Below are 69,318 nucleotides of genomic sequence, written 5' to 3' on the forward strand. Positions count from 1 at the left end.
CTCGAGCTTAGGGTTAAATTAGTTTAAAAAAATTGGACTCAAACTCGATTCCAATTTTAAGCTCGAATTCAAGTTCAAAATATTAAGATCAAGTCAAGTTCGAACATATGTAGGTTCGAGCTTGGTTCAACTCGATGTCACCCCTACTTTAAGTCCTAAAACCCCAAGTTATAGCGAACTAGATAAAGGATAGAATTATTAGCAACCGAGATGATCTCAAGGGTTGAATCCTTACCAAACCAAAGTAACGAGTGTGGGTATCTTCCCTTTTGTTAAAGATAAAGCCGCGAGACAAGGCTTTGGTTAGAATCATTTAATACAAAGAAGACTGAAGAAGGATGGAGTGAAGATTAGAGCAAATATCTCCTTTCTTAGTGATGAAGGGAGAGAAGGCCTTTGACTTTATCTGGAAAAACGGTGGATTTATTTTATTTCTTTTTTCATCGGGGCCATGAGTATAATTGCACGAAATCCGTGAGCTATGCTGCTCTGTTGGAGCAAGGGACCAGCATCATGAAGATGTCCCCACCAGCAGGCACGGCCCACGGGGTTAAGCTGAAATATTGAAGAGAGGATTGTGGCAGCGCGTGCGTCTCACTGTAAGAGATTACATGCATTTTATTCCTCGGATATAAAAATGCGGGCTGGGCTGTTCCGCTTTTAAAAATTAATTAATTTTACTTTGAAATTAATTGTAAGCAATGTTAGTATATTTTAATGGAAAAGAAAAATATTAATATGAGATGGGAGAGAAAGGGAGGGAAAGATATGGGAGAGTTATATCTTATATATCTTATTTAGTAGCATAATACAGAGTTTTTGGCTCATACAGTTAGTCAACTTCTATGGATCAAATTTTTCCTTACTGAATTAGGGTTTTACAAAAAAATATCTATGGAATTACATCCACGTTGCTTCAAATTCAGTCTTCTACGAGAGAACAAAACATATTGAGGTATACTATCATTTCATACGAGAAAAATTACAACCTGACATTATATGTCTCAGACATGTGGTAGATATCCTTACAAAGCCGATCACATCCACGATTTAGACCATTATATGCGCTAAGCAGGGTATCTAAGATGTTTTCTTTCCCCTGGTTTGAGGGGGAGTGTTTAAAGATGTAACTCGAGTATAGTGGTAATGATGTAAAATGTATTCATTTTTTGTCCATTTCCTCCCTTCTTATGGTAAAGGGTATCAATGTAAATATATAATTTATTATTATTATAAATAGATGATGAGGGGAGGAATAGGAACGTCACTCAATCCGTAATCCTCCTTCCATCTTTCTCAAACTCTCTTAAGTCGTCCCTCTCTCTTCTCTCTAGTTCTTTCTCTTCTTCCTACTCTTTGGTTCATTCTCTCTTTTGATTGATTACTTCCCATTATTTATCATGGGATCCTAAATCCAACATGATGCAAATGGGTTTTCAAAAGGAAACTTAATCCTGATGGGTCTATAGAAAAATATAAAGTTAGATTAGTTGCAAAAGGTTTTAATCAAAGAGAATGGATCAAGTTTTTCAACACTTGTTCACCAATCACTAGGATAATTACAATTCAAGTGTTTATTATAATGGTTGCATCATATAACTTTGAAATACATCAGATTAATGTTAAAACAATCTTTCTCAGTGGCGAATTAGAAGAAAAAATTTATATGGAACAACAAGAGGTTTTCTAGTTCCTAGACAAGAGAAGAAGGTGTGTAAGCTAGTCAAATCCTTATATGGTCTAAAACAAACTCCCATGCAGTGGCATGAAAATTTTGATAGGGTAATCCTATCATATGGTTTCAAAATATGTGATTTTGATAAATATTTACATTTGAAAATATATAATACATCTGTCATTATTTTATATATTTATGTTGATGACATCTTGATATTTCGAAATAAAAATATCAAAATATTAGGGGTAAAGAAATATCTTAATGATAAACTTTGATATGAAAGACCTATGGCTAGCGAATGTAATATTAGGAATTAGAATAATTAAAAATAAAAGTTAGATTACTTTGAGTCAATCTCAATATGCGGAAAAAGTTCTAAAACGATTCGAATATGAAAACTGCAAACCAGTTAGCACACCATATGATTCTAGCATTAAATTAAAGAAGAATGATGGGGATAATGTTTCATAATTAAACGTACTCTCAAATTATTGGAAGTCTAATATATTTATCAAACTATACCAAACTAGAGATTTCCTATGCAATAGGAAGACTGAGTTGGTATACAAGTAACCCAATAAAACCCATTGGGATGATATTGGAAGACTTCTTAAATATTTGAAAGGTACTATTAATTACCTAATACATTATTTTGGATTTCCTATTGTACTAGAAGGGTACAATGATGTTAACTAATTTTTTTATTCTGAAAGCACTAAAACCACTAGTGGTTCTGTATGTACAATGTGATGGGGCAGTCACTTAGAAATATTCCAAGCAAACCTTGATTACGAGATCTACCATGGAAGCTGAAACGGAAGCCTTCGAGTTGGCTAGTGGAGAAGCTGAATAGCTTAGGGGTCTATTATCAAACATTCTAATGATGGATAATCTAATTATAATTATCTTAATTAATTGTGATAATCAGACACTATTATGATAATTAAAAGTAAAAATCATAATTCAGAGTCGTCAACATATATTGAGTTTCATTATAAAATTTTGAGTAAGCTCATATCCATTGAAGTTATAACTTTGAGTTATATTAAATCAGTAGAAACTTGGCAAATTATTTAACAAAGGGCTATTTGAGAGGATAAATATAGTATGCTTCAAGGGGGGTGAGATTAAATCCAATTACTTGAGTCACTATTAGTGGCAACCCAACCTATTTGATGTAAATCCTATGACAAAGGTTCAATGGGAAAAACAAGTTGAAACCAAATGAAAGTGAATTTTATTCGCATCCCATCTATATGAGTAGGTGCTCAATTGTACTAGATATGAAGTTGGTTTATTACCTTACTAATATCGAGGTTATTATAGCATGGTATAGAGATGTAGTATACCCTCGAAGATATCACCGATGTGAGTGTGACCACGGGACCACAATTTAACTGAGAACTAAGGTTTGTTCTCTAAAAAGCATTCACAATACAAGATACTTGTGCATAGTTGTAACCCGACGATGAAACTCACATCCAGGATTAACACTTAGTTGTTCATTATTCTCAAAACCTATACATAAAGTCAAAATTCTAGGTTCGTTCACTTAGGATTTATGTGGGTGACAAAATACCTAGATGAGAGTTCTAGTCTGAAAGACACCTGTCATTAAAAACTATAATGTACTGGTTGCTCCTACCTTATCTAATCTAACCATGTGTTAGTTTTCAATGTTTTTTTAATATGGTGGGGAGTGTTATAATTTTAGAAAAAAATTGACAGGATGAGCGTGCAAGCTCACACAAATGCCTCTCTCAACCCCATTCTCTTTCCTTCATTCTTCTTTTTCATTTGGTCTCACATTGGGGACATGTTGGGTTTAAAAGTCTCTTCACCCTCTACCTATCAGAGCCGTTGGATGACACAGTCACAGATTTGAACCATTGAATTTGGCAGTTAAAGATATGAACTGCACGATCATGGGATTATAGATTTGAACAGTTAGATCAAACAATTACAAGATCTAAAACGTTGGATCAAGTGGTTACAAATCTAAATGGTTAGATACAGATTTGAATGGTCAAATCAAAGCCATTACAAATCTGAACTGTTAGAACAAAGTGTTTACATATCTATCGGTTAGATTGGACATCTATGGTTTAAACCGTCATATCAAAACGGTTACCGATCTTGAGGGTCATCTCAGCCTAAAAAACAAGGAGTGGTGTTTCCCATAAAACTCTATAAACAGAGTTGTAGAATGTGAGAAATATTCTGAGAAGAAATTTTGAACTATGAAAAGTGTTCTTCTGGTTCTGAAAAGAAAATGAGGAAATATTCTACATAGGATCCAGTTAGAGCAATCAAAAAAGGTTCTTCAGAATTCATGGGCCCACTTAGTACTGTGCGTGTTTAAGAAGGCAGAAAAACTTGTTGTATCTTTGGAAATGATCTTCAACATCCGATGTATTATAAGAGGCAAATCTACATGATAGTTGAATTATTTAATTAATTATTGAATTTATCTGATTACTGAAGCGGGTCAGCAAAAGTATCTATCAGCACCAGATATTAATTTGGGTTTTAATTAAAAGTAATTTATTAAGGTTCTGTGAGTTATTATTATTTCCAACATGATATACCAAATAGTATTACGTGTGAAAAAGTTAAGACTCAGCTGCCCATGTACGGTTAGTAAAATTCCACGAGATATAGCATCAAACTCCTAACTCAATGAGGCAAGGAAGGAACTCACTATGTTAGATGCTTCCCGGGTCAATGTCCAGATATAATGTGTTCAAATAACCGTCTTGAATGATAAATTTAGAGAATAAAGCGAGACTATGATACAGAATAACAGTTTTGAATGATAAATTCAGAGAGTAAAGATAGGAGTATGATTCAGAAAACCAGTTGTGAATGATAAATTTAGAGAATAAAGCTAGGAATAAACGAAATTTTCCCATTTCTAATAAGTTTTTCTCTTGTGTAAGAAATGCATGTAGCTTCCTCCATTTCATATCCCTCTTATATTTAATCCTTCTTTTATCGAAAATATGCTGAGTATCTTACGACAGATTGATTGTTATCAATTTCTATACAAGTGACTGCATGGGGACTCTACGCAATGATCTTTCAAAGAGGGAAGCGTAGGACATTCAGGTAGAGGTCCATAAACTAGAGCCAGAAAAACCAGTGAAGGACATACCAGCATAATGATGCCATTCCCAGCTCAGATAGCAGATATCCCAATCTGTCCATTGGTTTCTTCGTCAACGCTCATTCTGTTCAACAGAGTCCTGCAAAACTAAAGCCAATAGCACTCAAGATACAAAAATCTGCTAGACCCATTGAAATATAATCACCCATGAAGAACTACGGAGATTTTCAATTATTTCATAGGATGACCATTCTCCCTATAGCTAACTCTATCTCGTTCTCTGATGCCCATACTTGATTTACAGGGGATTTTCTCAAGTATGAACTATCAAATCCCACCATGCAGCAAAAGAATAGAGCTCGCAGTCCCACCTTCAAATGCACCACTTAAAGTTTAGATGGGAGCCCAGTCATCCTAGTTGATACTGCAAATAATTTGGTAGGAACGCAATCCTTATCTTGTTGATATGGAAACAAACGCCTGAGCGAGGCTACTTGAGCAATTAGTAGATGAGATAGCAATATTTCAGCAGTCAATACCTGTAGGTAAGTTATCCCACAGAAATGAAACGAGAATCACTACAAAAATTCTCATACACAAGGGATACGAGTACTTCACTGATGCATCCCAATAGCATATCTGTTCCATTCGTGGACTTGTGGCCCCTTGACAGACAAATAAGCTTTTCACCTGTAGACCTCCAGTGAAGTCATCCAAATAAATCATCATCATCATCATAAACTGAGTCTGATTCAGGTTTTCCCCTGGATGCACCAGTAGTTTTCCCTTCCATGGAAAGACCACCTCGCCCATCCTTAGCATCAATTGATGTATATGCCCAAGAAGAACCCACTTTACCTGACAAAGATTCCCCATAAAGGTCATCATAGATTCCACCTTTTGGTGCAGATTTAACTTTGTTCAAGACCTGCTGTAATTTATCAGTCACCCCTTTGGGTGAAGGTTTGTCCTCCTTAGGGTAACTCTGCTCCTTCCCTTTGGGTATTATTGTGGTTTGCACAAGTGATTCATACTTCCCAACAAGGCTACTTCCTTCTTTCACACCAACAGGACCAGATTCTGTTTCAACATCTGCTCCATCAGAAATTCCAACCACTTCAACTAGCTCTCCACCCACTTGATCTCTAAATGCAACACGTGTTTTTTTACGTCTCTTCGTGGGACATGCATTATCAAACCCACCTGAAGAATCCCCTAAATTATTTGCAGATTTAGATGACAAGTCTGGTCTGGTCACACCATAACGGTTGAGAAGTGTATTATATGCCAATACAGCCTCCTCATTGGAAGGATCTGGAGGGGAAGGTAAATCAATTTCTTGCAGAGACAAAGGAGTTGGAAAAAGAGCAGCATTATCCTTTCTCAAAACATAAGTTCTGGTTGATGCAGCAAATCTCAGTGACTGACCAACTTCAAGCTCAACAGGGTAATCTTTAGTCAGTCTTTCATTTGCGACAAAAGTACCATGGGCTGAACCCAGATCTATCACAAATATGCTGCAGAGAAAAATAAATTCAAATCACCACTAGCAGGAAACATCAGAAGTATCCTCTTTGATGAAACGATAATTTAAAGAAGTGATAGCAGTGGAATTTAGTTTCTTCTTTTTTTCTTTTTCTTTTTTTAGAATGATGTAGCAAATAAAATTGAGTAAAAAGTATCAGTCAGTGTTCAAAAATAGATAAATAAGCATCAGTCAAGAAAATTAGCAAATTGAAAGAACCACAAACTATTGGATTGGGCTTTCAGGCAGCTACAGCAGGAATAAAACTTTCAGCGATTTGTACTCAGACATTACTCCTATGATAGCAAGTACCTTGATGAGCCAAATCAAGTGCATCACCATCTTTAGAAATAAATACAGCACATGTAAACAAGACAGGGTAAACCGCAAAACAGGTGCTCCTGTTGACAAAGAATATTCCTAACAAATTCATTGTTACTTATGGAATATTAGCCTCTCGCAATGAAAAATTTATGTAACACAGGCGGATATTATCCTGCCTAAAACTTTCTGCCTGCCAGGAGGCATTTTCATTATTTCGTTCAACTTTGTTCAATGCATGAATCCTGTCAGCAGCATTCTTTGAATTAGCCACAATTGGCCTTTCAACAAGTGAGACCATGTTGCTGAAGCATAAGACCACATGCATATAAGTTAAAAAGATCCACACAAGAAGTTCATTAGAGAGGACCATGACAGGCGTGGTTGGAAAAAACGAAGAAAGAATATAACCATAATAAAACCAATGCAGGACAGAAAGAAAAAGTAAAATTGAAGTGAACTTAATATATACCTTCCATTCTTGTGAGGAACAACAGCTGCATGTTGTCGTGATACTGACTGATGATCCAACACAAAATCACACATTGGAAATTGCCGCCCGAATATATGCCTTTTTTTTATAAGCTGTATTCGATCAAGAACTTCCCCATCTTTCAAAACCTCAAGATAGTAGACACCAAGGCGGGGCTCAATTGCCCAATCTGGAGGTTGCCAAGTTGACTGACCACCACCAACCTGTGTGATTGGCTGAGCAGGCGTTACTGCAGGGGGCACTTCTGATTTTTCAGGCTTCGTTCCTGCCTTATTTTGCTGCAGGGATAGGGTTTGAGGGTGTGAAACCTGACGTTGGAAAGATGAGACTTGAGGCTGTGCAGCAGGTTTTGAGGTAGAATTAATAACAGAAAATGGCTCCACGGTCTCGGCTTTTCTAAATCTATCAAGACCTGCTCTTCCATACATGCTTGTGTTTTTGGTGGTTTAAAGTGAAATACAACCTCTCAATTGATATGATTCACATGCAACGGTGGCCTTCTGCAGTGTCTGCTTCAAAGTTAGAACGAACCAGCAGAAATGCCACAATCAGACACATGAGGATCTTTTTCCCAAAACTAAATTCACAATCGGAAATTCAAAGTGAAAGTCTCCATCAAATCGAAATCCCCACGATAATGGCAAAAATAGTAACTCGGGAAACATTTCTCATCCAAAACCTAAGATAGAATTTCATTACGCATCATGGTTAATTCCTTCAAAGTTGGGAACTCCCGTGATAAGAAGCTCGCTAGTGAAAATAACCGAAAAAGTAGAGAGAAAGTAACATCCATACAAGTCCTGACGAAACCATGAACCGCATCTTGACATTAATGCGATAAAAAATAAACGACGAAGAAAGAAGTTGGGAGAGTGAGCGTAGACACCAAATAAAACTTGACAAAGCAAATAGATATGTATTCTGGAAGAGCTCATCCTTTGGGATTTTGAACAGATATCGCCTAAAGGAACACAGAAGAATCGGTTAACAACTAAAACATCCGGGGCTTATGCAAAAAAGAAAAAAATGAATGCTGAATGAGAAATCACCTGAAGAAGAACGTGATCTACGAAGCTACTTTTGTCTTCATAGATTTTCACAGAGAAGCAGTTCCGGCGACAGAAGCAACCATAAAGAGAGAACGCTCAAGCGTATCAATGGTCGACGAATTACACACGTACGAATGCCTCCGTACTTCCATTACAGCGCCCTCTCCTTTAAGCAGACGGTGAGAAAACTTTCATATGAGAAGCACGTGAGAAAATCCCCACAGAAGACGAAAAGGGTGACTCTCCGATTTCCAACTCGGTTGTCCCGGGTCAATATATTCTAAGCTCAGTTTTTGCCATCCTAGACAAAAAGGATAGGTACCATACTTGGTATTGTGGCGTTCCTAAACCAAAATGGTAATTTCCAGAATTTCCTTGCCCTAGCACATTCAGATGTTTTAGCCAACAAACTACTTAGGTTATACCATACTCACTACTCAAACATGGGTTCACAATTTTAAAGTGGCAACAATTGGTGCTCTACATTTCTACTCAGATTGGACCAAGCATAAGATGCCAATAAAATTTTGTAATGACTACTCACACCCAAGGGTGGCACCAAGCCAAACCAGCTCGCACACCGTTCGAGTCTGGCTCGCAAAAAGCATAGCTAAGTTTAGTTTTGACTTGAACTCGATTCGAGCTCAAACTTGAAATAAAATTCATTAAGTATAACAAGCCAAACTCGAAATTTTCCAAACTAACTTGTTAGTTTGTGAACCAACTCATTAACATAATTTTTTTTATGAAAATACCCTTTACTCTAATTGCTCTTATCAATTCTCTTTTTAGTTGGTTGATGGTTCCTCTTATTTACCTTAAACCTCAAAGATAATCGATTGTTCAATGCTTTTGGGTCCCTTAACATCTAATATTATTGTTTGTCAATGGAATAAACACTATTAATTAAGGTATTTGCTCTTTCTTTGAGGCCTATTAAACTAGTTATTATACATTAGTATGCTCCATTACAAAGTCTTGGACTCATTTGTGATAGCTTGCAATTTAATGGTACTAAGGTCATTACCATATTTTTTTTATTTTTTTTATTTTTGTAGTTTTAAATATAAGTTGAAACTCGAACCCGACTCAAACTCAAATTCAAACTCGATTAAAAATTTTGGGCTCGAGCAAGCCAAACTCGAACCTCGAACATATCCAGGTTCAAGCTTTGCTCGGCTCAATACCACCCCTACAATCACACTCATTTTCTATTTACAAGTGATGATTTCAAATGGTCACCCTAGCCTCAAAGAACAATATAAAGATAGAACCGAGAAAGAAAATAGGAAGGACAAGGCTTCTCTTTCCTCTGGTTATCTCGACATGCCAAAACTATCATATAGAAACATACCAACTGCAATACAGTTGTGCCTTTTCAACTGATGCTGAACAATGAATGTACAAACGTGTCAGTCCAAATACAATTTCCAGTATTCCTTTGAAGACTTCAAGTTGCTATTTATTCATGGGATCACTTGATATAGTGGCAGCAACCTTGTCTTTTACCCTTCCTGTTTTGAGCTTGAAACTTCTTGAAAGTAGTCCTCCGTTCTGTTCCTCTCAGAAGTCAGAATTCAATGAGTGAAATATCCTTAAACATTTTACAGTTAATAGAACAGAAAATCTTCAACATATGCACCATCCTCGAATTGAGATCATTGCACAGTTACTGTTCTCACATCCAATTTGTGTTGTACGAAAGCAAGAGTCTGTGAGTGGCCAAGTAGACTATCTTTTCCTTCAAATTCTCAGCAAGTAAAGAAAATTGGTTCCAGCACTCTCATCAAACAAGAGTTAGTTGAGGCTTCCTTCTTGTCATATCCAATTTCCTCAATATCTCAAATGCCAAATAACTTCCTCGAACTGTCAAGTCCCTGTCTCTGACACTTGAGCTCCACCAATCCACGTGGCAAGAAATTCACTTCAGATTGGGTGCATCAGATTTGCGGAGTGAATTCTTCCACAGGTTTTACCAAAATTGATCGGTGTTTGACCAACATCAGTGCAGGTCCAGAAGGTTTGACAATAGATATAGATACATCAATGGAACAAGACTTTTCCTAGAACAAAGACTTTTTCAACTAGGCTAAACATCTCCTTCAGGCGATCTGCCAGATTTGATATCACATTCTTGGTTATTCGTTTCTGATGCCTGGTACTTTTGAGCCATCCAATTCCCAAATATACCTGAACATTTGATGCCTTTGACCTAGATGTATAATCCTCAACCTGGTACTTCAGATGAAGCTGCAGGAAAACAAGGAACAAAAACATTATTAGACTACTCCGACAAAGATAAAGTGAAACTCACCAACTGCGTTATAATCATACACTGAAGTACTCTCCAAGTGGGATTCCTTGAAGGGTCATGACCTCTTCAACAACCCATCCATTCTTATCAGGAAATGGAGATTTTTGCTGAGTACTGGTCACTTCACCGCCATAGCGAGAAACACACTTGTCAAATTTGTAACAAATTTGCCTCTGGCATACCCCTGGCTTAACCAACTCCCATGGCGTACAGGAATAGTCAAGACAACCGACTTTCTCCATTACTCTGTGTTCCAAGTCACCTCCGCTAAAGAGTTCAACAAGTAAATTACTCTGCAGAGCAAATCAAACTACAATCAGATTGAGAGGATTCAGAGATAGCGAGAGAGCAAGAGCATGAGAGAGAGCAACTCACTGATACAGGGAGGAGGGCAGAGTAAACCTCTGACATGCTGGCATCCTCTATGCTCAAGAAAGACCCACTCTCTTCGGTTTGAAGGGTTTTCAACTCAGATTCTTCTTCCACTATCTGCACCTTTTGCTCAGGACTCAGGGACCTTGCCTTCCAGAGGGCCATGATTGTCCTGTATGAGCATGACATGAAAGTTTTAGCCTGACTCTAGTCCAGTTAAACCATCGATTTACCACAAGAACTAATGCACAACACCATCATCAAAACCAGGCTTAGTATGATGAATTGCAGAAAACAGGTTGCCCCAACAATGTTTACTTTGGATTTGAATCAATGTTGAATATAGACTAAAGCTTTAAACTACCTGCCAAGTTAAATCTTTATCCTCCATTATCAGGCTTAAGACCAGCAGCTAATACAAACTAGCAGGGTTATTTGTATCCATTAAATCAATACTAATTACCCACTCAAACAAGAATAAGAAAGACAAAAAGGCACAATAAAATCTAGCTTAAATAAGAGATTTAAAAAAAGAGAGATATGATGTTAAATAAAAATTCTTCAAAAACTAGATAAAAAAGAAAGCAAACTTTCAATTAAAATGCATTATAAAAGTGAATAAACAGACTGCATTCAAATAATTGATATAATTAAATACCTAATAACTTAAAACTAGAATATCGGTATACAATCAGGGTGCAAGATAATGAGATATTAGTATGTGCATCCTTATCTGACCTGAAATGAAGTGAGATAGTACACTTATGGTTTTCAATGTGAAATGCACACATGTTTTCAAACATTTCAGGTCAAATGTTTCAGATATTCACATTAGAGAAATATCAACACTTGCCAGGTATGAATTTAGAAGTTTCTATAGCACATAGTAGAGAACCATCCCAAAAAGATTACAGATTAAGCAGTGCCCACAAAGCTGATTAGTTGTTACAAATGGCTCCTTCAGCGTGCAGATCTCTGAATGCTAAGGATTATGTATTTATGTGCCTGCTGCTCGGAGCATGAATATCCATTCAACCCTTACAGGAGCAGGTGAATGCAATTTGCATGATATAAGCAGAATATTTTTATAGATACGATAGTTTTTATTAACTCCGGATTTATTCACTTTTTTTCCTTTTTTCATCTCACCAACTGAACTATTAAAAAAGGTGAACTGGTTTTTCTATTTAAGGATATTTTATTTCTATGAAGTTATGTGAAACATGGTGAAAACCTCTAATGCAGTTGAGTACCTTTTAGAGTTGGAAAGTATTAGACCATCTCTCAGGGTGACACATGTTTATCAATGAATGCCCCTCATCAGATGAATAACATCGATTTATCCTTACACAACATACCTGTTGCCAACATGAAATGAAACAAACGACTGAAAATGGAACTTGAGCCGTCCCTCCTCATCTTGTGCCTTCGCACCATGCTTTGCATCCAAACCTCGTCCCCGTCGAAGTAGAATAACAAGGGTTGGACTGCCAACTGATGCAAGAGATGGTGAAAGCACTAGGATGTCTTCAATGTCTTCCCACAAAAAGAAAAAATTTGTTTTGTGTCCAAACAAATTTGAATGAAACCCAATTATTCTTGGTGACAAGAAGAGTCGTCCCTGCACAAGAGTAGCAGATATCCATGAGCATGATATGAAAGGCAGAATAATTTTGGGGTTTCCAAAATGAGAAACTGAAGGCAGAGTTTGATGACTGAAGTGCTTTACTATTGTAAAAGAAAATAATAAGTCCAAAGAATGAATCATAATTTTAACTAAGACGATTTCCTTCAATAGACAATCAGATACAGACCCTGCTTTGGGAAAATCCAATAAATTGAATAATGTAAAGTAATCACCTGCACAGGCATTTTACGCTTCAAGTGACAAGTAAAATCATTAATGAGAAATTCCTCTGATGGAAGCCCAAACAGTTTCTGGAATGCTGAGTTTCTTTGAGGTGACTGCTGATTAATCTACCAATATATAAATTTTCAAAAATGAAAAAGAATCCAGATTGTATATCATAAAGGGAAGCAAAAGATTAAAGCATACAAAGCAAAAAGTAGAAACTACTTCTCACCTTTTTCCCTACCTCCTTCTCCATCTTTGATAAGAACTCTCTAACAACATCAGTACCTCTTGTATTGTTCAAAAATATTCGCAAGTGTAACTTAGACTGGCATGGTTGAGCCAATTTCCCCTGGAGAGGAATCCAAATATCTGCAAGTTCTGACAAATTAGATTTTAAGAAATTGATTTCAGCATGTCCAAGAGATGTGGCTTCATCGAAGGGTCCATCAAAATCAAAAACTTCCACCTCCATTGTAGATGGAGGTTCATCCATTGCATCAAATTCAAATATTTCTGCAATTCCAACAGGTCACCAGTCAAAAATCAGTAAACTAAATGAGATAATTGCTTCAACCAGGTGGTCAAAATAAATGCTATCCACATTCTAAGAGCAGAAAGTGTTATTCGTCTAATAAAGGTAAATATAGCTGGCAACTGAATTATGATAAGTTTCCATAGTTTACCATTCCATAGAGGATCCAGTACTTGAAACTTGATTGAACTACTTCTTGTTTTACCATTGCAGGTAAAAACCACATAAGGATCAGAGAAGCCAGTCGACTCTACAGCTGCTAAGCTTCTTCCTTCAAGCAAGGCAACAGTGAGAAGCCACCCATCACCCTGTGCTTTGACTCCATGATCACTACCTAAAACACGAAGAAGAAATGGAAATTAGTTACTTCCATAACGAGAACTGCAATGTGCATAAACTTTAGAAAAAGAACGATAAATAATGTTACTTATAGGAATCAGTATTGCCAGCAAAGAGACTTGTATTATGAGCAGCATTCATGATGCAGAATGCTGATGTTGTAACAATTTGAAAGATTTATGAAAACAGAAAGACCTAATTATCATCAAATGTAACACTCAGGGTATTTTAATCACCTCTTTGTAGTCTGGCTTGCATGAAATGTGTTATCATCTCCAGAACATGCTTTGCTTGAAGAACCAGAACCCCACAAACAACCACCTCTCCAATTGAGTCTGGCAAATCAAGCCCATTAAACTCAAGCCCTTGAGTTGTGCTAGGTGTCATTAGCATTATATGTGCAAATACATATAATCCTATAAAAACGGCAGAAACAACTGTGAATTTCCCAAAATAACCAACAACCGGCCTCCAATCAGATCGCTGCTCCATCTGCAAGGAAGCCAAGACCTGCTCCTTATCAGATGTTGTAGCTTTCAAATCAACAGGTTTTACATGCTGAGATAACAACTCTGCAAACTGATCATAGCTGCCTTTTAAACCTTGTCTAGCGCCACCTTCAATCATACCTCTCATAATGGTGCTTTGTAGGAAATTCATGTGCCATGATATTATCAACCGTGAAGATTGATCTGCAAATGATGACTCAGGGCCTGACACTATACAAAATAGTAGTTCAACCCTGAAGTTAGACCCATATGGAACTTCTGGGGTACTCACACTAGTTAAAACTGCAAAATTCGACCCATCAGCTTTCAGATAAGTCTGCTCTTCTGTAGCTTTGACAGCCTTAATTAACTTAGTAGCAGCTTTTGTGTAAGTAACAATTCTTTTTAAGTTGCCCCCACCATTTTCAAAACTCCAAGATCCTTCTTGGACATCAGTAGTTCCCTGAAGCTCATGCAAGGATTTCATAAATTTTGAACCAGGACCAAAAATAAGGGAATTGAGATCAGCTGGTATGGTCTCATAAGATTGGTCAAGAAGCACCCCAGGAAAACTGGTTGGAATTTCTCCTCCTTGATCTCTTGATTCCATAGTTTTCATTGCTTCATCAAAGGTGGCTCCAGAGGGCACATCTTCGATTTTGTTCACAGGAAGCTCAGGCTGAGAGGTCATTTTTTGTAAATAATTATAAGTGGGAACTGGTTCTGCACTCCTGCCTACAAAAAGCTGAACAAGGCGATCAGCAAAATTTTGTGCATATGACTTCTCATCTTTTATAGTTACATTGTCTCGCATTGGACCGTTGAGAGTCTCTGACTGTAATTCTCTTGTTATGTTAGCAGGGATTTCTTTTTGTGGTTGTTGATGACCATGACATGAGTGTGTACGAGTAGGCATTTGATCTATGAACGAGGTGCTTGGGGCCAAAGATATAGTTAGAAGAATCTCACCTGCAGACGAAAAACAACGATGGAAACATTGTCAAATAAGGCTTGTAAAGGTTTGTCCAGTAATTAACCTGGATGTGATCTCACAAAACTTCAAGAACAAGTCATGTTACTCAATTAAAATGACATTAGTAGCATCTGTTATTTGAATGAAAATTAACATAGCTCTCATTCAACAGTATGGAGCGGTTTCCGATCCTCTAGATACTACAAGTATTGAAGAAAGAGTCCAGCCTTCAACTCATGATTCAAGTAAGAGAAATTAGAGACGGCCAAAGGTGAATAAAAAAATTCAAACAACAACGGCCCTGTTCAGAAGAATAATAGTGTAAAACAAGAGAAAATAAAATAAAACCATACTATAACCCTGTACACTTATCCAACATCCAAGACAGGATCGTGACAGATGCATGCGAGGAGAACAGAAAAGCGATCAGCATACTAGAACTAATCACAAAGAAGACATACCACAGTCCCTACTTTTCAGCTTTTTATTCTTGGGCTGCAGGGGATACCAGGCGAGTCCTAAAGTCTTATTCTCTGCATCAAAAACATTCGAAACAGGCACCTTGAGCTGTCCCAGGAAGTCGTCATTGAAGTATTTATCTTCATCTAAGACAGAAACAGTGAGCTCCTCATTAAGATCTTCAACTCGAAAGCTGAATTCTTCATTCCACGATGGTTTCAAACTTTTCTTGACCACCTTCGTCTTGATCCGCGACTTCCCAAGCTGGAGCCTAACGTAAGGGTCACTAGAACCATTGAGATCCGTGGCAGGCAGATTGCGCGCTTCAATTACGTAAACAGAAAGCCTCATACTTGAAAAATATACAAGTATATAAGTATATGATAAAACGCAAGACTTAGCAGATAAATATGTTCTGCGGAAAGGAATAAGCTATGTCAAGGTGTATAAATAACAAAATCAGGAGAAAGTGACAAAAATAAAATCAAGGCCGCAAAGGACATGGAAGCAAATCAGCTTTTTCAGTTTCAGAAAGCGCGAATCCAGCAGAAAAGCTGGGAGAGAGTGAGACGAAAACGAGACGCCACGGAGAGAAGTAATCTCGCTGGAAGTTTTGCAAATGTAGAACTGAATGAATGAAGCGAAAATCGAAAACAGATCAGGCAGCTTTACCCTTGAGTATCAGGGAAATTTAACGTGATGAGTAGTCGAACAAAAAACCAAGAAAACGATGACAAGCAAATTAAGACAAAATAACACTGTACAAGATGAGAAAAGAGAAAGATTATGTACTCAAGAAAGATAACTCACGAAATTTAAACAACACCTCATTTTCACGCCAACAAATGCAGCAAATCGAAAAGACGAACAACATTACTCTAGTCAAGCTTAGAAGAGACGAAACAGGATAAGTCAAACTGAATTTTCCAAAAAAAAAAAAAAGCAGAAACCCTCCTCTCAACTCCACAATAGAACACGACGCTCTCATAAAAAAATGAAAGAATAAAATTGAGAAGAAAGGAAGAAATTAATCAGATTAACAGGAATTTCGCTGAAATGAATAAACACAGTTTCTTAGTTCTCAACTCCAGAACGACCTCCAAGTCTCAAAACCTAGCTCACGGCAGAAGATTCATAGACTAACAACCAGGGAGACCAAGAAAGCCGTTGCGACAGAAGGAAAGCGAGAGAGAGAGTCTGCTTCGTCAGTCTTTTCGGTCTCCCCGCGTTAGAAATTCACTCTTTCTCAATTACCATTTTCAAATCTTAGTCAACTAGCGTAAGGAGTGCGGCGAGCGCGTACGCGGCGGTTCGCTGGGAATTTGAATTCGTCAAAAGCAAAAAAATCATACTATCGGACCGGCCCGGTTTATGGCATTAAATTATTATCAAAATGACAGTTCACGCGGTTTCTTTCTTGACCAAAAACATTGAGAAATTGCCTTCAAACCAAATGCCTGATCAAATAAGAATTTTTCTTTAATATTTATAAAATTGCGAATAAACAAAAAAGCAAATGAAACCTAACCTGAAGATTGAGCTGATTATACAGTTCCTTCACCATAGCCCACATTGGCTGCATCTTATTTCCCATAGTTTTCCTCATGATAGACTTTATAAGTTAGCAAAAAAAAAATACTATTTTGTTAAGGACTAATCCCACATAGACTAGTAAATACAAAGATCTTGAATTTATTAGTTAGAAAAAAGTTTCCTAAATTGGCTAGTCGTTTTGGGACCCAACTTTATATGGTATTAGAACAGGTACTCATATGTAGGCCTACACCTAAACTATCTACTTGTAGAGTCATAAAAGAGGACCTACACCTAAATTATCAACTTATAGAGCCACAAAAGATAGCTTATACATGAAGGATAATGTTAAGGAATAATCCCACATAGATTAATGAGTACAAAGATTTTAAGTTTATTACTTGGGAAAGAGGTTTTCTCAGTTGGTTAGTCATTTTGGGATGGACCTTAGACCCAACTTTATACTATTACTAGAAAAAAAGGGTCAAAATAAAGATTATAAAAAATAAGCTAATAATCATACATATAGTAGTCTCTTTTGATCCTCATTGACAATACCAAGAGCTTGAACCACTAGCCAAGAGCACTTAAAATCTTCAATATCCATTCCAGCATAGGCAGAAATAGGATTAGTAAGAAGAAGAAGAATCAAAATAATAAGTCTTAACTTTTGCCAAAATAGAACATAACATCAACGGTCAAAAAGGACCAATGCATACCTTTCCAATAACTTCTGGGTGCCAAAGCAATCCAAATAATCATCCTAAGCAAAAGAAAAGAGAGGTATTGAGATGTATAATAGGAAGTCTAATATAAAAATGAGATAGAAGTCCTTGACGATTACCTGAACTTGGAAGTAGGTTCCCATCTCAACCAAAATGTTTTTCACTTCCGTGAAGCTATCCAAATTCTTACCTGACATAAGCAGAGCACAAACAACCTATTTTGCCAACAAACATTAAAACATCAGATAAATGAACTTCTATCAAGATGAGCTACTTACGAAAATGTGATTATATATTGTATATTAAGGTGAATATTCCTATCAAGCATTTCAAAAGCTTAGTTGAGCAATGTGATTAAAATATGACCGGTGGGCTTAAATTTGTGAAAATCATTATTTGGTTTGAGTTGCTTTTATTTGTCCCTCATATTTGAAAAATTAATTCAAGTTTTAATTTGAAATCTAATCATTGAGGACTTATTGAGCCGCTATTTGCATAGTGCGTACATAAGATTGGTTGTACTCTTGTACTATAAAATTTACCATGTCAAAGAGGTTTTTGAATAGTAAAACAAATAACCCTCACATTGTTGGTTTAAGCCTTGCCGAAGCAAAACTGTCTTCATCTCATTTTATTAAGAGTAGTAAAAGTGGGAGTAAAGGCCATTAAGCCTTGTTTATTGTTATTCTGAGTTGTCTAGTGAGCCGCTACTGAAAAATCCCTTTGTGGGTCTAAAGCAATATAGCCTAATTAGTTATTGGAAGTCCTATTGTGGATCTAGGTTGTATACTTAGTTACTGCCATACAAGAGTGTGCATTAAAATTGGTTATTGTAGTCAACTTAGTAATATAACTCTAGCAAGGTGACCCCTTAGGAATGCAAAGACGATTCATAGATAGGATTGTGAACCACTATAAATTATTTTTGTGTTATTACTCGTACTTGATTCTTTACTTTGAAATTGATTGCGGACATTGGAATTGTTTAAGGGTCAAGTAAATGAAATAAAAAAAAAATTACAATAGAAACTCAAATTACAAAAAAAATAGCTATATATAATTATTTATTACAAACCGATGTTTATCATAAAGATTTATGAATACATTATTAACAAAAATAAGGAAAATAAAATTAACATCAATTATGAATACATGGATAAAAATAAATATATAAAAAAATCAAAATTAAGTTCAAATTTTTTGGTTTAATTAAAACTTTTGTGCACCCAACTTGGAACAATAAATCATCCATATTCTAAATTTTAAATATTAAAAAAGGTCGTTATAAATAAGAATTTTTGGTGAAGTTGCACTTCTTTGTGATCAGAAGTCTAGAATATAACTAAATGTAGTAATCGATACTTGTGTAGGGTGCTTGAGGTCTTTGAAAATTATTGTGGCATCGATAATTGTTATCTGTCCTAATAATTATTCTAATAATTGTAACATTTTAATTTGATTATGTGGTAAGTAAGATAAAATTTAGGGGAAGGGAAGAAGGCTATCCATCCTCCACTTGATAGAGCATGGAGGAGGGTAGTTGCCCTTCTTCAGTGTTTTTGAAACGAGATAATAGTTTAAATATATAATAAATTAAATACAAAAACCAGGGGAACAAATCGAGTGATGCAGATGTTCTGCACGTGTTCACTACTTCGCACGTGCACGCTGGACCGTCAAAAGCTTCCCTGTTATCCCTTCGGCTCCCAACTTCAGACTCCGTGAGTCACACTATCCTCTTTGTTTGCATGACGGGAATGGCGAGTTTAGTACTCGTTTCCGTGTTGGTATTGCTCTATCCGCCATTGATCTTCGTAACGACTTCAGTATCTGCTTGGGCATTTTCAGTACAATCTTTCTGAGCTTACATTCGTGGTGATGGAAGTGTCCGACGTTCGTTTTCTGTCGTTCATGGTCGGTCCCTGTGGTGTCTTTCGAACCTCGCCGCTTGGGGGGGAGAGGATTCTATCTCCGTAAGTCCCTTTTGTTATTATTTTTGAATATTCTGTATATTTAATTGCTTAAATTAAGAACTTGAGCTGTGTTTTCGAAGGGTGTCTACGCCTTTCTTTTTTCTTCTCAGTCAACTGTGTGATGCTTATTCACTTCTTTCGTTGTTATTTCAACTACACACGTTGATTCAGTTATTTTTAAGTTTTTTTTTTTTTTTTTTGCTTTTAACGACACTATACTTTTAATTAGATTTTAGTACTTTGATCACATTGCATTTCTACAAAGGTACAAATTATAAAAGTTTTTTTAAAATTGGCTGCGTATCGATTTCTTATTTAAAATTTAAATTACGTTCTACTAAGTTTTTATTTTTCTTTCTGAATTTTATTAATGCAACTTCTCTCTCTCTGGTGAACGGTGCTAGACCTCTCTGCTTTTTCATGTTTATAAAATTGAAGTGCTGCATGTGGTTTGTAGCTGTTATTGCGATTGGGGAAGTTAGTAATTTTACTCATGCCCCTTGGTCTTAGGGGAAGAGCACGAGTACTAGGATCAAGATTCAATTCGTTTTAGCTTTATCTGTTGCCAATACAACAATTGTGAACGTTGAAACCTTCTGGATTTGCTCACATTCACCTCCACTATAGCAAAGCCTCAAACTTTATTCATAACTAGTTTCAATGGTGTAATAAATAACCGTTAAAAAATAGAAAAAATAGACAATGACATTTTTTTGGTCATTCCTACTCTTTGAAATAACTTATTTCTTTTGATATTGGCAGCTCTCTATTTCCTAGATTGCCGGGGATCAATGCTTTCAAACTCAGTCTGCACGTGGGTCTTTCCAGTTACCTTTTGAGCTCACCCATTATGTCCATAAGGAATGGTAGTATTTTCTGGTGACATTTACTTGTATTTGGATACAGATCTTTTATTTTTGTTTTTTTGTTTTTTATTCTGTGTGTAATGTCCTTAGAAAGTGTTGGAATGGGATTCAGGTTTCGTTCCTACTATTCTTAGCTTAAAACCTCTAGGGGATGGTTGTAAAATTTCTTACTTAGAGAAGTAGCAGAATGTGATTTCGATCTCTAGAGGTTGGAATCACATTCTACAAATGTTAGTGATAAAGATGCAAGATTGAGAGAATAAGGAGATAAGAGAGAGAAGTGAAGAGTGAAAGAAGAATGGAAGAAGCAGTAGCCAAAGGAGGCTGCATCGATCAGTCTCGGAAATTGAGATTGATTTCCCTTTAAAACTCACTTTAATACTCACAAAAATGTCAAAAAAACCCTAAGTTCAAAAAACCGTTTAACTCTCTCTATTCATCTCAGATTCTAATGCAAATTGAAACACAAGCATATGAAATGTAACCTATCCTGCTAGTACTATGTGACACCAATGTGACGAGGAAAAACGACCAAAATACTCTCATATATGTATTTTCACACTCCCCTTCAAGTTGGAGAGTAGATGTCAAAGAGTCCCAGCTTGTTACAAAATCCCAAGTGTTCTCTCCTTCTAAGCGGTTTAGTAAACACATCTCCAAGTTGCTTTGAGGACTTCACATATGGAGTGACCACTTTCCTTTGCATAATAACATCTCTAATGAAATCATAATCGACCTCTATGTGTTTTGTTCTTTCTTAGAACACTGGGTTATTTGCTATGAATATAGTAGCTTGGTTATCAACATTTTATTACCATAGGCTCTGGAACAGGAAAACTAAATTCAACCAGAATTGACATAACCCACACAAGTCCGCTGTCTGTGTGAGCCATAGCATTGTCTTCGGCCTTTGCACTAGATCTTGCCACTACAACTTGTTTCTTGCTTTTCTAGCTCATTAAGTTCACTCCAACAAAACAACGGTAACCAGTAGTAGATCTCCTATCCATTTTGCACCTAGCTTAATTTGCATAAGAGTATCCCGGGTTATCCATAAATTGACTCACCACTTGCACTACCAATGATATATCAGGCTTAGCAACAATAGCATAGATCAACTTTCCTACTAGGTGTCTATACTGGGTCTTATCCTTTATTATGGGTCTAATGCCCTCATATCTTTTATTATCTGAAACAATAAAGTTTCTATTGATTCAACCAAAATAACCCTGACTGAAAGCATGGCATAAGTTACAATAAATGATGATCTATTTTACACATAAGATTTTGACATATAAAAATCAATAACTGTCTTTCTAAATCATCCAAAATAAATCATACCCTCACTACCATATATTTTATTTGACATTGACATGTTTCTTTGCATCATTTTGTATTTTATCTATATTTTGAAAAAGGACGTGAAATTATGAATATCTCTTCATGAATAATACAAGTAATAAATATTGTCCATCTCTAAAAAAAAGGAGAGTTCAAAAATATGTTTCTTGTTCTTTATTTTTTTTACCTGGGTAGTGATAAACGTGTATAGTCATGTATTCTGCTTTCATTTTATTCAAATATCCTAAATAGGGATTTTTTTTTCTTTCAATTTGGGGAGAAATCTAGCTTTTATATTATTAATTTGTGACTTAATGACACCAGATATAATTATTTGCTAGTGTTTAATGGTTTGTTTTCCCCATATTACTGTACTTTGTTATGAACATTTTAGCCTTTCTGTTATTTGTTTTCTTCTGAAATTACAGACAACATGGACACTAAACCCAGGGATCTATGCAAAGTGCTATGGAGTATAGAAGCTGATATAGCTGATGGGCAACTTTTATATGTAACTGGGGACCCACTTTCCTTAGGCTGCTGGGAGCCTGAGATGGCCATTCTCATGTCCCCTTCTAGTGAACAGTCTAACTTGTGGAAGACTGAGATAAAGGTAGTGCATTCACATCTTTAAATTCTTAATTTGAGGTTGGTTCTCTTTTGTAATTATAATAAATTTAGTTTCAGTTTGGTTTTAATTAGTAAATGCTGAAAAGTAAATAAAACTAGTATATGAAAATTCAAGAATTCAAATAGCACAGGAGAAGTTTAGCATGTCTATGAATGTGCTACATGCAACCTTAGCTCTATAGACACATGTGATAGGACTAGAAATTTGGTCCTTAAAATGTATATAATCGTATTTGTTTATTAAGATACTATGAGCCCTTACATTTGGATAAACAATTTGTCATGATTTTTGGATTTTTCCCTCTTTCCCCTTTTTTAAGTCTTTCTTTAGTATTGTTTTGCTCTTTCCATCTTCAGGTGGAAGTTCTAGGCAATTTTTGTATTGGTGATTATGCTAGTCATGATAACACTGTGACATATGTAACCATTTTGAAGTAGTTGCCAAAATCCTTCAAGTGATAACACACTGAATATAAGGATTCTTATCATCAACCATATAGTGGGGTGGGGGGCACTATGTAGTTGCCTTTTGTGGAAGTGCTTCTGCATTGGGACTTCCAATTCTAAGAAACTACTTTCGGTGGGTAAAGCCTCATTGTTTAGTAGGCAGTACAGGTAATTTATGGCCCTTGTTGTTTGTTTGTTTAATCATGGACATGGGAAGGATTTTTAGTTGGTGCGATCCCTCATCTGTTACGAGTTTAGAAGATCTTACACTTATTAGTTGGCAAAAATGCTCTCTAACTTGGCTTGTCATTTTGGACTAGACCTTAGCAAAATTTGACATGATATCAGAATGAACCCAAGCTCACATCTGTTTGTTTTGTAGCTTTTCTATAAGTTGACCATCTTGTAGGCCGGATTGTTTGTTTAAGCCTCTACAAGACAGAGATATTGGTGTGTAAAAGCTGTTAAGAGAGAAATAATTTATAAATTCGTAATTAATTAATTTAATAATTAGAAAAATCAATGACAAACCAATCAATAGATTGATTTGTCTTGATTGCTAAAAATTAAGAGAAAGTTTCTAGATTACCTTGATTATCCAAATCAAGTAATTGATTGCATAAGTCAAGAAAATTTGAATCCTTGATTAAGGATTCAAATTTTCTCTTTTTAGCCTATAAATAGGCATGCAATTTATGTAAAAATTCATCCTGGTTCATTAAAATCTCTCTCTCTCTCTCTCTCTCTCTCCCTCTCTCTCCCCATTTGTGGGTTAGACTCACACGGCCTAACCACGTAAAATTTCTTTGTGCCTTTTATTTTTCATACATCTGTTTCCTTTTTGCATAGATTCTTACATGGTGTTAAAACTGAAGGTTTGATTTTTGGTTTAATCTTGTTTTTTTGTCTATTTTTGGCACAATATTTTTTCGTTTTATTTATTTTATTTTTTATGCAAATTGGGTTGAAGCCGGTTCCATCCCAAAACCACTAGTCACTTTTTTTTTTTTTTTATAATGATGTATTTATATATAAACAAAAATTTACAGAGGAAGAGGGAGCAACTCCCTCACAACCAGAGATTGCAGGGATGCTCCCTGCTTGGCTAGCACATCTACAACGAATTTGCAGATCTCGGAATGTGAGAGCAAATACAAGAGTAGAGTGAGATAAAATCTAAAATCCCCTGAAAGATATCCCAATGTCGCCACGGTAGAGGGGAAACACGTTCACACCATCCAATGACCACCTTTGAGTCTCCTTCAATGTGAATGGGACCACTGCAGTTGTCTCTGAAAATGCAAAGCCCATTGAGTAGGCCATAGAGCTCAGCCGTCGTAGAATTAGAAATGCCTAACGGCCAGCATAAGAAAACCACTTGTCACTTAGAAGGCCTATTGCTCAACCTTATAACCCATTAACTGTTTTTCTCATTTTTCAATGTGGATTTTTTCCCACTCAACAAATTCATTAAAGAGAAAGGAAGTTCTATAAGAAATTGTTTGATGTATGTACAGAACAGATTGGTTCAATCAGCTTGTTGATCAATTTAATTGAAATCCAGGTTTTGGTTCATAAGAGCCTAAAACACTCTGGTTCTTGTTGAACTGGTTGAAACTAGTCAGTCCAGTCTGGATCTTAGAACATTGTTTTCGGAATCATTTTATTTTCTTCATTTTGTTATTTGACTGATACTGAACTGGTCTATGTTTAGAACTTTCCTTGTTAAGTTAATGATGAAGCTAAAATCGTTGACACAGGTACCTTGTGGGATGAATTTCAAGTACAATTACTTCATCAAAGGAGATAGAAGGCCTTCCTGTGACATACTTTGGAGGCAGGGACCTGAGTTTTCTCTGTCGATACCTTTGCACTGCAAACAAAATGAGAAGATCATACTGAGGGATTTATGGTTGAAGAACAAAGTTGTGGAGGTCCCTGTTCCTTCATGGGGTTCATGGATAGAGGATGCAGATCATCTTCTTAAAAACTCCGTGAAGCAGTTAGGAGATGAAGCTCATTACCCCGGTAATATGTCTTGACGTGTCTGTATCTCACTGCTCAATTTGCTTCTCGTGTTGCTGAAACTTAAATGCTTCCAGTGGTTTGGCAGGTGAACGCGATAGTTTAAGGACCTTCATTACTGATACATTAGGGCTGAAAGCAACTGCTCCTGGTCGGTCAAACATAGAAGATTCTTTAACTGTAAAAAGAGAAACAGAGGAAACTAGCAGCATTTTGAGAATGGAGATGAATGCACCAATTTCTGAACGAGACCAGCCTTGTGAAGAGCCATGGCTACTCCATTCCCTTTTATTTAATAACTTCTTTGTTCAAAATGAAGAAACACATGAAGAATTTCCTACCAAAGACTTTCAAGGAATTGAAGTGGGACACGAAGAAGAAACTAAGCTATCTTGTGTTGAGCAACCTATCTCCACTGTCATATTGATCAACTCTTCTGTATGTACCATGCAAAGAATTGCTGTATTAGAAGATGAAAAACTTGTGGAGTTGTTACTAGAACCTGTTAAGAATACTGTACATTGTGGTAGTGTGTATCTTGGGGTGGTCACAAAACTTGTTCCTAATATGGGTGGTGCATTTGTTGATATTGGGATTTCCAGACCATCACTTATGGATATTAAAACCAGTAGGGAACCATTTGCCTACCCTCCATTTTCCCGTAGGACTAAAAAACCAAAAATCAATGGGTCTGTGACTGCTGAATTGAAAGATTATGTGGGACATGGTTCACATGGTGAGGATGATATCTTGGATGAGTCCTTGGAAGTTGAATTTCAAGATGAGTCTGAGCCATTGATTCATGAAGAACTTGTTGGGAATGAAGCTGAGGATGGAGAAATCTCTGACACTCTTATGGCAAATGTTAATAGCAGTTTAGTTGAATATGATGAAGGTGAGGTAGATGTTGAAGACTACTTTGAGGAAGGTGTGATCCATATGGAAGAAGAAACAATAAATGAATTCCTTCCACTGGAGGTGGAACATTCTAATGATTCTGAATTCTCACAAGCTATGCTCAAAGATTCAAAGGTTTTTAATGATACAAACAAATGGGCAAAGGTTCGGAAGGGAACTAAAGTGATTGTGCAAGTTGTTAAAGAGGGATTAGGGACAAAAGGTCCTGCTCTGACAGCTTATCCATGTTTAAAGAGCAGATTCTGGGTAAGTTTAAACCGTTTACTCAGGTTTTGAGCAGAGTTACCCTTTTTAATTTCTTTCTAAAGAAAATGACCATGATGGAAACATTGTTTCTTAGCCCTTGTTGAATTTCAGAGACCATACCCTTCAATTGCAGCATGCAGAAGTGCTACCTTCTGTTTTTAGTGCCAATTTTTATTCATGATCTATGCTGGTACAGCCAGGCAAAGTATGCCAAATTCAACAAGGGCGAGCTACTAAAATAGCTCCACTGATTTGTGGACTAAAAGTTTTAAGTGAATGTGGATATATCTCTGATTGAAACTGAGGTAACCAAGATAAAGAATTATCTTCTTTTTTTTTCCTTTTGGATTACAGGTATTGAGTACTCGTTGTGATAGAATAGGGGTGTCAAAAAAGATTACTGGAGTTGAGCGGACTCGTTTAAGAGTCATTGCAAAAACGTTGCAGCCACCAGGGTTTGGTTTGACTGTAAGAACTGTGGCAGCCAATCATTCATTGGAGGAATTGCAAAAGGATCTTGATGCCTTACTTTCAGCCTGGAAAGACATAGTGGAGCATGCAAAATCTGCTGCTCTTGCAGCAGATGAGGGTGTAGACGGGGCAGTCCCTGTTATCTTGCATAGGGCCATGGGTCAAACCCTCTCTGTTGTGCAAGATTATTTTAATGAGAATGTAAGTTGGGCCATATTTGGTTGATGAGGCCTACAGTTATTTTATTAACTTTAGCTATTTTGTTTTTGTTGCTTCAGTAAACTTGTTTTGAGTTACGGTGGACTAATTTTAATCTTTCCAGGTGAAAAGCATGGTTGTGGATTCTCCACGGACTTATTATGAGGTGAGGTCATAAGGCACTATCAGCAGGAATATGTTGTGTTGGCAAAATTATGAGGGCCAAAAGATTGATAAAATGTGGTTAGTCCAATCTATAGTTTCATGACAACAGAATCCAGTCACAATGCAGAATTAGCCTTCTTATCTTTACCTATATATTTTAAAACATAAAAGGTAGCATTAGTAACTAAACGTGATCATGTTCTAGTCCTCGATTTGGATCAGTAAATATTGTTCACTACTTTTTTATCGGGTTAAAGCTTGTTAGTTAAACTAAGAACCTACCAGAATTCTAAAAATGTTTGTGACTGTTTTTTGGGTGAGGGAAGAGATATAGAGGTGAATACTGTTTTACTATTCTACATGCCGATTGGCCTTTGACACAGGCAAGCAGTGCTACAACTGATTTAAGTTGTTTTAATGGACTTTTATTGTCAGGTTACAACTTACCTTCAGGACATTGCACCGGATCTGTGTGGTCGAGTCAAAATGTATGATAAAAGAATCCCCATTTTTGATGAATACAGGATTGAAGAAGAGATCAACAGCATCCTCAGTAAAAGGTCAGAAGTCAGCTTATGTTGTTAAATTAGGCCATATATCATGAATATCTGAGAGGTTGTTTCTTTTTAAACCTAGCTGAAATATCAAGCAGGTTAAGGATAGTTCCTAGATTGGATGCAGATTGCCATTGCCTAGTTTCATGTTCTTTGAAGTCTATAGACTTGAATAACTTTTATCGTATTTTATTTTATTTTTGAAATGATCTTTTACCTTATTTAAACTTTTGTTCTAGACGATCAATTTATTGACCACCCACCTGACCATATAATCATTCAGCTGTTTCAGCCCCTCATGCCTGCATTTTAATTTTGCCTTTCTGTTATAAATTTGTTAAGGAATAGTCCCACATAGATTAGTGAGTACAAAGATCTTGAGTTTATTAGTTGGGAAAGAGGTTTCCTAAGTTGGCTAGTCATTTTGGGATGGGCTTTGGACCCAACTTTACATGGTATCAGAATAAGAACTCATAATATGTGGGTCTACACCTAAATTATCCACTTGTAGAGCCATAAAAGAGGGCCTACACGTAAGGGGGAGTGTTAAGGAATAGTCTCACATAGATTAGTGAGTACAAAGATCTTGAGTTTATTAGTAGGGAAAGAGGTTTCCTAAATTGGGTAGTCATTTTGGGATGGGCCTTGGAACCAACTTTACAAAATTTATTTGTGAGACTGCAGACTCTCTTGGAAAAGGAAGACCTTGTGCTGCGCATCTTAGTGCTTTGCTCTTTGAAATAATATTTTGACAATCGTGATGAATTGGACAAATTTGTGCATGTAGTTGGCTTTGAAGCTATTTTGGTTTGTGTTGCCATGCAGAATGCATGAAGAGGTTGTTTCTATCTAAAGTTCTTTATTCTTTGTGCTATGTTGATGACTGGCTAAGAAGTGCATAGTTGATAATGTCTTTCTTTAATGAATCTGATTGTGGTTATATGCCTTTGCCTATGTTTCATAGAAGGGAAGGAAAATCAAAACCTAAATAAAGATTGGAAATCTATAGCATGTGATAAAATGTGTGCATCTTGATTTAAAGTGGTTAGCATCTCCAAACCTCTAAAAGAATAGAACAGAGAAAGAAGAAAATATTTCTGTGCATGGCTTTAATTGTTATTCATAATTTCCTTTATCTTGAAGGGTCCCACTTTTAAATGGTGGCTCTCTTGTAATCGAGCAAACTGAGGCATTAGTTTCTATCGATGTGAATGGGGGCCATGGAATGCTTGGACAGGGGACATCACAAGAGAAAGCTATTCTTGATGTCAACCTCGCAGCTGCAAAACAGGTGCGTCAAGGCAAAAATTATTGCTCCACTATTCAGAACAAAATAAACAACCTCTGTGACAGATGCAGGTAGTTACACCTGAAAATTTTCTGCCTCATGTTTCAGATTGCTAGGGAGTTGCGGCTCAGGGATATTGGTGGCATCATTGTGGTGGATTTTATTGATATGGTTGATGATGGTAACTGCGCGCCTCTTTATAAGCCTAGAATTCCAGAATTTTCTCGTTTGCTTTAATGAGATTTCAATTGCATGGAGTATAGTTTGGAGTGTACATAGAACTGCAAAAACATGTGCCTAGGCGCTTGGAAATGCATTCTTATTAATCTGACAACTCGCAACTAAACAACCATGCTAATTTTTTCATTTTTTATTTTGTTACTGGATTTAGTTGATGCTTGCTTTTAGTGCTCCTGCCTCTTACTGAAATCACCCTAGGATCTGTTAACTGGTTTATCTCTTGTGATATTTTTTTGCTAAGCACATAAGAGGATCATTTACGAAGAAATGAAGAAAGCTGTTGAAAGAGACCGTTCAATGGTGAAGGTTTCCGAGTTATCTAGGCATGGTCTGATGGAGATAACCAGAAAGAGGGTATGTGTTTTGAGTCTTTTCAGAAAATTATAGTTGAACTAACTATGTTCATATTGCTCTTGATAATTACATTATTTCATTTCAGCCTTGGTTTCTTTTGTTCAAACACATCATAATTTTCATATTCGTAGCAATTTGTCTTTTTAAAAAAAAATAAAACTTGTATTTATCAGCTGCTTGTCCTCATACTTAGCAAGATGTTAATTCGCATACCATTTGATACATAAGAACTTTCTGAAATCATGTTAAGGAAATGCAAAGCTGGAGTAACTTTCTTTGGAAACAGGCATTCTCTTCTGTTCTTCATTTTTTTAATTTTTTTAATTTTGTCTCTGAGGACATCTTCATACCTTAAAAATTTAAGCTTTGGTCTATGATCCATAATCTTATGCATTTCTTGCCATTGTACTCGAATTAAAATGTGTTTCCTGGTACAGGTTCGTCCAAGTGTTACATTTATGATTAGCGAACCTTGCACTTGCTGTCACGCCACCGGCCGAGTCGAAGCTTTGGAGACATCTTTTTCAAAAATTGAGCATGAGATTTGTAGATTGCTTGTAAGCCTTTAACTTTATTATTTTGTTTATGCAAGTCTTGGTTATATCTTACAGAAATTTTATTCTGTTGCAGGCCATCTCAAACCAAAAAGCAGACCCAAAAAATGCAAAGTCATGGCCAAAGTTTGTGTTGAGGGTGGACCGTCACATGTGTAACTACTTAACATCTGGGAAGAGGACAAAATTGGCTGTATTGAGTAGTTCACTCAAAGTCTGGATTCTTCTGAAGGTTCTGCCATATTCTAACTTGTGCTGCAATTCATTTAGAAAAGTAAGAAATGATAAAAACGAAAGACAGCATAAAATCATTTTTGGCATTATTTTAGCCATGCTCAGAAACAACCATAAATGCATGCAATGTTCTTCCGCCATTAGTTGCAGCAGACCAGAAACTAAACAGGAGACATATGATCACATTCATAAGACTTGAAGCTGCCAAAATGTAACATAAAGGATTTTTTTGCACGATGATGGTTGTCCGCCGAGGATATTAGAGATACTGCTGATCAAATATATTGCAATGAAATTTAACCTTGATGACATAATATGTTGATACTGGAAAAAACAACATGAGTTATTGACTGGACTCTGTATCTCAGGTTGCTAGAGGCTTTTCTAGAGGCATATTTGAGGTGAAGCCATTCATGGAGGATAAGGCAAATAATGGTCAGTCTGAAGTGGCGATTTCCAGATTGCAGACCACAAAGGGTGGGTACATTCACAGCAGTAAATTGACATTATTTCCAGTTAAGAAGTGGAAGACTGAGAAATGAAACTTATCACAATTTTATGGGAGGTTAATACATTCACTTTGTTCTTTTGCAATCTTGTACATTTGTAGCTTTATGAGACCAAGCTTGTTTATTCTTTTGTTTTTTAGCTTAGCCCCTGATCCCCTCTTCGTGCATTTTCTTCTCGAGTTTCACCTCCATTCAGGTTTGCTGATTTATTATGAAAAGAAACTTCTGCGAAGATATCTTATTTCCTGTAGAACTATTGACATTCAATAAAGCATTAGGCGGCCGGCAAATTTATAAGATGATAGTACCAGTTTTAAGCAGTCATTAAGTTGTTGTTGTGTCAAACATTGTGTTGGCAGCTTTTCCTTTCTCATGTTGCGTCTCGAGTTGAAAAGTATCTCCCAGCATGTAATCTTGACCTTTGGCACATTCAATTCAGAAGAAAATTTGGGTTCTGGGTGCTTTGCTTTACATTGTGGTAGTAATCTCGGTGACAGGTGAGGAAACAATTCACTCAATGTTACAGGTGCATATTGGTAGAGATGATGATGCAGAATTTTATCATTTTTCAAGTTCCTTTTTACAAAGAGGACAACAAGATATGATCCTCAGCCACTGATCGACACATCTTAGGTGAAACAGATGTGAGCATGGCAATTGCCTCACTTCTTCCTTGTCCCTGTATCTGGCAAGACAAATACAACATTCCTGTAACATCAAACACGAAGCAGAAACAGATCAAAATCAGTCTCAGTGACAGGCGAGGAAATATTTCTGCGCACAGGACGGAAACTTACTGAATTTTCATCAGAAACTTCTTTGAATTTCCATTTGGGAAGGCATGAAAGTTGATCATCTGATGCACCACGGTCTACAGAGCCCATGTTCATATTGTATCCAAGCATATTACTGATCATTGGTACGCAGCAGCAGAGCAAGAGAAACAGAAGGAAAGGAAAAGAGTAGCTAATAGCGTTCCATGCCAGTAGGAAGATACAGAGTATGTGCAGCTTTGGAGCTTGATCATAATTTCCAACACGGGAATCAAACACCCAAACGTTACCCATCACAAACCATATTGCGAAGAAGAGTTCCAGGAAAGTCCTGGATTTGTTCATCAGATGCGAACTCCTGTTACGAAGAAGAATCAATCAAGCATTAGATAAATCACCTGAACAAACAGTTAAATCATTACGAAATCAATAGAATGGATATTGACCTGGACTCCTCGCCACTTCTTTGTTGTTCAATGTCGCCAAAATGGAGATCGTTTCCTTGGGTCACAAATCGATGCCGAAATCGCCAGTAAAGGAGAGGAAGACAAAGCAGGCTTCCGACATCGTAGCCAACGACCCAAATCCTTAGCGGCCACACTGGCTTTTCATCTTTAGAGATTGACAAAACGAATGTTATCGCGCTTATCTGAACAACTAAAACGATGAACTCCAACGCAATCCAAGCACTTGAATTGAAAGGGTTCGAACCCAAGTCGGACCTTGATCCGTTCTGGTACAGGAAGACCCTTCTCAAAAAGCTGAACCATCTGGCCCTAGAAATTCTCATTGCAGTCCTGGTCAGTAGTGACAGTGGCGGAGTACGAGCTGAGCCGTTTTGATGTGAACCCTGATCATCTTCATTGACCCCTGAATTTGATGCATTTGAAAGAGGACCACGCGTGAAGTGAGATGCAAAATGAGAGCGAGTACCCATTAGATTCTTAAACTGCCTTTTTGAGGTCGAAATGAGGGAGGTGATCGGTCTCTCACGCCCAACGAGCTAAGCAGGAAATATTCCTCATAATGGGATAGTTTTTAATGGAGATTGATGATTAGAAACCCCGGAAACTCCAGCTCCAAAAGATATAAAAACAGTGTTGCCAAAAGTGCTGATGAGGGAAGAAACATTAACAGCTACCTTTGCGTCTGCTGCAGAATGACTGAATTTACAGCAGAATGGTTGCATGAGCTTCTTCCAGGAAAACTTGAGCCAAGAACACGATTAAGCACAGAGAATAACCGTCGAACACGTAGTTTGCTTCCGATCCTACTACGGTCGGACTTCAACAATTTGAACTGATATCACGCACTGGGGTTGGCGGAGGGGATGGATCAGAGGGGAAGAAGGAAGGTAGAGTTGGGTTAGATGGTGACCAGAAATCTAACAGCTTTGCTTCAAATATAAGGGAATCAGAAGAAACCAACCGGTGGCCTAACCCGCCATGGCTGGTTTACTGATGAAGTAAACGAGATTGAGAGCAACAGATACGCAACTCCAAATCTCTCCGACGAAGGAATTCGAATAAAATCAAAACTGAGAGCAAGAGACGCTTGATGCTACCCTTTTTCGTTATTTTCAATTTTTCGAATTTTGGCGGGTGCGGATATTGTGACGAAGCAAGGGCGTAGTTGGCTACCAAACTCATCTGCTGTTTTGTTCTTCTGAACCATTGACGCCTCGCCTTTCTGATGAATAATACGCCTTCTGCTTCGGTTCGTCCCGAAGAAGATGATCCAACTCGATCATAATCTAACTGCAGAAATTTCCAACAGAATTCTAAAGAGACCTGGCAATTAATTTAACGTTACATTTAGCATCATCCGGGATAAAATAAGATACCAGTTTAATTTTTTTTTTTTTTTTTGCTTTTTCTGAACGCAACTGAAATAATCTGTTTAGGGTTTATCATAAAGAGAGTAACTAGAGCTCTGAACGATAAGCCAATTCAACTGCTGAATTGACTTGTCAAAGAAAACATATAAAAGATGTCAATCAGATATAATTTAACGTAACAATTAGCAATCGATTGCGTGCCCTGCGTAACTCGTTCGGTCTACCTGTGTTTTTTTTAGCATGATATGGTAAAGAGACCTATATGACTCTGATGTGTATGATGTATCTTTCATATTTATCATAATTTTTCCTTTTCAAAAAAAAAAATATTTATCATAATTTTAAATAAATTTAATGAAATTAACACTCATTTATGTATAGATTAATAGAAAAAAAGAGGTAGTGAAGGAACATATGAACCAATGAAAACTGAAGAAGACAAGAGTGCTCTAGTATGGTCCAACACCCAACATAAAATGCAGAAGTTGCAACTACAAGCTCACTAGCAGTGTAGTCAATTAATCGCATTGATTGCATTAACAGCACTGTAATCAGACATTAAGAAATGATCCTTTTGAAACTAGTACAACAAGCTCATGCAAAACGCTGAGAAGACAACAGTACACATACCTACAAGTACATTAACACATACTCAGCAGTCCTAGCTATATTCTAAAAGTCCCATAAAATGAGATGTAAGCTACCATTTTGGAACAACTAAAAGATACAAATGAAAATGAACTTGTAACTCATTCAAAAAAACTTCAAACCTTAGCTTCGATCAAGAGGACGAGCGGCACGTATTGATCCCATCCTTGCAGTCGGACGTGAGATCATTGAATGTTTCAATCTGTTTTTTCCCTCTCAAGAACACCTCAGTGTCAACTTCCACTCTCATGTACCCATCAAATTCAACTGGAACTCCATTATTAAGCTTCTTCGTTTCCAAGTACCACTCACTGTTCTCATCCCAGAGATCACTGTAGTCCTGAAGAAAGTGGATAGTATACTTATCTTTCAAAGGATCAAAGAATGATATGTCAGGTTCGTTAGATGCAATGTATAGGTGCCTTCCTTCGTCAATCTTCTCACGCAGCGTAGAGAGAAGATTAGCAGGAGATGTGTCCATGGCCAGATTAGGCCAGAGCTCTGTGTTCTTTGCCTTCTCCCCTCTCACAACATGAACAGAGTCAAAATCCCAATTCAACCTTGCAGATATTGCAGACACTATGTCCATCAATCGTCTGGATTTCCAAAGAAGGTGCCAAGGGCGGTGAATAACAGACTCAGCCTCACCCTCACACACCCGGTACCAGTAGTTGTCAGGCTCCACTGAACCAAACTTCCTCGTAAGTAACGCATCCTTCACATCCATTAGTTTCATTGCAGTGATCTTGAAGTCCTCAACAAGGTGAAGAGTTAAACCATCTTTCTTCTGCCACTTCCCCCAGTCTGTCCAAAACTGACTCTGGTCCAGCACTGATGCTGACTCCTTCAAATGCTCAAAATCAAAATAGAACCTGAAATCCTTCCCTTCCTCATTCTGATTTGATGAAGTGTACATTGATGACAAACAAATACTCAAATCCATAACTAAAGTCCGATTGAGGTACTGGGCCTCACCCAATGCACACAAGAAACTCCATATGTAATGATTCATGCTCTTGCAGCGATCACCTCCACCTGAGTACATCAAGTAACGGCCACTGCTGAACTTTCCTTCTGGTAACAACAGTGGAAGTGAATCATTAACAGCTTCACCGATTACTTGTAGAGAAGCACCAGGAGCTATGGTAACCTTGGCAGCAGGTTCAAACCCTGGTTTCTGGTTCTTTCTTTTTTTCCTTGCATTAACACCAGAATGGTAATCCCCAATAGAAATTACTGAGTGAGTGCAGTTATCTGACCTAGTTATAACAAACCTACGGTAGTCCTTGTAAAATGAAGCCGTTTTACCCTCCTTTGGTCTAAACCGCCATGCCATATCACAAGTATTATCATCTGGACCAGGAACGGATTTGCCAAATCTATAGAAATGAATGTCACTGAATTTCTCGATGGCAGATCTCATCATTAAATGGAAAACTTCAGGGTCTGCACAGTCTATTCTGATATTTACTTCACAGATGGATGCAACAGCCGTGGCCACAGCCGAATCACTAAGTGTAACATCAGTAGCATTTATGAATGTTTCAAATGCAGATTGGTTTGAAGCCATAAAGTCTTCACCAGTTTTGAGGACGGTTTCATCAGATCGAAAGGTGGCATTGGAGGTGGATGTGAGGAAGGTAGTGAGCTTGTTCGAAGGGTGGAAGAGAGGGTCTTCCGGCTGGTATGTTGCAGCAATGATGGTAAAAATTAACACTCCTAAAACGAAGAGTGTGAAACAGAGATTTCCAATCATAGCCATTGCATTTTGTCCAAGGTTCTCAGCACGGAAACTTCCGGATCTGTTAAGAGGTTGTCGGCCAAACATCCTTTCTACGTCGTGAAGTTTTAGGACACCAGAAAAGCAGTTTCCGAAACCGTGATTGAATCAGCTCTGAAAAGAAGCAGCTCCGAAAAATGAGATGCGTGTTAAGTATTTCTTCATTTGGCATAAAAGATACGAGGGAAACGAATAAACAGAAAAAAGATGTAGTAAAAAAAAATCTCCAATTAAGAAAAAGCAACGAGAGCAGTAGAAAATTTAGGGTTCTTTACTGAAAACACAAAAACTAGAAACACAGGGTGAAGTTGAAGCTGGAAACACTCGACAATTCCACGAATAGAGTCGTCCACCCACTCCAACAAACATCAAATCCAATAACCACACTAAATTTCCAGAGATCAGAACGTAAAATTCTCGGAAAATAAGGATTCAGATTCAGAGTTACAAGAAATAGAAATATGCAGACAAATTCCTCACAAAAACTGTTTCACCAGTCAGATCCCAAATAACGAATTATCAGAGAAACCTTTGCAAGTAAATGTACGTAGAGATCATCCGCGACCATCCAGTTTTCTAGTAAGTGTCCGAGCAAGTATAAAAACAGAACGGCGAGTTCCAAGGAGTAAGAGCGGATCGAGAAGTTCAAAAGAAAGAAAAATTCAGGTTACAGAATCACTCGCACCTTCTTTCACACGTCCATCGATCCCAGGTTTGCCCGCATTTTGATCGCGATACGTCAATACCCTGATTTCCCACACTCAGCTGCCCTGTGGTGTCTCTCCCTCTCTCTTGGATTTACTCGAGTCGAGTGTGTCTCGATTGAACTACAAGGATAACTAATCCAACGCGCCACCGTGCGTAGTGCGCACGGCGAGTGATTGGTCGAGATAACACCGGGTAACAGTACTGTCAGCCGGGAAATTTTCTTTCTAGAGTGCGCTGTGCGCTAGGTGGCGTATGCTGAAACTTGGATAACTTTTTCGAGATTCGGCTATAATGAGCGGGGAGTTTCGACGTGGACGCACCGACAAGCACAAAAAAAGGATGGGGTATGGCAATTGCAAAGTTGCCATTGCAACAGAAATTTACGGGAACTGCCATTTATGTGGGACAAAGCCGTCGTCCCAATTATAATTCTCGCAACCGGACAACGCCGACGACTTTCATCTCAATGTCGTCATTGAAGATCTAATTAAGAGCGACGATTACGCCGAATATTACGCCGACGAACACGCGTTGAAAAAATGCAAAAAATTATTACAAAATCGTTTTCATTTCACATAACAGAACATATCCTCAGTAGCTATTTTCTGCAGTTGTGCTGTTCGAATTGATTTAACGAACCGGCGAGCTTGCACAGAGACGGAGCCAAAGAGATCAAACAGAGAAAATATATATTGAAGGCATTATTGTACAGAATCACAACTCGATGAAAGAAAAACCTACAAGTAACCAAATAAATAAAGAATCGATATACAAGACACACATTATTGACACAGAAGAGAGGATGAGTATGGACTCTGCAGCAATGCCTTGACTAGCTTCAACAAGGGCAGTTTGGATTGTTCAGGACGGAAGAAGAAAACAAACAATGCAACAAGGCTAATTGCTAGTGGTTGATTCTGCATCAGCCAACACGAACTCCACATACAAGTTTTTCAAGGCAATCACGACCGTCATAATCAACGGACCCATAATAGCTCCCTGTTAGATAAGAAAAAACAGGAAACCACAACTTACTGTGAGGGAAAGAAATTGAATTGCTAAACCAGATTCAAAGAAAGGGAAGAATTCACAACAGAGCAATTCTTCAGAAATTATGTAAACAATATTTCATCCAGAAGAGAGTTAATTCTATGCAAAAGCCATACTTCATTTTAAATGACTTTCTTAAGAAATTAAACTATCCAGACACTTCTACCAGCCAGAGTAAGAAGGTAAAAAGCACTTTCAGGTTTGTGCAAATGGACATATTTTTACAAATGAGGATAGGTGTCAATTTAGTGTTTCCATTCTCTCAATTAATGCAAGGGAATATCAAAATCTCTTTCACAAATATCTACATTAGGGACTATAGCATATTTTATGATTTGGAAGTATAAATATGAACAAAGAAGAAGGAAGTTACCTCGAGCACAGAAGGAAACAATGTGATTCCGCCAAGAATACTGAGCCCGGTTATGTAAGAACTATAGCCTGGAATGTCCTCCTGAATAACTGAAACTCCATAATCCATAAGAGCAAGATGAATCACAGTTAGCCCAATCGCATGAATATACTTTCCTTCCATTACCAACTGAGCTGCGCCAAGGATTGTTGCAAGCCATGGCGGAATTATAGGCAGCAGTGGACTAACGAAGGCAAGAATTGTTGACATATATACAAAATGTATGGAACAAAACCTAAACAGAAGCCATGTGAGGCATCCTTGATATATAGCAATTTCTGCTGTAGCAAGAAGAACACTACTTATAGCATGATCAAGAACTTCCACACATCGGGTCCTTGCAGGTGTTGAAATAGGGATCATATTCAATACTTGCTCTGTTGCCCCGCCTGATTCTGATGTGATAAGATAATATAACAACCAAAAGAAGACCATAGATTGAGAAACAAAGTTCACAACGTCTGCAGCTCCATTAATGATAGAATGGCCGATTGAGAAAAGGAATCCCGCTGATCCACCAACAAAGGATGTGCTACTAGCTAATAGACGTTTTGAGACTTCCATTCCCTGCATGGCAAACCCTTTTGCCTTCTCAACTAAATCTACTCTAGTTATCAGTAATTCTCTGAACACAGAATCCAATTCTGTATATATTTCACCCCATTCCCGTTCACTAACTCGAACTTTCAACTTTTGAAGCTTCTCAGTAACAGGATGAGGATTCGCCAAAGCAGTAGAAGCAGCAGCGGAATCGACGGTTGGTTTGATTACAAAATGCTTGAGTCCTTCAGCAAAGTCGGTCAAATTATACTGTTTGGCCAAGTTATCAGTTTGCTCTAACACGGTTTCATAGAACTTTACAGTGTAGGTATCAACCAACGCAGGGACATCATTCTCTTCCATCCATTTCTTGATCCCAAACTTCTCGGCGTAATTACTCTTTTCAACATGATCTTTCAGCGAGATAACTGCGTCCTTACCTTCGATTCCGATCTTGTAAGAGAAAAAAATCCCACCTGCCAAGAACCCAATAATCATCCCAACAATTAATCCTACAGCCACAAGTGTTCTCAACCTTCTGAGAAACCCACGAGTCAAGAACCCCCCAATTCTACTCCTAGGACGACTGCCAAGGCTTACGCTCCGAAAAGAAGCAACCGCCGAGATTGTAGGCGTCACGCGGCCGGAGGCAAATACCAGCCCAAAGCCAAATAAGGCAAGTGATGCACTAAGGCCCAACTGATCGTTCGTGATGATAAAGACCCAGAAAGAAAGTAGCCAGCGAAGGAGCCTCGAGAACCCAGCGCCCTTCTCACCGGCACCCTCACGGAATTTACGGCGTAGGGCGAGACGGGAGCACGCAGTGCGAATGTCAACCAGAGACTCGATAGAAACCCTAACAATGGCAGCTGGCACGGCAAGTACCGTTTCAGTGAGGCCGAGTTGAAGCGGGTAAGTCCAAAAATCGACGAGCGCGGTCTGGATTCCTCGAAGAGGGATAGAACAGAGAATCGCCCACTGAATTGGCCGGAGGAAATCCTCCAGCAACTTGGCCAGACCATAGAGGAGGAGGATAGAGAAGGCCAGGCTGGCATGGGCCATTGCGATGTATATAGCAAGACGCACCTGCGGGTCCCACGACTGCATTTGGTTGCCCGAGGACTCCTCCATCGTTGTCGACGGCCGAGCCGGGGGATCGTCGGCGGTGGGGGCAGCGTCAGGTTTGCGGACGGACGCGGATCGAAACATTTCCTGCCAAGGAGGGTTGGCGGAATTATAGTCAGTCCGGGAGTAAGGAACCAGCTGCATCGGAGAGGAGAAGACGAAGGAGACGACCCAGCCTCAGTCCCTCGAGTCCCTCAAGTCAGATATTTCATAAACAGAACGCACATGGGCAAATGGGGAAAAAGAGCTCTCTTCTTTGTGAAGTGACAAAAATGGTATCTGCTTTCACCAAAAGTCAACTTCGTGGCTTTGCCGGAAACGAATGATTTGTCAGAAACTAGTAATTAGCCTACTGTTACTGACGATCGTCATCCGCAGATATTGGCCCTAACTTGCTGAAAACAACAGTAAAATGCTTACAGTCATCTCTGCTCTGTCCTTAAAACTGCACAACGCAGTGGAATCGTTTCGGTGGGTATATTGGGAAAGAAGGCAAAAGAGGAACTACTTTTATCAGTTAACGCAAATATGTTTCAGAACAGAAGAGCCCATAACAAGCGAAAGAACTCAGAAGTTACTCTGGCGCCCCTGTGGAGATCTTCTTCCCCCGATATTCTCGCAGTTCCATCTGCAACATACAGCGTTAACTTTAAATAAAAAAGGCCGGGGGTCGTCCGCCATACTCAAGGGTCACGTCGGCGGAGGGTCCCGCACTACCGACCTCGTTAATGAATGGAATCGCACAACCAATGGCGCGCACTGAGCGCAAAAGAAACGAGTTTTTTTTTTTAAAATAATAATTTGTTAAAGTAAAACGAAGAAGAGCCTAGTTTTGTTGGAGGGCAATCTGATGATTCCCTGTGAAAAATTGTGGCATCGATTTAGAAACCGTTGATAATAAAAATACTGTAACTCTTAACCGAGACAAGGATGGAACATCGGAAATACTCTAGAGTTGAATAAAAAGAAAAATTCACCAACATCGAGGAAATAAATATTGACTTACAGGTTTAAAGTAAAGGAAGACGAGATCTGTGATGAGAATGATTTTTACTCACAAATTCACGGCGCGTAACCTTTTGCTCCAGCGTTGGAGAAGATGGAAATCTTTCTGTGCCAATGATCTGTATTTCAATGATTGAGAGTAGATCTGTCGGCAGCAATCTTTCTATGCCGTCATGAATGTCTCCTTTTTCCGGCTCTCGGCTGCATCAGCCGCTGCTGCTGTTTAAGGGTAATGATGAAGAGAGCAGTGCGGTGAGACTGTTCAAATTTGAAGAGTTAAGAACCGTCATTCCGGGGAAGTGACCTATTTTTTACAAATATCTGAGATCCATCCTTGCGTAGGACCAAAGCTGGGTGTGATGTGGTCAATACATATTAAGGTCCTTGCACCCTGAGGGAGAGTAGAACGAAATAATATCTGAATAGAAGATGAAATAAAAATAAATAAATAATTTAATTTAAAATGTAAAAAATAAAACATAAAATTAATTAAAAAGAGAAAAATTATAATTTTTTTAATTCAGATGTATCTAAAAATATTTTTTTATAAAATAGGAAATAAACAGTAAATCAGAAAAAGGGAAAATTTCGTTTATTTTATTTTATAAAATAAAAATAAACGCATCAGTTGTGAAGGAACAATAAATAATTTTAATTAAGCTATAAATAATTTATTGAATTGAAAAAAATAAAGATTTATAATATTAAAAAAGCGAAATTAGATTAAAATATTATTTTGGTGCCTTTTTAACATAAAATAAAATAAAATAATCCATCAAAATTAAATGAAACTTTTTAAAAGATAAAATTATAAAATAAATAAGAATTAATTAAAAATTCAATGCAAAATGAAATAAAAAGTAAGTATCACTTTTTTGTAACTTAAAATGGAAAATAAGTGAAACAGTTCCTAACAACAATAAAATACAATTATTCACTCGAATGCCGGACGATCAAACACATGAAGACATAAGAAGAAGAAGAAACTAATAAAGGCCAGCCAATCGGATTGCCCCTCTCTGATTGATAAGAAAGAAAAAGTAGGAATTTTTTGTTCCAGAGATCATTCAAATGACTAAGCAAAAATGCCCAGAAGATGAAGAAGACGCGTCTAATGATCAATAACCTGTTTTAGAAAATTGAGGAATGAGAAAGAAGATTTTGATCTGAGCGGAGTGAAAGAACAGCAAGAAAAATCAAAAGAAAGCATATTTTAAAGTTGAAATGGGATATCTGTGCATCAAGTGCACTCTTCCATCTCGAGCAAGTAATTTGCAGGATGCCCCAACCTAACCAACTTCACTCAGGATAAAAGGAAGTAGCGTAAGCAACAGAATAAACAAAAAAAAGAGAAATGCTACAACTTTAGATGAAAAAACAAGAGGGAAGATCAAGTTGGTTAAATGGGATATCAGAAGAGAAAGTCCAACAATCTATAAGAGCAGACAGAATTATAAACTGCAGTTGTTTAACTTCTACATTGTAAGTTTACTTTAACACACCAAGCACAAGTCTTCAGGACCAAAAGTTGAAATTTAGCCTATGGTATGTGTTTGTGTGAGAACGTACCTTCAATACTAGAACAAAAGTTTCAGGCAAACACAGTATCACCAGTTTACCTGTAAGGAAATAGTCTCTCAACAATGTAGTCCACAGGCAATACTAGAAGCAGCACAAGCAAGAATCTCGGATCCTCGCTCCACTTCCTGTAAGATAACTTCCAGCTTGCTTGTTGGTTTCTCAGTTCAAGGAGGCCCATGCAACAAAAACACATTGCAGGATGCAATAGCCTTTGCAATGGCATCTTTCTGCAATAAAACAGAAGCTAAATCAGCAGCATCTTGGTTTCCTGACCCATTTGGCGGTTTATTTCCAAATAAAACAGGAACTAAATCCGCTGCTGGTCCATTTTGCATGCCTGTACCTAGTTGAACCAGTGCATCCTTCCTTCTACAGTATGTTACCTGCACTAAAATTGAACACGAGGGAAGAAACAAAACAGTACTGTTTTTGGATGACATATGAAAAAATTATCAGTTCTATCTGCAGATCAGATTTGTTTCTCTTAATTTAAAAAACCATTTATTTTATTATTGAAAATAACAGAATCACAATAGGGAAAGAGCATTGTTATAAAATCAGTAGAAGGGCATTTTGGTCATTTTATCTTGGCTATAATTTCTGGAGATGACATTTTATTGTTCAGCATGTTTAACTTTATTTTTAGTTCAAATTTGATGTAATTTGAGTCAGTCAATAGTGAGATACAAGGGATTATGTTAGGGGTAATTTTGTAATTAATTGACAGTTAATTGAATAAGAACTGGGGGGTCAAGGAGAGCAGTTTCTTGTGGCTCTCTACTCTCTTTCTTCTCTCCCTCCCCATTCTCTCTCTCAAAAACTCAATTTCACTCATTTTCACAAGCATGAAATAACCATGTTGACTATGATGATAAAAAAAACATTAAATACTAAAAGAACTAACAGAAACAAATAAATATATACATTAAGAGCCTGAAAAAGAGATATACCTTTCAACCTTCTCAAGTCGTTAAGGAGCATTTAAACCATCCCCTGGAATGTCATCAAAAGCTACAGTAAAGGAAGAGTCCTTTCAAAAAGGATTCAACAATATGTAAGTAAAAATATTTCAATAGCCAATTAAAACATTAGAAAACCATCATCTGTTGCATCTTATGAATTAGAGATTACCTTCAGATGATAAGCTATACCTTGTCCAAGTGAAGCTGAACCTGTATCACCTCTGACCACCGGTTGAACCAGGTATTTTATTTCAAAATTGTATTTATGACATCATCCGAGTTCAACTGGTGGTTAAACCCGATTGAGCCTGGTTCGACTGGACCTGGTCATCTCACCAGGTCAGTGACTGGGTTGAGTTTGATAATATTGGAGAATATCTAAAAATTACGCTTTATTATCTAGAGCAAGTGAAATTAAATTGTCGATATCGAAAAGATTGAAACAAATTTCAACATTAAAAGACAAAAAAAAAAAAAAATTGAAGGAAGAATGTACACTTGAGGAAAAGAAACTTTTATATACAACAACTCTATAGAAGGGATACAGTGGAACATGGAAGAATAAGAGCAAAAATTTGGACACTTGCACACATTTTGTCAAATTAAAACTCAGCTCCGAATCTTATCAGCAGGGATTTGCATATTGGTCCTCCACTTATTTTCTCGATATTCCAGAAGGCTTAGCTCTAAGCTGCATCCGGGTCATATTCATCTCCATGCTACGTTGAACCATGTCTCTTAGTAATTTCTTTGCTGTTTCTGCACTCTCAACCTGTGAAGCTATATCATACACAAAACTCCCCAAAACAGCAGAAGCTAGTCTCTGTTGGGGAGGAGAGTCTCTGAGCAGATCCAAGAGGGTTCGAGCACTCTCCTGGGCCTTCGGAGTGCCCTCTGCTGTTAGTTGTAGAAGACCTGGAATTGCTCCTTCCCTGAGTATGAGCTCTCTGTACTTGCTCCGGCAACTCCGGCACAAGGAGAGCAGAACTCCCACTGCATGCTCTGTGCTGATTAAGGATCCATCTTCCACTGTTTCCACAACAGTCAATATCCCACCATCAGATTTTGATATGGCAATTCGCCCTTCTTCAAGCCCTGAGAGGATTTCAAGAAGAGCAGTTGTTTTCTCAGCAAATTTAGAGTATTTTTTGCATTCTTTGAGGAGGAAGAGGAGTGATGGGACGGCTAAAGTAGCAAGAGCCGGAGTAAAGTTGTGCTTGCAGGTTGAAAGGTTGTAAAGGGCTGTAACTGCATCAACTTTCCCTTGAACACTGCCAGAGCTAAGGATTTGCACCAGAAGAGGAGTGGCTCCTGATGCAGCAATGATGGGCTTGTTGGCAGACGAGGCAGAGAGTGTGAGAATTGCAGCAGTGGCTAAATCTCTTAAGTTGCCAGTTTCAAGTTTTAGCAGCTCCAAGAGAGGGGGCAAAGCACCAGATGTTACTATCTTGACCTTATTCCTGCAAATATTTCATGAGAAAACTCAGCAAATTTACATGACCTTGAGATCAGAAGCTGAGAACTGACAGATCAGTTTGTGCCTTATAGATCAAGTGGAGAAAAGGAAAAGGCTAACCTTTTCCGAAAGAAAAATTCCTCAAAATGCAGAGGCAGATACTACAAACCCTAGGTAGTGACAATTATCTGAACATTGTCTGTAAAATAATTCAAGTATAATAAACTAATCTAGTTTGTTATTGGTAGAAATTTTCAGGACTCAAAATTGAACTCGAAAGAGTTAAAATATGTTTTGTTTTGCCTGATGGGCCTAAGACTAAAAGAAAAGCAATCAAGGTGCATGCAAAGAGTAGTGTCACACTGTTGATATTAATTTTGACTGATTCATATTTGAGTGAGTTCCATGTAGAATTTGGCATAGTATACTGCTTTAATCAGAAAATTATCAAAGCTCTGCTGAGAAATATCTAGTCCTCTCAGTATAACAGATTCAGATTCCATAATGAGATCTGCTTAGTTTTTGGATCCGTGGGATAATGCTGCCACATTTAGTAGTGAGAATTCGTCCATTGAACAACAACCCAGTACTAAAATAAATATCAAAACAACACTCCAAAGCAAGACGAGACATGGGTTAGTGTTTGGAGGCAAACTTATCGCTAACCTGTTGCAGGAAGGAATACAGTCCGGTGAATTGTTAAGTCTTGCAAAAGCCTTGATTAGAGCCAATCAAACGCATATGTTATAGTTTGACGAAAATAAAGAAAGAAAAAAAGGTGTAAAAAAAACATTCATGTTTTCATTCACATTCCTCCATCATCTTCTTATGTTGAAATTTTGTGATAACCAGAATCCCTAGAACAAAGATGCAGATCCAAAAGCACCCACACTGACTAAACGTAAAACCATCCATACTAAAAGACAAAAGAGAAAATACATCCGACACAGAAAAACAACAATTTCATCACTAAAAAACATTCGATCCGCAGTCCCTCACTGTTTAAGCCAAACAAGTAATTCTATCAGAGACCATAAAAGTAGATAACGCACATTATCAATAAACCAACAGAACCGAAACCCTATCTCTCACCTCTCATTCCGCGCAGCGAGATTGAGTAGGGCGAGCAGAGCGGATTCCCTCGCCCCGGACTCGGAAGACCCCAGCATGGAAACGAGAGGCTGTATCACCCCAGCAGCGGCGAAGATCGATCGCGTGGTGGCAGACGCCTTGGCGAGCTTCCTGATATCCCTAGCAGCCTGGATTCTAGATTCCAAGTCCCCATTAGCGAGTTTGAGGGAGAGCTCAGAGACAAGGTTTTGCTTTTTCCAGCTCCAATTGGATCCTTCGGGTTCTTCGTTTGGGTCTCCCGCCATCCTCGTTTGTCCAAGGAGAAAGGCAGCCACCGAAGGAGAAACTGAAAGATTCCCCTCTTTTCGCAGTTAATGGTGGTCATTTATAGGGAATTAGGAAAATCCAAAAGGGACCCACGTCAGATGGGACGTTTCACAAGGACACGATTTGGATCGTCCGATCGCGATCCTTCTACGGTTTCAGACAAGGAGTTATGCCCGTTAGTTGTCCTTGTTTTTTTTTTTTTTTTTTTTATATTTAAATTTGTTGTCATTGAAGCAGATGGGCGAGCATGCTCTCTAGTTAATATCATAACTGACAAATCGAAATTTGGTAAGTAATTTATGTAAAATATAAAATAAATTTTAAATTGAAATTTCTGCTAATTATTCTCTTCTTAAATAAAACTTTGAAATAACTGTTGACATTCTAATAGGCATCATCAAAAGAAACCTGTAATTATCTTGTATCTTTAATTCATGTTTTAATATCAAACGTGAACGATCACAAGACAAATTTAGCTTTAGTTTTGCAATTTTTAGGTTTCCTGATATAAAAAAAAAAAAAAAAAAAATCTGAATCTAGCCTACCAAAAAGGAATCTGAATCTATCTTAATTGAAATTGAACCAAGATTTGTATTAATTTAGAATGATATTTATATACAATTTTACAACAAAAATCACCTAATCAGAAGAACATAGAAGTCTTGATCTTATAGACAACTCTGCTGATCAGTAGCTCATACCTAAACAGAACTCTATATTCAACCAGTTTACTATCAATAAACCATGTGTTAGGATATTATTTCAAAACTATGCATAATGTGGCAATAATGGAATAAAAAGGAGTTTATTTTTAAAAAAAATTGGTTTTAATGATATAAATTAAAAATTCAAACTGTCATCTACTGCTTAGATTATGAGAGTATCAACAGATCAGGACAAATATGATGGGCAATGAAAACTCCTTATTTCTCCTCTTTTAAGATACCTTCAAATGTAAGCCACCTTGTAAGTTAAAGAGTATCTAAATATTGCCAGAAAAACTTCATCCCAAGTAAGAGGAGTTCAACAAGTTCCACAGATAGCCGAGCTTTTCAGGCTCTAAAGAAAGAGACTAAGACTTCCTACATTCTTCCTTCAGATGGACAAAGGCAAGAACTAATGTTACACATCGCACAAACAGAGGGAAAACGTAAAATCTCTCTCGTGTATGTACAACCCTCAATGGAAAAATTGATGCCCATGAATAACACAGAATCCAAAGAAATAATTGTAAGATATCACCTTGCAGATTTTGGGCAGAGCTTTCAGTGTTTATGGGAGTGTTTTCGGCCATTTTTGAAATAGGCATCACCAATCTCCCCATTTCTTTTCTCCATAATTCTGAATGCCAAGGACAGCGCACCAACAACAGCCATCGCATTAAATGATCTGTAAGGGGCCAAGTCGAGGGCTGACAGATAACAGTAGTATCCAGCAAGCAGGTAAATGAAGCTTAGACCATATTCCTGTTCAAGGGCCCCAGGGAGAGAAAATTTTAGAGTCCTGAAACCTGGCTTCCAACCACAAACACCATGCAGAATGACACCGATACAGAGCACTGAATCGATTAATGGGGGGAAGCTCTGACCCATTCCTATTCTCTGCAATAAAACAAAAAAGACAAAGTCAAATAGCATAGGTATGAAACGTCAGTGAAGCACATCATGTATACTAAACACAGATCATCACCCCATTAACCTGGCAGAAGATTAAATTCCAGAGGTGAAAGACATTTTATTTATGTTAGAGAACCAAGCTTTCACACATAAAAACTTACAGTTGGGTAATTGAGAACGAACCTTGATAATGCCAGGATATGGGATTAAGGATGTGTCAAATTATTAGATTAAAGTATATTCCAGTTAACAAAATTTCAATTTTGACCCAATCAAGTTTCCACAAACAACAGCCCCAGAAATGTGTAGAGAGACAAAATTATTTGAAAGAAAATTTGAAAGTCATTTCTAAGAGTAATGGGATGTGTCAGAGAAGGCCATGCACTTATGCTACACTCTAATTAAGATTACCGCAGGTTCACACAAGGCAACGGCAGTTTTTCAGAGGATTTCAAGTCTCCACGAGGTAAAATAGGTGAACTCTTTCCAAGGAAAAAAGGGTGAACTCTGCAGCTACTGGAGTAGCCCAGCCCAGTTGGTCACTATATATGTCTCATTTGCTGGGATTCTATTTTGTTATCTCTTGGCCTTTTCTGATGCCTACAATATCATGTACATCTTCCTTTTCAATGCTTTAAAAGTTTCAAAGAAGATAAGAGAAGACCATGTTTAAAAGATATAGGAACTCAGCAACTATAGAAAGGCCAAAGGAGCGATGGATTTGGCAAAAATCAACCTTACCCATATGTGCAAAGACCAGTTCAGTACCTGTAACCAAGCCACAAGAGATGGAACAAACATGAGCACTGCAAAGACATGAAGTGTTAACAGTCCATGCCGATAGTTGAAGATCTCCAATTGGCTGTCTCCAAAACTTCTAGTTGAGTTTGGGCTATTTGAACCATTCTCATCCAGTGGTAGAAGAGGGCTGAATGCCTCAACGGATTTGGATCTTGATAACCTAGAAACATCACCTTTGGATTTTGAATTGTATGCCTCCTTTCTTTGTACATAGCTGCGAAATGAAGCCGCCAAAAAACTGTTACAGAGAACCCAAATGAACCTTTTTAGGATCTTATTACAACAGAAATGATAAAAAATAAAAAGGTAAAGTGCTCATATAGCAAATAATCAGTCAGAAATTGTTAGGCACCATTAGGATCCTTAAAGAATAGTCCTATGTAGATTAATGAGTAGAAAGGTCTAGGGTTTATTAATTAGAAAGATGTTTCCTAACTTGGCTAGTCATTTTGGGATACAACTGATCCCAATCTTAACAAGGTATCACAATAGGTGCTCGTATGTGCCTCCTCCCAAACTATCCACGTGTGGGACACGTATAGGAGCTATGAAGAGACCCACACGTGATAAAGAATGTTAAAAAACAATCCCACATGGACTAATGAATAGAAATATTTAGGTTTCATTTGTTGGGAAAGTGGCAGCCTAACTTGGCTAGTCATTTTGGGATGTACTCTGACCCAAGTTTAACAAGGAAAACATTCTACAATACTATGTTGACAAAAATAAGCTTAAAAAATTTTTAAGAAAAAAACTGTTCTTTTCCATCAGATGTTAAGTGTTACCCAATATAGAGAACAACTTTCCAAAGACAGATTGGATTATTAGAAATGAAACCTCCATCCACAGCAATTGAGAATTATTCAAACAGTAAAAGCTTAAAAGACTCCTTCAAAGATGAAAATTAAGTAAAGCCGTAGCTCCCCATCCTGCAGAAATTGTGAGGAAGTCATTGGAGACATGCTGTGACATAGCTTAAAAAGGTGTATTTTTGTTTTTTTTTTTTGGAAAAGATGTATTAATAAAACAAGAGAAATTACAAAGTTTGGGGGAGCATTTCCCTTACAACCAGCGATTGTAGGGTAGCTCCCTGTCTGGCAAGTACATCTGCTACCGAATTTCGGATCTCGGAATGTGGGTCCAACAACAAGAAACAATTGAGGTAATATCTAAAATTCCCTTAAAAGTATCCCAGTGTCTCCATGGAGGAGAAGACACGTTCTCACACCATCCAATCACCACTTTTGAGTCCCCTTCAACTTGGAGGGGCCCACTACATCTATCTTTAAAAATACGAAGACCAGAGAGGAGAGCCTGTAACTCAGCAGTCGTAGAGTCTGAAATACCAAGGGGGGCGGCATACGTGAAGAGCTGATTGCCGGAATGATCAGAAATTACTCCGCCGTAACCAGAAATACCAGGGTTGCCAAGAGATGAACCATCAAAATTTAACTTGAGATAACAAGGAGCAGGAGGAGTCCATTCTTGCATGACCGGAGGCAATGTAGAAAACAGGAACTTAGACACAGAAGAATTGAGTAAAAGACGCATGTAAGGAGATTAAGCTTTGCTTTTTCCAATTATCATTTTAACGATGTTTTGTTGGGGCAGAAAAAGATCACTGTAGTACTGATTTCAAAGCACTAAAAGCAATGTCAAGAAGCTGGTATCAGCTATAAACATGTGCTCCCAAGTTGTGATAAGATTTTTGTCAAAATTTCCTCAAAAATGCTTTGCCGGTACTGTTTTTAACCATAACTAATCTTCTAACAGAAAAATCATCAGATAATCATCAAGAATTTATAACTCTAACCCCCTGAAAAAGTAGCATTTGATACATCCAACACAAATAGGAAAACAAATACTGCTGCTGTCCATTTGACTAGTTAGCTTGAAGCAGGACATGAACAGAATCAAATACTATAACAGTATTGAAACTCTTCCAAAATATGCACTTATTCATCGTCTATTTTATTATGGACCTATGGTAAACCCCAACAAAGCCCTAAATAGAATAATGAGCTGTAAAGGAGCAGCACACCATGTCAAAATGATTTGGACAACGACTTACATAACAGTCCCGTAAGTTCGAGTTCTAGAAGAGACATAATAGCAAATCTACACAGAATTTCTGTCTACTTTTATAACGTATTCATGTAACAAACAGATAAATAGCAAGGTGGTGTAAATTTAGTATTTTTTGGGGTGTACATATAAAATAAGTATTTTCATGAGGCTGTGTAAACAGCCCATTTAAATTGCATGGTGCACATAAACCAATGAATTGCTTATAAAGAGAATGAAATAGTAGGCAAAAAATAAAGAAGATTTTAAAAAAACAAAAAAGAACCCTGAGTTACCTGCTAAGTGTAGTGTGGCATGTAGCAGCATGAGATAGGAGCAGTACGATGAGACCTACAGCTGGATGGATGAAGGAGACCAAACAAACTGATAATGCCACTATAACAAGATATGGATTCCCTCTGAGAATCCTAAAAACCTGTTCAGTTAATCCATTAGATCATTTATTGGATTAGCAGGTCAAGCATATATAAGATGTGACAAGCAGCAGGAACCATACTACATTTAGAACATTTCCAGAAAAGTAGCTAAGGCATTTCATTAGCTGTCAGAAGTTTAGGCTCAAAAATATTTGGATTGAAACATCCATGGTTTGGCTGGCAAAGAGAACGAAAATTTTGACACTTATATAGGAGAAGGAATCTGGCGAACAACACATGTTGTTGAGCATATTAACATGTCAATAAGTTTGGTGAATCAAAGTTTTTAGTTACTATGCAATAATGCATCCTATCTAACCAAACTGCACATTTTTTTCTAACACAATTGCATGTTTTTCTTCAAAAGTAGCCAAATTGAGGATTTGAAATTTCAGAGTTGATCAAAGAGCTTTTGACACATTGCTTTCTTTTTAAGTCAAAAAGCTTCATTAGGACAAGAAATTGCAAAATTATAAACCAATCACAAGCTTATATATTACTTATTCTTGTCACATATATGAATTTACCTTAAATGACATTATCACTGACAAGAGATTAAAGAATTGACGGAGGAATGTAAAGCAAAATTTTCCTTCCCATGCTTGCCACCTACATAAGATTCATAGAGATCAGTCTGATAGGAATCATAAAGAAGCATCCTGGCATCAAAAACAACATCAGATATCACTATCAAAAGTCGGAAGACATCCTAGAGAAGGTCTTCCTAACAATTATAAATTAGTGTTAAAAAAAGTCAGAATCCTTTACAAACTTGAGAGTGACCCAGACACTAAACTGAAAATAGGTTCAGTGATTTTTAAGAGCTTTGCTATTGAACAACTATATAATAAAACCTAAGACCGTTTGGTCTAGTAGTATTCTCTTTACATCAGGTGCGTCAGGTCGCGAGTTCGAATCGCGCCACACCCCTCTAAAAAAAACAACTATATAATAAATTGGGAGTAGGAAAGCAAAGATCTTTTTTCTACCCAACAAGGCATCTTCCAGATCCCAGATATCTTAAAAACCAACAGAAGGGGCTGTGGATAAGAGAGAGTCAAGCAAGTGTTCATTGACCATATGTTTATTTCATTTCCTCACACAAATGCTAGTTCATGCAATCTGGTTACTCAAAAAGTTTCAACTAATATGAAAAGGCAATATAAACATTAGACAGAAGCTTAGAGCAACAAAACATCAAATTCAGCTTGATTCACAGACCAACAACCATAATTTTTATTTGAATGTTGATTACACATGCACACTACACCCCTTTCCCCTGGTGAGACCTGAACCGAAGACCTCAGATTAAAAAACCCCTAATGTGGCCATTGAACCAAAGGATCGCTCACAAGTGTGACAATAGTGTTCACTTATTGGAAAGTGATTCATAGTTTAACAATAAGAACAGACCGTTGAGATGAGTTTCTACTTTCTAATGTTAACATAAAAATATGCAAACGTTGTCTGCAGTAACACCAAATCAAGTATAACTCCACCATTCAGAAAATAAAGCATTAAATAAATAAAAATGTAACTAACCGTAATTTTACAACAACATGCATAGTCGCAGCAATGTGTAAAACCAACCGAGAGATCAAGATCAATACCAGTGCACATCCATTTGCAAATGCAAAGCAAATAATGGAGATAATAGTGAAGCTAGCAAATGGAGGCAAGGGTTGTTGTCTCAGCAGGGAAAGAATCAAAGAAAGGAAAAGTGGCAGAACAGCTACTAGCAGAAAAGGTAGTGGCATTCTCAAATTGGATTCCAAGGCCGCCAACATGGATGGAAGAGGCAAATCAAGTTCCCAAGCACGCGCTTGCCGCATCAGAGCAAAAAATGTTACTGCTATTGTCATGCCAATTATCTGCAAAGATACACCATGTGGCAAGATCAGACATATAAATTTAGATTTGAAAGAATCTCCAACTATCCAGGTTACCAGCAGATGAAAGCCCGCATGCAAGACATATATTGTTAATGGAAAAAGTATACGTATGATAGTTCTTACATCAAAACATCAAGCTTACAAGCCAATTAGCTTTTATGATAAGAATTTCTTGTTAGAAAGGCATCTTGCCTAACTTCATTCAGAAGTACATGGTGTAGGAGAAAGAATAACTAGCATGAAAATACAGAGTTTGAACAAACAAATCAGATGACAAACAGAACTTATTTGGCAACTGCAGGAATAACTAGTATGTAACAGGAAATATGGATGTAAAAGATAAATTCTGGAAGACTGAATATAAACGTCTGCTAATTGACCTCTTGGCTCCCTCCAATCCCTTGTTGTAAGGGGCCTCTCCTCCTAGACCTTTGTTAGTTTCGGTTCGTTAATAAAGCATGCTATTTCTCAAAAAAAAAATTGACCTCTTGACTCAACAACCAAATCTAGACCTGTTAACTGTCAGGTCTCTAGTTCAAGCACACCAGTGTCTTTGGCTGTATCTTAACAGAAAATCTTAAAAACAAGCCCAAGCCATCCCCCCCCCCCCCCCCCCCCCGCCAAAAAAAAACAAAAAAGAAGAAAAAGAATGCTTCTTTTATATACCTTTGAACAGAGATTAAAATCTTGCTCTTGACCTCTCCATTAGGTGGATTCATCATCCCCCCCCCCCCCCCCCCCCCCCCCCCCCCCCGCAGGCCTGCCCTTTACCTCTAACTATATTTTTTTTCCTCCCCTCTGTATTTTGGATGAGGACGCCCCGTTGTATTGTCCACTTAGATAATAAACTTTTTATGACTATTTCAAATAATAAAATCACCGCTATTTTTTTTTAAAAGGTGAACTATAACAATGCCCCAGTCATATCAGGCAATGTGTACAATCATTAATGCAGCTACAGATTTAATTCCTTTTGCTACGCAATTTAACGCTCCACTGCTAACTCTTGCTGAAACAGCTTTAAAAATCAAACAGATTGGAGCGAATGCATAAACACTCATAAATCTGACCTCAGAACAATACAGAAGCAAAAATCTGCTTGCTGCAGAAGTGCCAGAGACAGAGACAGTAGTTTTATACGAACAATGAGGATCAACCTGCAAAAAGTAAATTAATAAATTAAGTTCACTTTGTGTTATATTGAGTTCCCTTTATTGAAGAGACAAATCCATAACTCATGTTAGTATTTGCATTTTATTTCCAGTAAATAATGTATCAGAATGGACATGCATAATTGAAAATGTCAATAAAATGGTCATATACCAGTAAAACCACAGTTGTTTTATCAGAATCTTTGGTTGAACCCCAGAAGGCAGGAGACGAATCAACAACAATCGTCGCTGACTGCAAATTTGGTACAACATGTAGACCTGAAGTAGAATCCCAAGCAAGCACCACAGGTGGGAAGCAACGCAATTTGCATAGACCTGCAGGACCCACAAAAAATTATTAAGAATTGTTAATTATATCATGCTCTCATGGAATTGGTGGTGAGTGATAGAAAGCAAACTCTAAAACAAGCCACAATACTTAGTGCCCGATAGTACGACTGCTGAAATCCAGTTTCCAGGAAATGCTAATAATTTTCTTGGTAAATGTTTTGCAAAACTCACATCTTTTCGTTATTGAAATTTAATATCTAATAAGTCACTATCTGATAGAAACCCAAATTAAACCCCAAAGAACCAAGAGAAGAAGAGAAGAAGAAAAGAAGAAAATAAAAAATAAATAAAGAGGAGGAGGCGCCACCAAAAAAATAGATAGTTGAGGTGGCACCATTCCCAAGAACAAGGAGAGTGGGGCATGAGGGCAAAAGAGTAAATATGCTTCGCAATAGGCTGGTCAAAGATAACTCATACTTACCTATTCTTGAAAAGATAGCATTTGAAATTAACAAGAATTTTTCTCCATGATTTATGTAATCTTTTAATTTCCTAGGATCTTTCATTGATTTATGTAATCTTTCAAATTTCTAGAATCTTTCCTTTTTTTGAGAAATCCTAGAATCTCTCCTTGATTTATGTAATTCAGGAATCCTAATTGATTGAGGAGTTTTCCAAATAATACAATGAAAAAATTATAAATAGGGGTGTTGGCTGAAGGAAGAAATCAGTCAAGCCTTTTTCCCAATTCTCTTGCCTTACGCTCTCTCTCCTCCTCCTCCTCAATGTGTCCCTTCCCTCTCTCTCTCTTTTCCTTGCTCTCTTGCGGATTTCTTCCAAATTTTCCCACATTGGCCCCTCTTTCCCAAGAACCCTTGTATACTCCTTTAATCCTCCATTATTGAATCAAGCCTCTTCCACCAAAAACACCCTTTAAAATACTTTAACCTTTACGCCTCCAAATTCCAACCTTTTTCATAGCCATCCATCCCTAGTTTTCCTACTTATAAGCTGAAAAAATAGGACCGTAATGGGGTGTCTACCAATTGGTATCAAAGAATGTCTTTTTTGGGACCTCTACCTTCATTATGGTCAATACAATAAGCATGGAGCAATAATTACAACAAGAGGTGGTGGCTGCTCAAGAATCCAGCCAATAAGATTTCGGAAAAAAATAACTAGCCTAGAAGGACATATGCAACACTTTACAAACATGCTTCACTCTTTCATGGACGAAAGGGTTGCAAGACCCATTTCCCCTCCTCAACAAGCAATGGATCGTGAAGCTTCTACAAAATCGATTTTTGGTATGTTATCCTCTCTACCACCACCAATACTACCCACACCTCCCTTCCGAACATTCTCCCAAACTACACTTTTTCTTCCATTCATCACTCTCTACTACATGACCACCCCACCGACAACTTTACCTGCCTATCCTCAGCCCTCTCATCCTACTTCTCAACATCCTGACATCTCTCATGCTACTCCAACAGATGCCTATTCTATTCTATACCATCACCTCTACATGGCCACCCCACCTACAACTTTACCTGCCTATCCTCAGCCCTCTCATCCTACTTCTCAAGATCCTGCCATCTCTCATACTACTCCAACAGATGCCTATTCTATTCTATACCATCACCTCTACATGACCACCCCACCGACAACTTTACTTGCCTATCCTCAGCCCTCTCATCCTACTTCTCAACGTCCTGGCATCTCTCATACTACAACAGATGCCTATTCTATTCTATACCATCACTTCCACCATGCTCTTCACTTCACCAATCCACCTTTTTCTCCTCGTTCCCCCACCGGTGAACCAAGAACACACAAGGAAGTATCATATAAGCTCGAATGACCTGGGTACATTTCCCTAAATATAAGTCGGGAGATGACCCGGCAGAGTGGGCCTATATGGCTGAATTATTTTTCATTTTCCACCAAACCGATGAAAGCCAACGAGTGCTTTTGGCTTCCTTTCATCTAGAAGGTGATGCAAGACAATGGTTCCAATGGCGCAACAAAAGCAGTCCTCTCCTCACTTAGCAAGCATTTGTGCTAGCTCTTTGCATACAATTTGAGCATGCTCAATATTAAGTTTTTTATTCTCTTCTAGCAAAACTCAAGCAAACCAGCTCGATCAAGGATTACCAAAGGGAGTTTGAACGTATAGCCAACGGAATCCATTGGCTGGAACACATCCAAGTAGGAAGCTTCATTGGAGGACTGCAAAAAGTACTTCTCCTGATAATAAGCACAGAAATGTTCCTCGGAAACATGTTTCCAGATAGAAACGCTGTAAAGGAACGTCAACCAGCAGGACCTTAGAAAGTCTGGCAAACAGATTTTGAACAATGATGATGCTCAACTTTTTATGCTGTTATGCCTATTTACTCTTTGTTTACAACCAAAGAGAAACCTAGAATCAGAAATAAGATTATTTAAGAAGAAACACTAATGACCACAATTTAGGAATGGCAAATTGTGACCCACCCAGGTAGCCTGATCCATTCATTCAATCCAAACCAACAGGATCACATATGGGTAAGGTTCACCCAATTTATAATTGGAACAGGTTTAGGTTTGACAGCAAGAGCTGATGGTTCCCGGTTAACTGGCTTAAAATGGAAAGAACTGGGTCATACTGGTCTGGTTCAACCGGACTGGACCTTTGGTTCCTATGTCATTCATGTGTTTTTTTTTATGAAACCTATATTATTCATGTGTAAAACAAGTTTTCAATCAAATACATATTTTAAACAAAAATTAAGCTCATTATACCTATTTTTATATATTTTGAAATATTTTATGGATGTTTTATAATTTTTGTCATAAGGTAAGTTAATCCAGACCCAATCCAAACCCAGAGAGTCCAGATACAGAGGTCTGCATTTTTTACCCAATTAATAATCAAATAGGTTAATCAAATAGGTTTCAGGTCAGACCATTTGACAACAGGTTCAGGTCGACCTAATCCATGGCCACCCATACAGCTCATTATCATATTTTCATGTGGCCAGCAATGGGTTGGCGATTTGACAGAATAGTCAGTAATGTCACTAACTGCCCTTCATATTCACATCCATCTGGGAGTCATAAGTGAATTTGCAAGATATAAGACTAGTATTGATAAAAAAATTTACTCCACACATCACGTTAGTTAATTGTCCTTTGAACTGCTAGGGCAACAGATTTTCATCTACTTAAAAACCATCAGAACTTAATCAGTGTGATATGCAAAACAATGAAGGAATTGTTAATCTCTCTTCCTTTGATAGCCTTCTTGTTGATTTAGAAAGTGAGCATGCTTTCCTGAACAAATTCTGTGATATGACCAGTGTATGGTGAGAAATACTTGCCACATCGTCAACTATTTATCAAAATAATTCAAGATATTGCAGGATTACAAAGATAAACACTAGAAGCACAAAGTTCATCCTTACTGCTCTGTTCCATATCTCCTGCTTGTTCAACAGGAAGCCCAGAACTTTTTATTCCACACCCCACAGTTGTCAATGATAAAGTAACGGGCAAAAGCCCTAAGCTTGCAGAGAAAGTAAGATTCAAGGCAAGTGGGTGATCCTCCCTCATCAAGAATTCCTGCACAAAATTAAATGGTATTTTTCAGTAAATTCCTCAAATGACAAAGTGGACTGATGACTGTCAATGCTTACAAAATTTCAGAAACACTAAGGAAGTGATGAGTTCTTGAAAGTATTGACCTCTTTAACATAACTAGAAGATAGTAATGACCACAGGGAGAAATCTCTCTTTCCCTCCTCTGGATTAAAAAACTGTCCAACTGCCATTGAAGCTGCTGGAGGTGGCCGACCTGAAATAGCCTGTCACAGAGAAAAGATGAGACACGACCAATGCTCGAAATAGCAATAGGCAAACAGCTAGATGCATGCATAAAGAGTTTTCAAATTTTACTGAACCCCAGCCACACCAATGGTATTCTAGGAGAGCGAAATTGATGGATATAAAAGAGAAAGCTTCCATTGTACAACCTACAGATGTAACAAAATGCACAAAATGTAAAAAATGCAAAAAAATGTATTTTAAATGCAAAAAACCTCACACTGGATGAAATGAAGACTTCTATAGTAAATGCTACAGCAACCATCTCAAAGTGGAGGTCACAACAAAATCAATAAGATGTTGGTCAGTGGGACCATGTCACCTAAGTTTATAAGGAAGTAAATTTAAAATAGAAATATCGAAGTCCATCCAAATTCCCACAAAGGTCAGACTAAGCAGCATAAAGCCATATTAGATAAGTAAACAAATCAAATGGTATGGCTATACTAGCCAAACTTAAAACCTAGTTGCTTTGAACCCAAGACCTCATCCACAACCTTTGAAAAAATCTTTTTTGGAAAATTACAGTTTAATAAATATTAAAAGTCCAACTAGGGAGTTTATCAACTTCAGATTACAAAACCAACAAAAATGCCAATAATAACATGTAACACAAAAGGAAAGCATTGACTAAGAAAGGTTCACAGAAAGCAGGCAGTGAAACTTTGTGAAGAAAAAATGACTTTTTTTCTTTTGAATACTGTCAAATATAGTAATAAGATCTTCCAGAGACATAATGGACAATCTAATAATACCGGGCGTGGTGCAACAGAGATGGTCAAGAAACGAAATCCTTTCATATCCTTGGGACCCAATCTAAGCACAGCAGATGGAGGTGGTTGTTCAGTTTGGCTGCCAGGTTCAATCTGGGGAAAGAGCACAGACGAATAGCAGCAAGTTAAAAACAACTAACAGAAGCATGTTCCAAATCATTATTTACTAAGTATTAAGCAAGTAGATTAACTTAAAGTAATTTTCAGCAAAATAAAATAAATAGACAATAACAATGATTTTTGAATCTTTAAACCAATAAAGTGCAATTCAAACAATTGAAAAAGTACAAATCCTTGAATATCTGGAGCACAGATATAATACCTGCCTTGGAGAAGGCCCTGCAGGCAATTGGACCATTTTCTTTGTCACCTCAAGAACTTTCCTACTGACAGGTACTCCCTCACTTGGTTTTTTGCCCTTTTCAGGCCAAAGATGGATTCTAACCCCAGAACAAGGAGCAAGGTTTGTTACGAAAACAAAGTGCTCTTTACCATCTGATCCCTGTAAAGAAAATAAAATTTCAACCTGCTATGGAATATTCACAAAGAATGGCTAAGCCCATGAAGTATGAGGTATGAAATAAGAAGCACAAAAAAAAGGAATGAATGTTCCTCCAAAGAGACAGAATCTACATGAGGTAATGTGGCATTCTTTACAAGCAAACATACTTAAAATTTAACGACGGATTTTGAATATTCGAAACTCAAAAAACCTCATCCAATTTAAAAAGAGTAAGATATTTTTTTTCCATTGGATAAATAATCACATCAGATCAAGTTTCAACTGGTTAAGAACCACTTATCTAAAGTGTAGTTTCACAAATATCCTATATAATTCTAATTCAAAAAAAATCCTATATAATAACTAAAATCAATAGTATAGCTGGTTAAAGATTCTATATGTCTGATGGAGGCCTTGATCTCAAACCTCATTGAATATAGTTACCCATTTGCTTGCTCTCCCCCTCAACTTCCTCTCCTCGACAGATGATTGTTCTTTGCAATCTAATTGATCAGAAGTTGACATTTGGGAAGCCATTAAATCCATGCTGAGTGACAAGGCTCCCATGCCAAATGGATATATTGCTGAATTTTACAATCAGGGTTGGAATTTTCTTAAAGAAGATTTGATGCAGGTCTTTGATGAGTTCTCTGAGAATGGAAAGACTTGCTCTGCTACAGGACCCACATTTATTGCACTTATTCCAAAAAGAGAAGGGGTTTCAAAGCCAGAAGTATTTAGACTAATTAGCGTGCTGTCCAGCACATAAAAATAATTGCTAGGCTTCTTGCCAAGAGGCTTAAAGGTGTTCTTAGGAAAATCATAAGCCAAAATCAAAATGCTTTCATAAAAGGGAGGCAAATTCTTGACTTGGCACTTGCTGCTCAAGAGTTTATCCATCATTTCTATGAGGAGGTTCCAAAGCTTATTCTTAAGCTTGATATTGAAAAGGCTTTGATAGAGTAAATTGGGCCTTTCTAGATGATGAGATGTCTAAGATGGGTTTTGGCAGCCGTTAGAGACATAGGATATTCAGCTGTATTGCCTTAGCTCATTTCTCTACCCTTGTGAATGGTGTGGTCCAAGGCTTCTTTGAAAGCACTCAGGGCATCAGGCAAGGTAATCCTCTCTGTCCCCTTCTTTTTAATATTGCTGATTAAGTTCTGAATTATATATTTTTGGTTGCTTACACCAGTAACTGACTGACAGATTTCCAGAATAGCTCCCCCTTTAATACCCCTCTTCTTCAATATGATGATGACACAATCTGATTCAGTTATGGTAATCTAGACAAGGCAATTAGCATGAAGGCTCTTATTGCTCTATATGAAATTGTCTCTGAGCAGCAGATAAATTCAAGTCTAGCATAGTTGGTATGAATATGAACTCGGGTGTCACTGCCCAAATTGCTAAAGTTCTTGGATGCAGGATGGCAACCCTCCCAATCATTTTGGCCTTCCTTTATTTCTCAGCAGAACTTTTGAAGCTCATTGGGACTGAGTAGTTGAAAATTTGAGAAAAGGCTGACTACTTGGTGATGTGAGATGCTTTCTTTTGGAAGAATCACTCTGCTTTTGCTGAGATCCCCAATTTTTGCCTCTCCTTCGTTCACTGCCCAGCATTTGTGGTTACAAAAATGGAGGGTTTGGAGAGGTGAGTCCTCTCTTGCGGCACTTCAGACAGGTCCAAGCTTCACTTGGTAAACAGGAATGAGGTTTGTGTTGCTAAAACTAAGGGGACCCCGGGAAATAGAAGATTACAACTCAGTCGTGTTTCTCTTATGGAAAGGATTTAAAATTTTGTAGTAGACAAAGATTCTACTTGGAAAAGCATAATATTTACCAATTACGATATCCCCAGTTGGTTCTCCCCAAGCCAGATCCCCAAAAAGCTTCTATCATCTGGAAAGCTATAACCTCTTGTCCCCCTACTTTCCAAAACCATATCAGATCTGATGTTCAGACAGGAGAAGCCAGTAGTTTCTGGGAAAATATTTGGATTAAATAGCTTCTTGGCTGCTTCCTTCCCTTCTCTTCATTGCTGCTTTAAACTCTCAGGCTTCTGTCAAAAGACATAACGATGGCAGGATGGAGTACTGGATAGACTCTAAATTTTGCTATTACCACAAATTCGAGTCATGAGGTTGCTGTCAGAGACCTAAACAACCTCCTCAGCCAACTTTATTATAATGAAAGAGGGGAAGGTGTGATTATTTGGAATGCTAAGCCTTTAGGTCTCTTCTCTATATCCTCAGGTTATAGATCTTTGACAATTGACTGGTTTCCCACTCCCCAGCTTCTGCCAATGCCTGGAAATTCATAGCACCAGTAAAGGTGAAGGCATTTCTTTGGAAAGTCCTCGAGGGAAATATCTCAACCTGTGACCTCCTCTGCCAAAGGGGCTTCCAGCCTCAATCTTTTATCTGTGTGTTTGGACGCAATGCTGAAGAATCCATTGACCATTCACTGTAGGGATGTCCATTCTCTATTGATGTGCGGCTCTCCTACATCCGTTACTTTGAATTATTGACTTGACTTGCTTGGCTGTTTGGCTCTCGGAAACTTGTTTCCTTTCCACTCCCCCATCTTGGAAATTGCTTTGGAAGATCATGGGTGCTGCAGTAATTTGGAGTTTATGGCTTGAGAGGAACAACAGAATTTTCCATAATCGGTCTTCTTCTCTGGGCTAGTCATTAAAAGATCTGTACACCTGGTCTTTGCCTGGACACAACTGACTTCTTTCTCGTCTGATTATTCTGGCTCTCTCTGAGGTTAAACTGAGGAAACATTGCTATTTCCAGAGTTCAAAAGAGGCCTAAAATCATTGCTTGGTCTCCCCCTTCTGCTGGGCTACCTTAAATTAAACTGTGACGGGAGTTCCAGGAGTAATCCTGGCTTGAGTGAGCTTGGTGGGATGATTAGAGACCATGATGATCACATTCTTCTCAGTTATTCTGGTCCCCTTGGGGTAATTTATTCTACTGAGACTGAGGTTCATGCTGCTCTTCAAGGGCTCAACCTTAATTCCCAGCCCCTCGTCATTGAAGGTGATTCATTACTTGGGGTCTTGGCAAGGGGAAGCTCCCATGGTGTTTTGACAGGAAGTTCTTGCAGATTGATGACTTATCTCTTCACTTCAGATTGCTTGGAAGCATGTTCTCTGCTCAGCAAATGCATTGGCCAACTCCTTGACCAAAGAAGGTTCACTTTTTCAACAACTTGTTCCTAATGTCACCCATTTTGCTTACCTTTGTATTTTTTTCCCTTTTTTCCTTTGTTACCGTTTTGGGCTTCTTGCCCTTCTTTCAATAAAATTTGTCAACTTTCAAAACATTTAAGAAAATTAGTGTTTTGACTGACCTAATTAGAATGCACAGAGCTCTTTCTTTGGGACCAACTGGGTCCGCTTTGTACCCAAACACCATCATTACAAAAGCTAGCTCCACTTTGCATCAAAAGAAATTCTGTTTTTTTCTCAAGAAGATGGTTGGGGAGGCAAAATATCATTTTTCAAAATATCCATTCAAAAGAAGAACTAAAGATTTGGCTTCCAACTCATAAGGTGCCAGTTTTCAATACTCCAGTGAGAAGTCACCCTAGTACTATTACATATTTCACCAGTATCAAAGACTATTGGAAACAGGATGCAAACAAATAAAAATCGCTTCCTCAGGTTATTCTATAGGTAGAATTTCCATGAAAAGGAAATTACTTAAGGCTTCTGTGGAAAAGGAGGCCAAACATGTCCTTAGCAATACAATCCTCAGAATTGGCTCTTCAGGAGAATGAGCACTTTGAGGTTGCTTCTTTCACATTTTTTTTTGAATAATGATGTATAAACTATTAAACGATGGAGAAAGAATACAAAACCTAACTAAGTGGGCCTTCCTCCACAACAACGTGTTGGAGTGAAACACCCAACTTAGCCTGAGTGTCTGCCAAATGATTGGCAGACCTAGGGATTTGCTTCTTTCACATTGAAATAACCCTTCTATACATGATCCACACCACTTTGACAACAGATAGCTGACAGTGGCAAGGGCAGAACAACAGAGATTTATAAAGATGCTATTTGTTTTTAATTCATATAATTTTTTCAGTATCAAAGAAAAAAAAATCACTGCTAACCAGTTTTTTTATGTCCATCCACCGCCTTCTCCCATCCATTGCTAAAACAGTAACAGTAGTTCCCTGAATGTATAAATCCTTCTCAAGGCTGTCTTCAGCCCAATGAATAGATGGAGGGCAATGAGAAAAACTCTGACTTTGAGACCCTGAAGTCAAATAATCAGCATTTCAGATTAGCACAAAATGAATATAAGATGCCAAAAGAAATATTTTTCTTGAAAAAAATGGCAAAACAACTAGCGTAGTTATAAGAAAGAGAATGTTCCATATTATCCTCATGTTTTCCACCATAATCTTGGGCAATAATATCTGTCTCTGATATTTAAATAACTTTAATATCTATGATATTAGCCACAGATGCAGCTTTTCTTTTTCTTTTTCTTTTTCTTTTTTCCTTTCCTGAATTTATGGAGTTTCATAAAAAATAATGAAATAATACACAAAGGGACGAAGGTATTTCCCAAAGGAGGGGTGAGAAACCCCCTCTTTAGCAAGTCTGCCAGCTACACCATTGGCAGTCAGAAGGGTATGTTGCCATACAATCTGTACTGCAGTACATACATCAGAAATTTCATCATAAATGCAGCTTTTCTTCATTGAAGACTTTGAAGTGACTCGATGTTTGGCTTCCAAAGCTCCTAGACTGGGCCATCAGATTGGTAAACAAAGGCACTAGTATCCTTGAGGATATGGCATTTGCTGCAGTTAATGAAAGTTCTGCCTTTTATTTGCTCACTAAATTCTTCAACAGGAAAACAAAATGATGAAATCACATTTTTTATCTGTATTTTACCATTCAACAAAAGAAAAAAATAGAATTTGTTATTTGTTAATATTTTACCATTCAACAAAAGAAAAAAACTGAAATTTGCTATTTGTTGGAGAGTGACTCCTATCAAGAGAGGAAACGGAACCCGAACTTACCAGCAGCACTGCTTTTGTCCTTGGAAACAAGCACAGAACCCTCATCAGGTTGCAGTTGCTTCATCCAATTAAAGCTCTGTGGCAGCCCACTACGAAGCATTTTGCTTAATACAACTAGCCTTTTTTGTGGTCTTTCAAATGGCCGGCCAGTATCTGGGTCTATCAAGCTCAAAAGAGTGTGGGAGAGCTGCAATGCAGAAACCGCCACAGAAAAGCTTTAAGCACATACATTATATACAAGGAAAAGAGCAGTGTATGACAGGATACCTGCACAACCAATTGATTGCACCATAAAATAGCCTGATGTTCCATTGAAAGCCACACATTCTTCATGCTTGTGCTACCAACTGTAAAACTATGAGTAGGAGGGACAATACCATCCAATGATGCCAACTTTGACCGAACCTGTAGACAAGAAGCTAAAAGAGTCAAAATACAAGCATTATTAAACTGCAATCTTCAACAAAAGAAGGATATTACTTTTGCAGAATAAGGTGCTAAAGAAAAAAAGTGCTTGCTCAGAGTAAGAAAACAAATGAGACTCAGTTAAAGAATTAAGAAAGTGAATCATAGTGCATACTCAGACCTTTTTTTGAGAAAAGGGCACATTCATTGAAAGTCCAACAGCAGAACAGAACAACCCACTGCCAGCGCCTCCTCATAATGAGATTGGTAGGAAACTCCTTCCTTAGCAAGAGAGTCGGCTTAAACTATTCACTAACCATGGCACTACATACTCCACCTACCACTAGAGGTGCCTTCATTCAACTAGCAACTTGTCTTGATTAATCTCTCTACCTACTTTTCTTTACTAATCATTCTACAATAGCCACGACTGATGGTTTCCTTGGTTGGATGGCAACAAGCGCACTTTTGCTGCCAAGAAAGGCTCTATTGGAGGAGTTGCTGAGAAATCAGTCCATCCCATTTTACAGTGGACCAAGCTGGTCCAAGATTTTGAGGAACTGCCAGCTGCTGTTGTTTGGAAAAAACTGGAAGACCTTAGCTGCTTGCTCAACCTAAAAACCTGAAACATTGACAACTTGGAGTTCCTCCCCAAATGGCATTCTTAAATTGAATTTTGAAGGGAGCTTTGTAGGTAATCTAGGGCCCTTAGGTTATATGGTGTTGTGATTAGAGACTATGCTGGTCTTGTTCTACTTTATTATCATGGTCCCTTGAGCATTACTGACTCCAGCTTGGCTGAAGTTCACGAAGTCCTCAAAGGACAGAGAGTTTTTAAGAGGTATTTAGCAGTCCAGCAAATGTAGAAGGTGACTTGAAGTTTGTTATATCCTGGGCAAGAAGAGACAGCAAATCAGTGTGGAGATTCAACCAGCAGTTCATTGAAATAGAGGATATATCACTGCCTTTGTGCAGATCAAGTGGCCTCACATTCCACATGAAGCTAACTATATGGCTGATCACTATGATAGAATAGGGATTCTCTACAGGATTTGAATATCATGTATTCTAAGCTAGTTTCATCTTGATGCCCTATTTTTGGGCTCGGTGTCATGGCTTTTATCCCCCTTTTTTTCTATTTTAATGTAATTTCCATCTTTATCAAAAAAGGTATAGTTAAAAAGAAGGCAAGGTTTCAAATAATAGAAAGGGGTCAGACCTGAAGTTTGCAGTGGTAGCATGTGCATTCTGAGTCTTATATAAATCTTTTTAGAGTATACTACAAGAGACAGTTATGTGGCAAACTTATGTCTGAACACTAATAATCGAATAATATAATACTCACCAGTTGTAATGCATTGAAATTCCAGAGTTCATACATCTAACTTGTTTCATGTAGTAACTTGTTTTCGTTTTTCATTCCACCACTTTTCTTTAATAACAAAATTATGTTAAGCCGAACAGGGAACAAATACAAATCAAGAGGAACAAAATTCAAAAGGGAATGGAAATAATCAATAATGCACAGATTGATGCTCTCAAACTCAGAGGCCAAAGGTTACTTTAAAAATTATAAAAAATTGAAATTTATGATAACTGGAAGTATTAAGAACATAATACAAAAGGCAATGAAGGGAATCAATATCTGTTACAGAATATTGCATGAAGCACCAAACTCCACGATATGTCCAACATAAGCACATCAACATACAAAAAGACCAGGCAAGTATAGCACATTTCACATTAACCTGAATTCAGGTCAGAATAAACCAAGTACAAAAAAAATCATGGAACTCAAAGTTTTTGGCATAAAGATGATGACACCAAGTCCTTCAGATTTTATACATAAGAGAAATTTGAGAAGAAATGTTCTGCTGCTGCATGCTATCTATATGATGGATACACTTAAGCATCTGAAATCACCTTGCTTTGGGATACCAAAAACAAATCTGAGAAATGTATGATGCTACCCAATCATAATGTTTACATGCAAATTTCAGCCCCCCACTCCCAAAAAAAGAAAAAACAAAAAAAAATCAAACAGATGTAAAATAGAAAAGGAACCCAACATATAAAGGTAAGAGCTCTGGGAACTAAACCTGATAGTCATGAATTCCACCGGAAACTGATACCACAATGACATGAGACAGTGAAGGATTAGAAACCCCGTGCCCATAGTCGCTGGACTTGAACCCGTAACCATTTAACCACTCTCTGTTCACTTGTGAATAAAAATGACCCAAGGATGGTTGTAAAGCCACTGGTGGTGACCTGTTATAAGCAGTCGGTGATGCCAAGCACTTAGAAACTCACAAGTAAAGAACTGTAACAACCATAAAAAGCCGAAGACAATAGAACCATACTGGTGAGGGCTTGAAAGGGTAATAACTGTTTCAACTGCCGATTTCCGTATATGGGGGTGGACAATTGCAGCTCTTGCCACAAAACCACCCATAGAATGGCCAACCAGAATTACACTTTTAGGCAAGATTCCAGAGGATTCATCACCTTCCTTCAGTCGTGCATTAGCAGATTCTTGATACTGATCCAAAATCTGCCATCATAAAAGCAAACATGAGATGATATACTGATCTTGCGAGGGATAAGAAACAAAAAAAGAACACTCATATAAAAAGAAACTGTTTTGAGTACAAAGCTAGATAAAATAAAATAAAAAGACACCCTCTTTGAACAAAACAAGTAGTTGAACACAATTAATGGAATGTAAAGCATGCTTGTTGATCATAGTACAAATAAAAGCAAGAGTTTCTTCCTTTTTCCACTTTCAGCTATTCAAGAAAGAGAAAAGAAAGTGATATCTATTTTTCTTTTCTGGAAAACAGAGAGAAGAAGATTCACTAAGGAGAAAGAACAAAAGACTCGCCAAACTCCACACACCGTTTAATAGTTGAAGGTTATTTTGCTTTAGTTATTAGCTGATGTCAAGAAGACATGGATACCCCATGGAGGCTTTTGTTGCTGGAGGAGGAAATGTTTTACATTGCTAATGATTTCAATATCTCATGGATTCACAAACCAAGAACAGAAAACTCAGCTGCAGATAACCAGGAGGAACCACTCTACAAGCTTGAGTCCTTCACCATTTGGATATTTAGCTGTTTTGTTTCCTTTGTTTATGTAAAGATCTTTTCTTACAGTTACTGAGCCACTACTGCTTGTAACTCAATGGTCAGCCTCGTCCTTTCAGGGCATCATTTATAAATTCTTTTGCCTCAATAAAATTCTTCTCAATCACTTACGAAAAAGGGGAAGAAGAACAGAAGGCTTTAAGGAGGCTAAAGCAAGGAGGTGGTACCCTATGTATGGCATATACAACATATTCCGTATGTTCTTCAAGTATACGACCATCCATTGCAGAATGTTCTCCTTCAAGATCCACAGCAAACCAGTCTAGCATGCCCGTATACTGATTCGGTGGTATAAAACCATCCAAGTCCTCAAACTCCTCAATCCTACCTGCCTCATCAGGAGCAAGGGAAGCTTCCTGATAAAAAGTAAGCTCAAGTGGACCTCCTTGATAAGCCCTATCAGATTCTGCACCCAAGGAGCGTACCTGGAAAAGGAAAATACAACATTAAGCCAAGCCATGTAACTAAAGAAAACCAGATCACCTGTTCTTACCTATTAACTCAGAAATTTTAAATGGGAAAAAACAACTTAATGCTTGTGAATTGGGCAGAGCCAACAGAAAAAGTATCTCCATCCTAGTACTTGGCCAACAATTATATTAAGAAAACATTTTTCAATCCAGTAAAACTTAGAAACGCATAGAATGACTGGCAGCAGGAGCAGTTCCCATTGACTATTTTGAAGCCAGTACAACACAGATTTACATGTTAGACCGAGTCAACAATCTCATGCAATTATCATATCAGGAACAAAACTTTTTTTAATGAAAGGATAAGAGATTTTATTAAGAAAGAGAAGAGGATATAAAACCAGAGGGGAAGAACAAGAGAAGGAAAAAAAAAAGATAAAGGAAAAGAAACTGGGATACAAATAATCTAAAAAAGAATAACAAAACCAGGCATGTGCCAGAGGGTAGGAGGTCCCAACAACAAGGTGTTATTGAGAGGTCCCATCTCTTGCCAGTGCATCAGTCAGCTGATTAGCTTTATGAGGCCTATGCATCAAAGTCATGTCAAGCTGCAAGGGAATGTCTGTGATCATGTCAAAAAAAAAAAAACAACGAAGCCTCGTGGGAGGGGACAAGTACTGAGAAACCCAGCCAATGTCAGGAATTAAAAATAGAGCAAAGACCTGGCATTTTGTAGCTTAAAGTAGGAAAGTCCTTCTAAAATAAATGAAATTTTTAGACCTGGAGAGCAACAACCAACTAATACCATAACTCCCAAACCTACACTTGATAGAACCAAATATCACACGATTACTTTTCA

General features: G+C 37.7%; 8 protein-coding genes across 16 annotated transcripts in view; 1 reads left to right on the forward strand and 7 right to left on the reverse strand.

Moving 5' to 3' along the window:
• Positions 1-4,403: 4,403 nt before the first annotated feature.
• Positions 4,404-8,293, reverse strand: LOC137936541 (protein phosphatase 1 regulatory inhibitor subunit PPP1R8 homolog). Of its 6 annotated transcripts, none has more exons than XM_068781276.1 (5): positions 7,103-8,009; positions 5,643-6,301; positions 5,403-5,482; positions 5,156-5,323; positions 4,404-4,923 (listed from the first exon to the last, which is right to left on the reverse strand). In XM_068781276.1, the coding sequence occupies exons 1-4, from the start codon at positions 7,549-7,551 to the stop codon at positions 5,171-5,173; spliced, it is 1,341 nt and encodes a 446-aa protein (XP_068637377.1). In that variant the 5' UTR covers positions 7,552-8,009; the 3' UTR covers positions 4,404-4,923; positions 5,156-5,170. The 6 variants fall into 6 exon arrangements, with proteins under 6 accessions (XP_068637377.1, XP_068637376.1, XP_068637375.1 ...); XM_068781275.1 differs by lacking the exon at positions 4,404-4,923 and adding an exon at positions 8,173-8,293 and having other exon boundaries at positions 4,993-5,323; positions 7,103-7,623; XM_068781274.1 differs by lacking the exon at positions 4,404-4,923 and adding an exon at positions 8,173-8,293 and having other exon boundaries at positions 4,993-5,323; positions 7,103-7,632.
• An 873-nt stretch (positions 8,294-9,166) lies between these two features.
• Positions 9,167-15,855, reverse strand: LOC137936565 (C2 and GRAM domain-containing protein At1g03370-like). Of its 2 annotated transcripts, none has more exons than XM_068781312.1 (9): positions 15,507-15,855; positions 13,821-15,041; positions 13,397-13,579; positions 12,943-13,226; positions 12,719-12,835; positions 12,217-12,479; positions 10,862-11,030; positions 10,549-10,779; positions 9,167-10,422 (listed from the first exon to the last, which is right to left on the reverse strand). In XM_068781312.1, exons 1-9 carry the CDS (start codon positions 15,853-15,855, stop codon positions 10,216-10,218), a joined length of 3,024 nt encoding a protein of 1,007 aa, XP_068637413.1. In that variant the 3' UTR covers positions 9,167-10,215. The 2 variants fall into 2 exon arrangements, with proteins under 2 accessions (XP_068637413.1, XP_068637412.1); XM_068781311.1 differs by having other exon boundaries at positions 10,507-10,779.
• A 3,634-nt stretch (positions 15,856-19,489) lies between these two features.
• Positions 19,490-31,230, forward strand: LOC137936221 (ribonuclease E/G-like protein, chloroplastic). The gene is made up of 14 exons (XM_068780790.1): positions 19,490-19,735; positions 20,498-20,601; positions 22,371-22,555; positions 24,780-25,047; positions 25,133-26,208; positions 26,563-26,880; positions 27,002-27,043; positions 27,478-27,602; positions 28,740-28,887; positions 28,993-29,065; positions 29,366-29,478; positions 29,916-30,035; positions 30,109-30,264; positions 30,635-31,230. Exons 1-14 carry the CDS (start codon positions 19,641-19,643, stop codon positions 30,806-30,808), a joined length of 2,997 nt encoding a protein of 998 aa, XP_068636891.1. The 5' UTR covers positions 19,490-19,640; the 3' UTR covers positions 30,809-31,230.
• Positions 31,231-31,290: 60 nt separating this feature from the next.
• LOC137936222 (E3 ubiquitin-protein ligase At4g11680) lies at positions 31,291-32,860 on the reverse strand. Its single transcript, XM_068780791.1, has 3 exons — positions 31,995-32,860; positions 31,573-31,906; positions 31,291-31,483 (listed from the first exon to the last, which is right to left on the reverse strand). Exons 1-3 carry the CDS (start codon positions 32,483-32,485, stop codon positions 31,337-31,339), a joined length of 972 nt encoding a protein of 323 aa, XP_068636892.1. The 5' UTR covers positions 32,486-32,860; the 3' UTR covers positions 31,291-31,336.
• Positions 32,861-33,857: 997 nt separating this feature from the next.
• LOC137937150 (uncharacterized) lies at positions 33,858-36,659 on the reverse strand. Of its 2 annotated transcripts, none has more exons than XM_068782232.1 (2): positions 36,499-36,659; positions 33,858-35,927 (listed from the first exon to the last, which is right to left on the reverse strand). In XM_068782232.1, the coding sequence occupies exon 2, from the start codon at positions 35,859-35,861 to the stop codon at positions 34,167-34,169; it is 1,695 nt and encodes a 564-aa protein (XP_068638333.1). In that variant the 5' UTR covers positions 35,862-35,927; positions 36,499-36,659; the 3' UTR covers positions 33,858-34,166. The 2 variants fall into 2 exon arrangements, with proteins under 2 accessions (XP_068638333.1, XP_068638334.1); XM_068782233.1 differs by lacking the exon at positions 36,499-36,659 and adding an exon at positions 36,343-36,448.
• Positions 36,660-37,190: 531 nt separating this feature from the next.
• Positions 37,191-40,796, reverse strand: LOC137936740 (uncharacterized). Its single transcript, XM_068781599.1, has 3 exons — positions 40,707-40,796; positions 37,945-40,276; positions 37,191-37,520 (listed from the first exon to the last, which is right to left on the reverse strand). The coding sequence occupies exons 2-3, from the start codon at positions 39,790-39,792 to the stop codon at positions 37,419-37,421; spliced, it is 1,950 nt and encodes a 649-aa protein (XP_068637700.1). The 5' UTR covers positions 39,793-40,276; positions 40,707-40,796; the 3' UTR covers positions 37,191-37,418.
• A 2,898-nt stretch (positions 40,797-43,694) lies between these two features.
• LOC137936741 (U-box domain-containing protein 4) lies at positions 43,695-46,068 on the reverse strand. The gene is made up of 2 exons (XM_068781601.1): positions 45,745-46,068; positions 43,695-44,656 (listed from the first exon to the last, which is right to left on the reverse strand). Exons 1-2 carry the CDS (start codon positions 46,026-46,028, stop codon positions 43,852-43,854), a joined length of 1,089 nt encoding a protein of 362 aa, XP_068637702.1. The 5' UTR covers positions 46,029-46,068; the 3' UTR covers positions 43,695-43,851.
• Positions 46,069-46,963: 895 nt separating this feature from the next.
• The window catches only part of LOC137936580 (GPI inositol-deacylase), a 23,977-nt gene continuing 1,622 nt past the window's right edge, over positions 46,964-69,318 (reverse strand). Inside the window, exons 2-18 of one of the 2 annotated variants that reach the window (XM_068781343.1) lie at positions 68,217-68,474; positions 67,264-67,454; positions 67,000-67,171; positions 64,763-64,900; positions 64,496-64,682; positions 63,572-63,717; positions 59,265-59,444; positions 58,925-59,035; positions 58,031-58,150; positions 57,752-57,908; positions 54,184-54,347; positions 53,931-54,017; positions 52,511-52,839; positions 51,496-51,577; positions 50,828-50,967; positions 48,435-48,681; positions 46,964-47,651 (exon numbers count right to left, since the gene is read on the reverse strand). In XM_068781343.1, the coding sequence (XP_068637444.1) occupies positions 47,316-47,651; positions 48,435-48,681; positions 50,828-50,967; positions 51,496-51,577; positions 52,511-52,839; positions 53,931-54,017; positions 54,184-54,347; positions 57,752-57,908; positions 58,031-58,150; positions 58,925-59,035; positions 59,265-59,444; positions 63,572-63,717; positions 64,496-64,682; positions 64,763-64,900; positions 67,000-67,171; positions 67,264-67,454; positions 68,217-68,474 (3,045 nt within the window). In that variant the 3' untranslated portion in view covers positions 46,964-47,315. Of the gene's footprint in view, positions 47,652-48,434; positions 48,706-50,827; positions 50,968-51,495; positions 51,578-52,510; positions 52,840-53,930; positions 54,018-54,183; positions 54,348-57,751; positions 57,909-58,030; positions 58,151-58,924; positions 59,036-59,264; positions 59,445-63,571; positions 63,718-64,495; positions 64,683-64,762; positions 64,901-66,999; positions 67,172-67,263; positions 67,455-68,216; positions 68,475-69,318 lie in introns of both variants that reach the window. The other variant, XM_068781342.1, reaches the window with a different exon arrangement.

Source organism: Aristolochia californica, unplaced genomic scaffold (assembly GCF_029961685.1).
Source record: "Aristolochia californica isolate CCGP_79_NKW_82.1479 unplaced genomic scaffold, dmAriCali1.0.hap1 SCAF_7, whole genome shotgun sequence".
Classification (NCBI taxonomy): domain Eukaryota; kingdom Viridiplantae; phylum Streptophyta; class Magnoliopsida; order Piperales; family Aristolochiaceae; genus Aristolochia; species Aristolochia californica.

Bases quoted from the DNA above. Each gene is read 5' to 3' on its own strand.
- LOC137936741 (XM_068781601.1), bottom strand. From the start codon at position 46,028: ATGGCGGGAGACCCAAACGAAGAACCCGAAGGATCCAATTGGAGCTGG. The intron at 44,657-45,744 runs GTGAGAGATAGG...AAATATTTGCAG, and splicing joins CTCGCTGCGCGGAATGAGAG to GAATAAGGTCAAGATAGTAA.
- LOC137936221 (XM_068780790.1), top strand. From the start codon at position 19,641: ATGGAAGTGTCCGACGTTCGTTTTCTGTCGTTCATGGTCGGTCCCTGT. The intron at 22,556-24,779 runs GTAGTGCATTCA...TCGTTGACACAG, and splicing joins TGTGGAAGACTGAGATAAAG to GTACCTTGTGGGATGAATTT. The intron at 29,066-29,365 runs GTAACTGCGCGC...TTTTTTGCTAAG, and splicing joins TATTGATATGGTTGATGATG to CACATAAGAGGATCATTTAC.
- LOC137936222 (XM_068780791.1), bottom strand. From the start codon at position 32,485: ATGGGTACTCGCTCTCATTTTGCATCTCACTTCACGCGTGGTCCTCTT. The intron at 31,907-31,994 runs GTCAATATCCAT...TCTTCGTAACAG, and splicing joins AGAAGTGGCGAGGAGTCCAG to GAGTTCGCATCTGATGAACA. The intron at 31,484-31,572 runs GTAAGTTTCCGT...TTGATGTTACAG, and splicing joins AAGTTTCTGATGAAAATTCA to GAATGTTGTATTTGTCTTGC.
- LOC137936740 (XM_068781599.1), bottom strand. From the start codon at position 39,792: ATGCAGCTGGTTCCTTACTCCCGGACTGACTATAATTCCGCCAACCCT. The intron at 37,521-37,944 runs GTAACTTCCTTC...CTTATCTAACAG, and splicing joins TGTTTCCTTCTGTGCTCGAG to GGAGCTATTATGGGTCCGTT.
- LOC137937150 (XM_068782232.1), bottom strand. From the start codon at position 35,861: ATGTTTGGCCGACAACCTCTTAACAGATCCGGAAGTTTCCGTGCTGAG.
- LOC137936541 (XM_068781276.1), bottom strand. From the start codon at position 7,551: ATGTATGGAAGAGCAGGTCTTGATAGATTTAGAAAAGCCGAGACCGTG. The intron at 6,302-7,102 runs GTATATATTAAG...TTTTCTCTGCAG, and splicing joins GTTCCTCACAAGAATGGAAG to CATATTTGTGATAGATCTGG. The intron at 5,483-5,642 runs GTAAAGTGGGTT...ACTTCACTGGAG, and splicing joins TTATGGGGAATCTTTGTCAG to GTCTACAGGTGAAAAGCTTA.
- LOC137936565 (XM_068781311.1), bottom strand. From the start codon at position 15,855: ATGAGGCTTTCTGTTTACGTAATTGAAGCGCGCAATCTGCCTGCCACG. The intron at 12,480-12,718 runs GTGATTACTTTA...ACTCTTGTGCAG, and splicing joins AGCGTAAAATGCCTGTGCAG to GGACGACTCTTCTTGTCACC. The intron at 10,423-10,506 runs GTATGATTATAA...GTTTTCCTGCAG, and splicing joins CACTTGGAGAGTACTTCAGT to CTTCATCTGAAGTACCAGGT.